Consider the following 72,089-nt stretch of genomic DNA (forward strand, 5'->3'; position numbering starts at 1 on the left):
AACGTTCGCTACACGCTCGCCTAGCGAAGCAAACGTTCGCTACCAGCTCGCCTAGCGAAGCTGACAGACAACAAAAAATTTCGGGCTTCGTTCTGAGCCCATTAGGTCATGAAAAAGGGCATTATAAATACCAGCACTTCAGTAATGAAAGAGGGGACGAAAAAAGGAGAGAGGAGAACTCTAGCAAGCAAACCCTAGCGCTTACAGGACGAAAAACAGAGGGAGACAGACGAAAACCCTGGCACAAAAACCCTGGAGGCTACTTTAGAAACCCTGAAGGCCGCTCCTCCGCTCCGAAACTTCCGCCCAACTCAATCCGGCTCGCCAATTCAAGGTTGCAATTCGATTGCAAACAGGTTTGCATTACTATTATCACTTTATTTTCTTAATTTGCATGTGATACCGCTTTATGTTCTTAACTTGCATGTGATATTATAATTGAATTCATAAACATATTTGAGGTTTTGCATGTGAATTTAAGTGTGCCTGAATATTGTGAATGTTGAACCATATAATTATGTGTTGGATGCCATAAGCCATGCCGCAGGTTGAAGTCATACTGTGCTGAAATTCAAAACCCGCAGCCGCTCGCTAGCACATCGCTAAGCGAGCATGTAGCGAGTATTCGCTAGGCCCTCGCTAGGCGAGGCAGAGGCGAACGGGACAGTCGCTAATATTTTGTTTGTTATGTCCTATGCGTATCTGATCTACTCTATGTTAATTATGCACTGTTTTGCCTGACATTCATGCTGCTGTATTTTCTTTTGCGGTGTAATCTTCGATTACACCCCGATTTGGTATTCTAACCCGTTTGCTGAATTTTGCCAAGGTTCATATGTCCCAGAAAAAAGACCGCTGTTAGGTCTTCCACTTTATTTGTGGGATACCCTTGTGGAGGCTCACCCTAAATTGCTTAATTAATTTTAATGTGTTAATTTTAATATTTAATTTTAATGTATTAATTTTAATGTATTATTTTAAATGTATTGATTTTAATGTGGAGATTCATCATAATCACCTAATTAACTTTAAAATGTGGCCTTTAAATATGTGATCTTGGACCCCTCTTTTGCCTTATGATATTACGGTATAACGGTCATGTCCCGCGAATGTAGGGATACACTTAGCAAAGACCCTTCGGTTAAATCATCATAAAATAAATCATGGTCCCTCGGATGTTGCCTTCGAAATTACGATTTTGTCCCTCGATGACCCTTCGGTGTAGCCTACGGTTAAATGATGATCGTCCCTTCGAATGCTAAGGTATCCTTACAACTGTTGCCTTCAATGACCTATCGATGACCCTACGATGACCCTTAAACATCCAAAGGGTAAAATTACTTACTTCTCAATAGTAAGGACAGTTTTACCCTCATAAGGATAGGAAACGTTCATAACGACCTTAGGAAGGTATAACTCTCAATTACTGGATCCTAACCTAAAATATTTTCAACACCTCACACCTTTCAAAACCTCTTTTGGAAAATCACCACTTGGTATACATTCATACTAGAATCATTACCAAGTTACATTTTTCTAAACCGTTTTCAAAATCAAACGAGATAAATACTTTGTATACATTCATACGAGAATCATTACAAAGTTAAACTCTCTTTTCGAAACATTTTAAACAATTCACCAACACTTTTCAGACAAAAATATAAGTGATCCAGCAATTAAGAGCCCATGGATAACCATGGATACAAAGGGTGCTAATACCTTCCCTTTGTATAATGTACCTCCCGAACCCAAAATCTATTGAGGTCTTTCCTGTTCTTTTCCACCTTTCCTTATTGGATAAAAGAAAAGTCGGTGGCGACTCTTGCTATCCGCGACATTGCGATAAAAAGCAAAACACCCAAAAGTCAGTTCACCGTATGACAGAACTGGCGACTCTGCTGGGGAGTACTTACAAGAGAGGTAACCTTAAAAAAAAAAACAAGATCACTTATTTAAAATTGTCTGATTTACTTTTAAGGGATTGCTTGGGTATTCTTGAGTGAAAGATCCTACACCCGGATCTAGTGTACCTTAGGTAAGTAGCAATAGATCATCGCGACTATCCGGCGTATACTGGAATGGTTAAAATGATGGCTACGGTTAATGTGACACTTTGGTTGTCCTGATGTTCCTCATGTTACTTGAGGAAAAATTTGGCATTCGCGTGGTGTCATCAAAGCATTAACCAGACCTTTAGAACCCTAATTGACTCATCCTAGCCATTAGAAAGTAGTGAGATAACTGACTTCGGTTCCGACTGGGGTTGGTTGAGACTCGATACTACACTCTTTGAGATTGGACTTTAGGGAAGCTTTGGTCAACCACTTGGTGTTGCACTGAAGTGGACTTAAAAGAAGGTCAATGATTGGAGATCCCTCTAGAACCCGGTTACTATTCTAGGACAGGTTGAACCAACCAAACTTCAGTGGGGAGGGTACTTACCTATGGAACTCATGCAAGCCTTAAAACCTAGGGATGATGGTTGTGTGACTTGCTTGTGCTTGTTATTTATTTAACCTCATAACATCATAACATCATAACATCATAACATCATGACATCATAACATTGTACTAACCATTTCAAGGACTTAGGGATTTAACTTTGCTCTGTTTTGTAAAGCTATGGCTCCCAGGAAGACCATCCGGATTAATCTTGTAGCAATCTCTCCTCAACTCAAGAACTTAGTGTCAGAACTTTCCGATCATGCCCAGTTTATCAAGAAACATGGTTCTCTCCTCAATTTGGTTACCACTGGTTTCAAAGAAGATATGATGAGAGTTTTATTCCAGTTCTTCGACCCTAAACATCATTGCTTCACATTCCCAGATTATCAGTTGGTACCCACATTAGAAGAATTCTCCCAGCTGCTTGGGATACCTATCCTTGATCAAATACCTTTAAGTGGTTTAGAAAAGGTTCCGAAGTCTGAAGAAGTTGCCGCAACTTTACACATGACGAAGTCCGACATTGAAGCTAATTGGGTAACAAGGAGTGGAGTTAAGGGTTTACTTGCCAAATTCCTGACAAATAAGGCCCGAGAATTCTTAAAAGTTATGAATGTCCGTGCTTTCGAAGACATCCTGGCATTGCTAATCTATGGCTTGGTGTTATTCCCTAATCCAGACCAATTCATAGACATGAATGCTATTAAGATATTTCTCACTCATAACCCTGTACCTACCTTGCTGGGAGACATTTTGCATTCCCTCCACACTCGTACCATGAAGAGGCAAGGGACTCTCATGTGCTGCATACCTCTATTGTCTAGGTGGTTTATTTCGCACCTTCCTCAATCAGTTTTAAAGAATGATCAAAATCTAAAGTGGTCTCAAAGGATAATGGCACTCCCCCATTCAGACATCCGTTGGTGTTCTAACCTCAGAGAAAATGTTATCATCATCGACCGTTGTGGAGAATTCCCTAATGTACCACTCCTGGGGATAAGGGGAGGTATTACTTATAATCCTGCCTTAGCCCTACGTCAGTTCGGGCATGCTCGAAGAGATGGGCCACATGAAATGATCATCGAAGGCATTGTGTTCGACTATGACAACGATTCTCAAGGTCTCCGTCAAAGGTTTGTACGAGCTTGGGGCATGGTGAAAAGAAGCACTTTAGGACAGAAAAACTCTATTCCTATGGAACCTTATCTCAGATGGGTACGCGCCAGAGCTCGTGAACTTGTCATGCCATATCTTGCAATCGGACCTCAGATTGTCGAACCTGAAGCTGAAGGAGGTGCTCCTCAGATCATTCCTTATCCAGATATGCCTACCAATGTTGAGGAACTAAAGAGATCCTGGATCCAGTTGAGAGAAGAAAGGGATACTTTCGAGACTCAGTTCGTCGTAGAAAGGAAGAAAGTGTTAGAACTTACCAGTCAGCTCAATGAGGAACGAAGACTCAATGCATATCTTCGCCCAAAAAGAAGTCGCCCCTGGGAGACTTGAGCTTTCATTGTATTTTTATTATTTTTCTTTTTGTAATGAATATTGGTCAAAAAAAAAAAATTAGCAATAAACATTTCTCCCTTGTTGGTGATTTACGCAAAGTTAAATTCCAAAAGTCCTTGAAAACATTTCATACATTGCATCGCATAGCATAACATTGCATAACAGGTGTTCTAAAGGACCATATTCTCACGGTCTGCCTCTTAAACAGAAAAATGGATCTCGAACAAACTGTCAAAGATCTCCAGACTCAGAATGCTCAGTTCAAGGAGATGATGCTAAGCTTATCCAAGGGGCAGGAGGAACTGAAGGCTCTTTTGGTTGAAAAGAAGAAAGACAAGAAAGCTGTGAGTTTCATTAACCCGGGAAGAAGGCGTAAAGGACAGGCTACGGGAATCAAATTTGGAATCCCGAATGGTCCAGAAGAGGGGGCGGAGAATGACTCAGAGGAAGAGAATGCTGATTTCTCCAACCCTGAGGATGACGATGAGAACTATGAAAATGAACAGTACTCTCCAAGAGATGATAAGTACAAATTGCTGGAAGAACGCATGCTAGCCATGGAGGGTCAGAAGGCGCCTGGTCTGGATTTCGAAAGTTTGGGTCTGGTCTCCGATGTGACCATTCCTCGCAAATTCAAAATCCCCACTTTCACTAAGTACGATGGTGCGTCTTGTCCTCAGATGCATCTAAGGGCTTATGTGAGAAAGATCCAGCCGCATACCACTGATAAGAAACTATGGATCCATTTCTTCCAAGAAAGTCTGTCTGGCGCTCAGTTGGAATGGTATTATCAGCTCGAGAGCTCTGACATCCGCACCTGGACTGATTTAGCAACAGCCTTCTATAAGCAGTACCAGTACAATTCTGAGCTAGCGCCTACTCGGCTGCAGTTGCAGAGTATGGCCATGGGATCTAAAGAAAGCTTCAAAGAGTATGCTCAGAAATGGAGAGATTTGGCCGGCAGGGTCAAACCCCCTATGACTGACCGAGAATTAGTAGACCTGTTCATGGGTACCCTGACTGGCCCATTCTACAGCCACCTACTGGGGAGTTCTTCATCAGGTTTCACTGAACTTATACTGACGGGTGAACGGGTGGAGAGCGGCATTCGGAGTGGGAAGTTACAGACAGCTACTTCTACAAGCAGCAAAAAGTCCTACCATGGGAAGAATGAATCGAATGCTGTGTATGGTCAGAAGAATCATAATAAGAAAAATGGTGACCATGTCATTGGAGCAGTGACGATCGCAGCCCCGCCGGCTCAAAACTTCCAGCAAAGACAAGACAGACCAAGAAGGCAGTTTACCAAGCTCAATATGACTTTAGCACAAGCACTGCAAAGTATGCTAAAGGTAAACTTAATCACTCTCAGAGGTCCTCCTGCAAATGTCAACACTGCTTCGCCTCGTTATAATCCCAATGCCAGGTGTGCATATCACTCCGATAGCCCCGGGCACGATACAAACGATTGTTGGCTGTTAAAGAATAAAATTCAGGACATGATCGACGCTGGGGAAATTGAGTTCGAGCCTCCGGAGACTCCTAATGTCATCACTGCTCCTATGCCTAATCATGACAAGGCTGTTAATGCTCTCGATGACAATCCTCTCATCACTACTGTAGCGGACTTAACATCTCCTCTCCCGATCATAAAGAGGAATTTATTGCAAGCTGGTTTATTTCCAGGTTGTACTGAAGATTGCAATCTCTGCATACTCCGGCCCAAAGACTGTTTGAAATTGAAGAATGGTATCCAACGACTGATGGACGATCGTACAATCCTCTTTGAAAGGGTTTCTAAGGCGGAAAACCCTATTGAAGAAGTATCTGTGATTGCAAGGTCCAAAGGTCCAGTAAAGATTACTGCTCCCAGAGTACCTGTGAAGATCATTGCTGAGCCCAAGGTAGCCCCCTGATCATTACTACACCTGGCCCAGTACCATATTCCTCGAGCAAAGCCATTCCGTGGAATTATGGAGGTGATGTTTACATCCATGGTGTAAAGCAAGTTGGCAATTCTGCTAATCCTAATGATATTGTTGGGACTAGTAAAGTTACTCGAAGCGGAAGGATCTTCTCTCCAGAAATCTCACCTCCGGTTCCCGAAAACCGAAGAAAGGAACCAGTCAACCCTTCTCAGTCAGAGATACCGATCAAAGCTACTACTGAAGACGTTGCCAAACGAGAAATGGAAGAAATGCTGAAAATCATCCGCAAGAGTGATTTCGATGTGGTAGAACAGTTGGGGCATACTCCTTCCAAAATCTCAATGTTGTCCTTGTTGTTATCTTCCGAATCTCATGCCAATGCCTTGATAAAATTCCTGAAGACTGCCCATGTACCTCAGGAGACCTCCGTCGATCAGTTCGAAAACTATGTTGCTAATCTGACTGTCGACGGTGGCCTAGGTTTTTCCAATGCTGACCTGACGCCGGCGGGAAAGAACCACAATAAAGCCCTGCATATCTCCATTGAGTGTAAAGGGATCACCCTGTCTCATGTGTTGATCGATAATGGATCCTCTTTGAATGTGTTACCGAAAGCCGTGCTCGATAAACTTGACTGCAAGAGCATTGAATTGAAGCCTAGTGACATTGTGGTGCGTGCTTACGATGGTGCAAAGAGTGTTGTCCATGGTGAAGTGGTTCTCCCTATCAAGATAGGACCTCAGGTTTTCGACACTACTTTTCACGTAATGAACATTCGCCCCGCTTATTCCTGCTTACTGGGACGCCCTTGGATTCATGAGGCAGGTGTTGTAGCTTCGTCTCTCCATCAAAAGCTGAGGTATCCAATAGAGGGTAAGATCGTCACTGTGTGTGGGGAAGAAGAATACATTGTCAGTAGTGTGCATACCTTCAGATACGTTGAGATGGATGGTGAATTCTTCGAGACTCCGACTCAGTCATTTGAAGTGGTTCCTCCGCCTAGTCCTGTCCTTAAGCCAACTCCCCTTGTGCCCGAGGTTATTCGAGCTCCTCCTGCCATGGTTTCCCTGAAGGACGCTCAAGCTGTGGTTGAAGATGGTGGCTGTACTGGTTGGGGTCAACTGATTAGCATACCCTACAAGTCTGATAAATCTGGTTTGGGATTTGGCTCTGAAAAGATGGTCAAAGATCAAATCAATGCTGTAGAAGATGCTGACAGTGATTGCGACCTGGATAGCTGGATCTACCCAACAATTGGCGACAGACTCAATAATTGGAAGGCTGAAAACACTATCCCGATCTCCTTTAATCAGGAGTAATTGTTATTGTCCATTTAGTATTGCAAATCTTTAATTTTTCAAGTGAACTTCTTAAAGCATTGTGTCTACGCCCGGGGCACAATAGCTAATTTGTTAAGGGTTTTGTCATTTCATAAGCATATTCATATTCAATAAATCAATGGACTTTTTCGCATTCGAATATTGCGCTCTTTATTTTTCCTGTCGTCTTTCAAACAAGTTATGCTTTCTTACACACACTCACGTAACAAATTGCAGATCCGTATCCACTCTGGATCCTATTGATAATAATTCCGCCACTGTTCATTATGACTTTGAAAATCCAATCTACCAAGCCGAAGATGGAAGTGAGGAAGATTGTGAAGTCCCTGGAGAGCTTGCCAGACTATTACTGCAAGAGGAAAGGACTATACAGCCGCATGAAGAGTCCCTCGAAATTGTAAATCTGGGTACTGAGGTAGACAGAAAAGAAGTCAAAATAGGAGCAGATTTGGAAAACAGTGTAAAAGAAAGATTGATTCAGATGTTGCACGACTATGTAGAGGTTTTCGCCTGGTCTTATGAAGACATGCCCGGGTTGGATACTGATATAGTGGTGCATCGGCTGCCTACGAAGGAAGACTGCCGTCCTGTCAAGCAAAAGGTTCGCCGCATGCGTCCCAAAATGTCTGAGAAAATCAAAGCCGAGGTTATGAAACAATTCAATGCCGGTTTCCTAGCCGTTACTTCTTATCCTCAATGGGTTGCTAATGTGGTGCCAGTGCCAAAGAAGGATGGTAAGGTGCGAATGTGCGTAGATTACAGAGATTTGAATAAAGCGAGTCCCAAAGATGACTTTCCACTCCCGCACATTGATGTTCTGGTAGATAACACCGCTCAACACAAAGTGTTCTCATTCATGGATGGATTCTCAGGTTACAACCAGATTAAGATGGCGCCTGAGGACATGGAGAAAACTACGTTTGTGACGCAATGGGGCACGTTCTGTTATAAAGTAATGCCATTTGGTTTAAAGAATGCAGGGGCAACGTACCAGCGTGCTATGGTGGTTTTGTTCCATGATATGATTCATCATGAGATAGAAGTATATGTGGATGACATGATAGCTAGGTCTCATACTGAAGAAGAACATCTCGATCATTTATACAAACTGTTCGAGAGGTTGAAGAAGTACAAGTTGAGATTGAATCCAAACAAATGCACTTTTGGAGTAAGATCCGGTAAACTCTTGGGCTTTATTGTCAGCGGTAAAGGAATTGAGGTTGACCCGGCTAAAGTGAGAGCTATTCAAGAAATGCCAGTTCCCCGTACGGAGAAAGAAGTCAGAGGTTTCTTGGGACGCTTGAACTACATTGCTCGATTTATCTCCCACTTGACCGCTACTTGCAAACCCATCTTCAAGCTACTGAGGAAAAATCAAGAGATGATATGGAATGAGGAATGTCAAGAAGCTTTTGACAAAATCAAGAAATATCTCCAAGAACCTCCAATTCTGGTACCGCCCGTTGAAGGAAGACCTCTAATCATGTATTTGACCGTGTTAGAAAATTCAATGGGGTGTGTGTTGGGGCAACATGACGAGTCTGGTCGAAAAGAGCATGCCATATACTACCTTAGCAAAAAGTTTACCGACTGTGAAACAGGATACTCACTGCTCGAGAGAACTTGCTGTGCTTTGGCCTGGGATGCTCGCCGACTAAGACAGTATATGTTGAATCATACCACTTTGTTGATTTCTAAGATGGATCCCATCAAATACATATTCGAGAAACCTGCCCTCTCCGGAAGAATAGCGAGATGGCAGATGATCTTAACAGAGTACGATATCCAGTATACTACCCAGAAAGCAATCAAAGGAAGCGTGCTAGCTGATCATCTGGCTCATCAAGCGGTGGACGATTACCAATCTATGAATTTTGAGTTTCCAGATGAGGATGTCATGCTTGTCACTGATTATGAAAAACCTAGACCGGATGAAGGACCCGAATGGGGATCCCGATGGACTATGGTTTTTGATGGGTGTCATACCCCGATTTTGACCCTGAATTTTTTATTTTGTTTGGCACTTGGCCTAAAAATTCATTTGCATACATTCATTCCCAACTCCATATTTTTGTTACACGTTGATCATTGTCTATGCCTTTTTGATCATGGTGCTTTTGACTATAAAATGGATTTTAATCATTTGACTTTTGAATTTTTCAATTTTTGATTTTAATTTCAAATTAAGTTTAATTCCCAAATTTCAATTTAATTTTAATTGTTATCTTTACTAATGATTCAAAACTCTAATTGATTTTAATTTTCAAATAGATGTTAGAATTGATGTCAAAAGTAATCTTAACAAATTAGTGGATTAATTTGATTTTTATTGGGTTTTATACTGATTTTTTATTATTATTTAAATTGATATTTAAATTAGTCTTGGATTATTTCTAAAAGATCCATTTTATATACATTTCAAAATCAAATTACAAATAACATTTCAGGTACATTTACACCATTCACCCCTTTGTTCGATGTTTGTCACTTATGTTATCATTCACATTCTGTTGTCATGTTCCTAGTCCTCGCTCATTTTAATGAATTTTTATGCCAAATACTAGCATTAGATTCATTCAATCATTCATATTCATTATACATTCATTCATTAAAATAAATTCCGTGTTTTTTCCCTGTACGCATTTCATACACATTTCATACAAATATGACATTTCGTAACAAAACCAGAAAATATTGACTTGAATTTGGATTTCTGAATTGGAATATTTTTTTTCTACAAACATAAACAATAATTAACATAACATCAGATTAACAGCCATCATAATGATTACATTCATCAGCCTTTCCATCCTAGAAAGTTTAAAGTAGAATTACCCATCCGTGTGGATTTTGTTGGGATTTGGAGTGATACCCCTCCATGGAGCATCGAGCGTGCTGGATGTGTTCTAAATATGGCAATAAGCTTAGAAGGTTCTTTTCCACTTGGCACCATCATTGAGACCACTCAAACAACAGGAGTATTAATTAGTGACGACACACACGAAGCAGAACATTAATGGACTCATGGATATTTTATCAAGAATGCTACGGGAGACTGATGATTTCGTTGATAGTGAAAACGACAAGGCTCATATCAGATTAGCTGCTGCAACACATTTTCTTCACTTTTCCTGGTCGAGTTCCTTCTCTTTCTTGCTGCTTCAAAAGACAGCCGCTGGATGACTGCTTTGCTTACAGAATTTGGAAATGACAGCAAGGATGTTCTTGAAAACATTGGTCATGTCCACCGTGAAATTTTGTAGCAAATCTCTCTACTTGAAAATACAAAGCGTGAGATAGAGGATGATGTTGCTAGTTCTTTAACTGATTCACAACAGGCTGAAGCCGATGCACACGAAACTGAAGATCAAAGGTTCAATTCTTTCAGGCAGATTCTTGATCCATTACTCAGACGGAGGACATCAGGCTGGGGAATAGAATCACAGTTTTTTGATCTTATTAACCTCTATCGAGATTTGGGCCGTGCCACTGGTTCTCCACACCAAACAAATTCTATTGGTTCTTCAAACAGGCGGTTAGGTTCCAGTAATCAGTTGAATCATGCAGGGTCTGTGGATGTTTCTGGGGATAATAATAAGGAGTGTGACAAGCAGAGGACGCATTATGCTTCTTATTGTGACATGGTCAGATCACTTTCATTTCACATAACCCATCTGTTCCAAGAGTTGGAAAAAATAATGCTGCAACTTTCTCGCCGACGTGATGATATTGTGAGCGTAAGCCCTGCTTCAAAATCAGTGGCTTCTACTCTTGCATGCATTGCTTTAGATCACATGAATTTTGGTGGCCATGTAACTGAAGCTTCAATATCAACAAAATGCCGTTATTTTGGCAAAGTCATGGATTTTTTTTTGATATTATTTTAATGGAGAGGCCAGATTCTTGCAATCCTGTTCTGCTGAATTGTTTGTATGGGCGTGGAGTTATTCAATCTGTATTGACCACATTTGAAGCTACTAGTCAGTTGCTCTTTGCAGTTAATTGGACCCCTGCATTCACCACAAACAAGGCACCACAATGACATGATCATGTACTACACTTACAGCGGTTAATTGGACAAGACAACTCATTTGGAGTTGGTATGGAATTCACCTTGGCAAGTATCCTGCAATCATGGTCCTGTAGCAGCCACGACCCTATCATCACCCTATGGATTCATGCCAATCATGGCCAAAACAGTAGACATACATCATCAAAACCTTGGTCCTGTACAACACCACATTAGGACTGCAGCGATCCAGGGCAGTGGATTTGCAAGGTTGGACATCCATTACATTGACCTGCAAAATCAACACGTCACCATGGGGTTTTGAACAGAAACAGACCAAGGATGCATATGCTACTAACCACATGAAATTTGGCTTTGACCAACTCAATTGGTATTAATCCTGCTAGCATCATCCCATCCCCCATTTGAAACACCTGTTGCCAACTCAATGCTAGCATGCCAGCCATCCAATATTTCCAAACCTGCAAGAAAAAAACAGAAACAGCAACAACCGGAATATCAACAAGTAGAAGTACGAGCCAAGGAGATGGGTTATCAGACCAAATATTATTCTCATGTGTTACATGTGGAATATTAAGTTTTTTCTGAGTTGCAATTGTACAGCCTAAAGAACCAGTGGCTAGATACCTAATGTCAGTTGATTGTAGCTTCTTTAATGATGGGACAATTGATTCTGGAGTAACTAGAAATAAGTTTACTGCTGTGCATGAAGATGTAAGCATTCCCGAGCAGGGCACGTATCCAGGACGAACAAAACAGAATTGCCGGAAATGATTTATATGATGTTCCTATTGAGTCTTCTGAACAACAGGCACAAATTGCTGATCAAAGTTATATGGAAGCTTCAAATACTGAAAAAGGAAACACGACTTTTGCGCTGTTGGCTATAGCATATGGAAATCCATCCGGTTCCGAGGAAGATGATCAAAGTGACTCAGATATAGCAATTGATGGGGATGATTTGAACACGATTAACCATCCATTAGAAAGCAAATCCCAGGAGAGTCCTTGTTTGCCTTCTCAATTTCAAAGATGTCGTGCGGCCATTCCTCCTGTACCTGTTGAAGTTCGCACATAGTAAAGTTAGTACAGATGCTTCAAATGCAGACTTCTTAACTGATATTCTGAATATTTCACCTGCTTTTCCCATTTCGAGTTCTTAAGAAGTGGAGCATCATCATAGACGATCAACATCTTCAAGATGCCCTTCGTTGATGGTCTACCGGCTGGAGGTGTTATTGGTACTGCTTCACTTAGATGGATGTCTACAAATTCCTTCACATGGTCGAAGGCGGTTAAAAATCAATGCTCCATTTAAGTCACTGCAGTAAAGCACGGTTAATTATTTCAAGTAGTAAAATTTCAAAAATTCCCAATTTGGCATCCAGACAAAAGAATTGGAGAAAGTGTGGTTCAGATTACCTTTCCGAGTCCAATGATCAAAGAAGGCACTCCAATTCTTAGCATCCAAAAGCACTTCTGAAAACATTCTCCATTGGACCATTGAGCATCAAACTCAAAACCCTATCTGCGGAAGATAAATAGGCAGCAGAAATCAGTAGAAAAGGAGAGGAAAAAATTTGAGAAAAAGGGAGCGGCGAAACTTCAAAAGCGAAAACCCTAATTCCCCAAACCAGAGAAGAAATCGATTGAAGGAGGCGAAGGAAGGAGATTCGGTCTTTACCTGAGCTACCGATTCACCAAAGGTGAGCTTCCTTTCAAACTTTCATGCTGTTTGGACGAGAGAGAGATTGAGAGCGATTGAGATTGGGAACGAGAGAGAGAGCTTGGACGCGAGAGAGAGTTTGGACGCGGGAGAGACGATTGAGTGCGATTGAGAGCGTTTGAGAAAAACGTGGGGTTTGAGAGAGCTGAGTGAAGTGAGAGAGGAGGACGATGAAGCAATGCTGTTACTTTTGTTTTTTTTTTGTTTTTTTATTTTTTTTAGTTTAAACCAAACAAACCTTTAAGATATAAAAGACTATAAAGAATATAATATGTTTAGTATTCTTTTTAATAGTATGTTAATGATTATTAATGGCAGGGTTAATTAGGGTAGTCTTTTTTTTATTATTTAGTTTTTTATTTCATTTCTTTTTTTTTTAGTTTATCTTAGTTCACATATTTAAGTTAGTACTAAAATAACATCTAGTTTATAAGCAGTCTAGTGGAGAGAATGTAGATTCATAGTCTTTGGAGGAGTGGGTTCGATATTTGTATGTAGCACCTTTTTTAGCATTTTCTTTTTTCTTTTAGTATTTCCTTTTCTTTTCTTTCAACATTTTATTTTTTTAATGTTTTATTGTCTTTCAGCATTTTGTTCCTGTTAATATTTCTTATGTCCATGCTTTTTTATTTAAATCCATCATGCATGCAAAACCATTTTAAAACTAAAAAAAATCATACTTTTCTCGATTTAATATCGAGCCCCTTTTTCACACCCTTGTAAGTCGATGGCTTTTTTAAGCCTCGCCGTCAACCTCACATAGCTTACTCTTGGGCTTTCTTACAATGAGTCGGTTCTCTTGCACTTACACTCATGCATTATTTATTTGGGTCCGATTTAATTATTTCATGATTGTTTTGATCCCCATTTGACAAATGTACCCCACTCCCCCAATGTGTATATAATTTTGTCTTTGTTTTATTTCTCTATTTTAGATACTAACACAAGAATAAAATCAACCATTTCCAAAAAATACAAAAAATATGACTCGATCCAACGTCGAGTACTTTCTCAATAAACGAACCAACTCATTTCTCCCTCCTATTCCATCCCATTTCAAAACTTCATCAAATGCTTGATCCAACGTCAAGCCATTTTTCATAATAAAAACTCAAAAAATATTAATTCATATCCAAGACTTTTTTTCAATAAAGATGGAAATGGAACGTGGTGTATACCACGCACTCCTGAGACTAGGATTCGAGATGTATATCTCGCCAATCCTAGCTCTCGCCATCATTCAAATTTATCCACTTTGTTCTCTCGAACACTCATTCAAATTTCTCAAACGTCCATCAATACTTGATCTATGGTCGAGTCATTTTCACAACAAAAGCTCAAAATACCTAATTCATATTTAAACACTTTTCTCAATAAAGGTGGAAATGGAACATGGTGTATACCATGCACTCCTGAGGTTAAGATTCGAGACGTATGCCTCGCCAATCTTAACTCTCGCCATCGCCTAAAATTGTCAATGCGGTTTCTTCAAACCCTTTTTCTCAATCAAATTCCAAAATACTTAATTCCTATTTTAACTTTTTTTAATAAAGATGGAAATGGAACATGGTGTATACCATGCACTCCTGAGGCTAGGATTCGAGATGTATATCTCGCTCATCCAAGTCCTCGCCATCACTCAAAACATATCCAACCAATCAAACTCTTTTCTCGCCGCTGTGCGATTAATCAAAAACCTTTTTCATAAATGAAAGATATATTGTCTTAAGTGATACAAAACAATGTTTCGGCCACGATTGTTGAGTAGAGATAAATGACGCTTTTCCGAATGTAGATTTATAAATCCGTTCGATGTGTGGTATGCGTTCACTCCTCATCTGTTTTGGGTAAAACGATGTTTTTGTCAATTAATACAATATAGCTTTCGCTAAAATCGACCAACAAACAAACATTTTTCTACCCAGAACTACGTAAGCCTTGATTTCTCTTTTGAGATACGTAGGAGCAGGATTTGTAAATCTTGTCAGGCCCACTAATAAAAAACTTAGGTTTAGTCCTTCGTTAAAAAATCCAAAAACATTTTCCTCTCTTTTACTCTTTCTTTCCCACCTAATAAACTGAAAAGCCTAACATTTCAAACTAACACTAACGCACACGACTGACCTAATGGTTCCCGTTGAGTACAACGGACGTGAGGGGTGCTAATACCTTCCCCTTGCGTAATCGACTCCCGAACCCTGATATTGGTTGCGATGACCATATCTTATCCTTTCTTTTGTCCTGGGTTTTATCGATATTTCCCCTTTCCTTTTTAGGAATAAATAAAGTTCGGTGGCGACTCTGTTCAGTCCATCATTGCGAGCGTGCGATCGCGCTTCGCTTTGAAGTCGTATCCCCATTTTTTTTTCGAGGTGCGACAGATGGCGACTCTGCTGGGGAAGATAAATCCTTAAGCGAGTCAAGCCTAGTTAGGACGTTTGTGTGCCTTTGTTTGTTTAATTTTATGGCTTTTCCCTTATTTATTGCTTTTAATATCTTTATTGTTATATTGATATATGTTGTATATTGGTTCTATTGCGATTGTTGGTACTTGGGTATTTGATTGCAAACCATGTGGGAAAGACTCTACACCCGAGTCTAGAGTGAAAAAACATAAGATAGGATGATGGTTGAGTAGTACGGACTCCCGAGGTGAATACTTCGTAAGGGTCGGTACGAGAACCTCACTTAGAGTAGATTCTTTTGCAAATATTGTCGCCCGAGGTGTATACCTCGTAAGCGTCGATGTTTCAAAGGGGTCCATGACTCTAAGGACCTTTTAGAACATTAAACCTTTGGCCAACTAGAAATGATGGTTGCGTAGTATGGATTCCCGAGGTGTATACTTCGTAAGAATCGATACGAGAACCTCGCTCAGAATAGATTCCCTAGATGGAGTTGATGACCGGAAAGTATTTTCCGTAAGCGTCAAACAGTCTTTCGAATCCATGACTCTGAGTACCCTGTCTAGAACCCAGTCGATGGTTGCGTAGTACGGACTCGCGAGGTGTATACTTCGTAAGAGTCGGTACGAGAACCTCACCCAGAATAGACTCCCTTGATGGAGTTGACGACCGGGAAGTATTTCCCGTAAGCGTCAAACAGTCTTGTGAATCAATGACTCTGGGGATCCTTTGTAACAAAGCCCTAGATCATACCCGGTGAGAACCCCGTTTTGGAAAAACAATCAGATTTATCAGTACCTCGGACTTTTGAACCCGTGTATTAAAGAAAAAAACACAAATATGCATGGCTTGCATTGCATTCATTCATTGCATTTGCATCGCATCATAATGCATGTCATTCTCCAGACAAATTACCAAAATAAAAAAAACTCATCCATCCTTTATCCGTGAAGCAAAGTGATTCTCAACACGCGTTTAGAACAAAGAACCATGTCTCAGAAGATGATGGACGAGCTAAGGAAAGGCCAAGAAGCACTGAAGGGGGAACTTAATCTTTTGAAGAGCCAAATGAGATGGGTCTTGGAAACCCTGCAAGTCTTGTTGAGAAAAGAGGGTCACCCAATATACACTGCTGCAACAAAGAGAGCTACTACCCCGCATCCATCTGGTGTCACCTCAAGTCAAGGGAAATTCTATATGGCAACTCCTCGTCTACCGGCATATAGACCTCCCTCAAGGCGTCATCATCAACATCCTCTGGCTATTGCTCCTCAAAGTCACCAAAACCAGGTTCAAAACAAAAATCAGAATCAGAACAAGAGGAACAAGGATCACAATGACTCAATTCCGGTGCCATATAGCAAGCTCTACTCGCAACTGATCCAGAATGCTTTGGTGACCCCTCGAGCTCTCACACCTGTGTCACCAGACCTGCCATGGTACAATCCAAATGCAACGTGTGAATTCCATAAAGGGGCATTGGGACATAACCTAGATTCTTGTTGTGCGCTAAAAGCCTTGGTACGAGGACTGATTAACAAAAAGAGTTTAGTCTTTGAAGAAGATCACCCGAAGATCAAGTGTGAATACCATACTGGAACAATGAGGCACTCCATCGAGGAATGCAAGAGTTTTAAGCTCAAGCTGCAAGGATTGATTAACATAGGGTCACCAACACTCAAGGAGGAAGGCTCAAGTACATATACCTTGATTTCTGGGCCAGGTAATGAGAAAGGGAAAGGACCCTTGAAAACCCTCAAGGTTTTGTTCCACAAGGAAGATGTCAGGGATGTGGCTAATGAGCTATCATTGTTTCCTGGTAAGAGCATTGAGATACCGCCTTGGATTTCCAATGTCACGACCCATACCAATGAAAGAAAAGGAGAAGTGAGTAGTGGATTCAAGAAGGTTGCGTTCAACGATGAGATTGAAGGAAAAGAATTTGAAGATCATCATGCCAATGTCAAAAAGCTTGTTGATCCCAACCTTCAAGTTTGAAGAAGTCATTCCCTAGAGCCGGCAATCATTTGGCTGTTTCAACACTTCTTTTGTAGTTTCTTTGCATGTTGGTTGTTATTTGCTTTTAAGCATTGTTGTTTTATTTGAATTGGTAAGATTAATGAAATGTTTATGCATCTTTTGAATTGATCCATTCGTATTCACTCGTTTTTCATTTATGTTAAAAAAACAAAAATTCTCCTCTCATTCACTTTTGTTTATCAAACTGTTGTGTTAACAAAGATTGGAGGGAGGATGATGAAAATGAAACACCTAAAATTGTTGTGGTATGCTTTTGAGTAAAACCTTGTCGATGATGTAAGGCATTGTTTCAAATCCCCAAACACTGAAGAGATAAGGAGTTAATCCCTAGTCAACCACTTTGAGCCTAGAAGTTGGTGTTTATTTCGGATCTAAAACCCTTAATCTTAACCTGGGGCAGGGTAGTTGTGTTCAGATAGTTTGATCATGCATTCGATCTTTCAAAAAAAATCGTCCATATGTATACCCTCCAATTAGGTTCAACCACATGTTATCCTTTGCGCACATGTTGAGATGTCGAAGAAGCTGAGAAAAGCTAAAATTAGTGTTGGTTGATCCTTATCCACCAATAATGTGGCAGTCAATACCTTTAAAAAATAAAATAAAAAGCCCGCTAAGTCAAAAACCACGAAATGACTTAGGCAAAAGTTAGGGCATCCCGATGGACCGAAAGCTTCAAAAAAAAAACGGTCCAGGCAAAATTAGGGATAAAATAAATCAATCAAAAGAGGTCATTGAATCCTCGACAAAAACAAAATAAGGTGACTGTCATTTCAAGAAAATTCGTCTTGAATTCTCATCACACCTTCGAACCCTCTTGGAATTCGAATGCGTGTATTGAATTAACTGAACATAGGAACTGGAGATCATCAAGAAGAAGGGGTGGGTAAAAACAAATTTTGAGCCTTATATCCTTTTGTTTCAAGAAACCGCGAACCAGACCACGTTACAACCCTTAAAAGACCTAATTGAGGCAGGGTTTATTTTGAAAGCATACTATAACAAGGTTGTGTTAACCTGACTCCAAACGATTTTTGTTAATCATTTGATAGCACCAACTTGCGTACTGTGAAGGACTTGATCACCATTGTGTTCTTATCAACGACTCGTTCACTGTATTTTACCCGTTCATATCAATAAAATTTGATTTCAAATTTTTGCATAAGCATTGAATTAAAATTACCAATTTTTGAATGAACAATCTTATTTGCGAGTCAACACTTAGCATCAAAGAAATTCAATACATAGTTGAGGAACTTGATGGAGTGAAAGAAGTCTAGTCAGGGGCAAATCACTTTGAACATCCGTTAATTCGAGCTAATCACCCTAAGGGTCATCTAGCCAAGAGTAATCTGCTTCAAGAATCAGACCGGGGCAAGCCACCTCAAAGCTCAATGAGTCCAACTATCCAAAGGACAGTCAACCAAGAGTCTGCCATTCCAACATTTGGTTAGTCAAGTTCAGACTACTGCAAGTTACAAACACTGGGGGCAAGCCACCTCAAAGCTCAATGAGTTCAGCTATCCAAAGGACAATCAATCAAGAGTCTACCATTCCAGCATTTGGTTAGTCAAGATCAGACTACTGCAAGTTACAAACACTTGGGGCAAGCCATCTCGAGGTAGTCTCATGGCAAGTTGTTTCCAAACTCACTTTCAAAGTGAACATCTCCACAGTCCCAACAAACTGGGGCAAGATGAGCCACAGAGGGGCAGAACCTCTTTCTTCGTGCTTTCAAACTGCTCAAACAAATTCTGCCATACATCAACAACTATTGAGTTCAAGACGAGTGCCCGAAAGTTATGCTAGCACGATTCATTAATCCTCCAAAAGGATCCGTTGGCTAAGCTGTGGCCATCAAACTGGATAGGATCCTCCTTTGGCAACATCTATCACAAATATTTGGTTGAGTTCTCGGTGTTGAGGAATCATGAGCTTCCATAAAAAGCCTTTACAAACTCCCAGTCTGCCCAGTGTCAGCATTCTCATAATCATGATCATTCATATATCATGCATAAAAGGAAATTCAAATCATGCATAGCCGAAATGTACTTCGTGCTCATTTTGCATTGACCCAGGTCTTGTTGTCGATCCTAGATCCTTTGACCTCTAATTCCAGCTTGTCTTTGGTATCCCTAAACCAACATCCGGTTTTCCCGGTCATTTTCAAGTCCAATTGTAGTTGGCAAAATCCGTTAAAAGCTGTTTGTAGTCCATTGCTTACGGTCAAAGTCCAATTGTTTTTATTCCGGGGTCCGGTCATACTTGAACCAGCTCTGAAGATTCTTTGTTCAATCCTATTCAGGTCATGTATGAACCTGTTATTGAACCTTTTTATTCCGGGGTCCGGTCATACTTGAACCAGCTCTGAAGATTCTTTGTTCAATCCTATTCAGGTCATGTATGAACCTGTTATTGAACCTTTTTATTCCGGGGTCCGGTCATACTTGAACCTGCTCTGAAGATTCTTTGTTCAATCCTATTCAGGTCATGTATGAACCTGTTGTTGAACCTTTTTATTCCGGGGTCCGGTCATACTTGAACCTGCTCTGAAGATTCTTTGTTCAATCCTATTCAGGTCATGTATGAACCTGTTGTTGAACCTTTTTATTCCGGGGTCCGGTCATACTTGAACCTGCTCTGAAGATTCTTTGTTCAATCCTATTCAGGTCATGTATGAACCTGTTGTTGAACCTTTTTATTCCGGGGTCCGGTCATACTTGAACCTGCTCTGAAGATTCTTTGTTCAATCCTATTCAGGTCATGTATGAACCTGTTGTTGAACCTTTTTATTCCGGGGTCCGGTCATACTTGAACCTGCTCTGAAGATTCTTTGTTCAATCCTATTCAGGTCATGTATGAACCTGTTGTTGAACCTTTTTATTCCGGGGTCCGGTCATACTTGAACCTGCTCTGAAGATTCTTTGTTCAATCCTATTCAGGTCATGTATGAACCTGTTGTTGAACCTTTTTATTCCGGGGTCCGGTCATACTTGAACCTGCTCTGAAGATTCTTTGTTCAATCCTATTCAGGTCATGTATGAACCTGTTGTTGAACCTTTTTATTCCGGGGTCAGGTCATACTTGAACCCGCTCTGAGGATTCTTTGTTCAATCCTACTCAGGTCATGTATGAACCTGTTGTTGAACGCTTATTCCGGTGTCAGGCCATACTTGAACCTGCTCTGAAGATTTTTCTCTGTTTGTTCAATACCATTCAGGTCATGTATGAACCTGTTGTTGAACCCTTATTCCGGTGTCAGGTCATACATGAACCTGTTCTGAAGAGTTTTTCTCCATGATTATTCCCCAGCGTTGTCAGGTCATATATGAACCTGTTGTAGCATCTTTTCCTTTATTCGGGTTAGTAAGTCATATGTGAACTTACTACCGAAACCTCTTGTATCCCAAGTATCGATTAATCAAATCTCATTTTGATTACTCCCCAGTGTGTGCCTGATTCTCCAGCAGGACTGTCTCCCCAGCAAGTTGTTCCTTACCATTTGTCTGTCTTCCTGTGGACCATCAGCATTCCCCACAGATTGGTCTGTCTAGTAGCATCTCCTGTCAAGGGTCCACCATATCCCTAGCAGGGAAGAAAATTAAAAAAAAAAAAAAAAAAAAAAAAGAAAAGTCATGCATTCATGCATATCATATCATGTCATATCGTATCATATCATATCGTATCATATCATATCATATCATATCATATCATATCATATCATATCATATCACATCATGTCATAGGGATTCAGGATCAAAATCCGGGTCTTCTTAGTATTTAATCATCTTCCACTATGATCATATGAAGAGTGTCCTGCTTCATATTCTCTAGTAGAAGATACTTAAATAGGGGCAACTGTCATACCCCGATTTTGACCCTGAATTTTTTATTTTGTTTGGCACTTGGCCTAAAAATTCATTTGCATACATTCATTCCCAACTCCATATTTTTGTTACACGTTGATCATTGTCTATGCCTTTTTGATCATGGTGCTTTTGACTATAAAATGGATTTTAATCATTTGACTTTTGAATTTTTCAATTTTTGATTTTAATTTCAAATTAAGTTTAATTCCCAAATTTCAATTTAATTTTAATTGTTATCTTTACTAATGATTCAAAACTCTAATTGATTTTAATTTTCAAATAGATGTTAGAATTGATGTCAAAAGTAATCTTAACAAATTAGTGGATTAATTTGATTTTTATTGGGTTTTATACTGATTTTTTATTATTATTTAAATTGATATTTAAATTAGTCTTGGATTATTTCTAAAAAATCCATTTTATATACATTTCAAAATCAAATTACAAATAACATTTCAGGTACATTTACACCATTCACCCCTTTGTTCGATGTTTGTCACTTATGTTATCATTCACATTCTGTTGTCATGTTCCTAGTCCTCGCTCATTTTAATGAATTTTTATGCCAAATACTAGCATTAGATTCATTCAATCATTCATATTCATTATACATTCATTCATTAAAATAAATTCCGTGTTTTTTCCCTGTACGCATTTCATACACATTTCATACAAATATGACATTTCGTAACAAAACCAGAAAATATTGACTTGAATTTGGATTTCTGAATTGGAATATTTTTTTTCTACAAACATAAACAATAATTAACATAACATCAGATTAACAGCCATCATAATGATTACATTCATCAGCCTTTCCATCCTAGAAAGTTTAAAGTAGAATTACCCATCCGTGTGGATTTTGTTGGGATTTGGAGTGATACCCCTCCATGGAGCATCGAGCGTGCTGGATGTGTTCTAAATATGGCAATAAGCTTAGAAGGTTCTTTTCCACTTGGCACCATCATTGAGACCACTCAAACAACAGGAGTATTAATTAGTGACGACACACACGAAGCAGAACATTAATGGACTCATGGATATTTTATCAAGAATGCTACGGGAGACTGATGATTTCGTTGATAGTGAAAACGACAAGGCTCATATCAGATTAGCTGCTGCAACACATTTTCTTCACTTTTCCTGGTCGAGTTCCTTCTCTTTCTTGCTGCTTCAAAAGACAGCCGCTGGATGACTGCTTTGCTTACAGAATTTGGAAATGACAGCAAGGATGTTCTTGAAAACATTGGTCATGTCCACCGTGAAATTTTGTAGCAAATCTCTCTACTTGAAAATACAAAGCGTGAGATAGAGGATGATGTTGCTAGTTCTTTAACTGATTCACAACAGGCTGAAGCCGATGCACACGAAACTGAAGATCAAAGGTTCAATTCTTTCAGGCAGATTCTTGATCCATTACTCAGACGGAGGACATCAGGCTGGGGAATAGAATCACAGTTTTTTGATCTTATTAACCTCTATCGAGATTTGGGCCGTGCCACTGGTTCTCCACACCAAACAAATTCTATTGGTTCTTCAAACAGGCGGTTAGGTTCCAGTAATCAGTTGAATCATGCAGGGTCTGTGGATGTTTCTGGGGATAATAATAAGGAGTGTGACAAGCAGAGGACGCATTATGCTTCTTATTGTGACATGGTCAGATCACTTTCATTTCACATAACCCATCTGTTCCAAGAGTTGGAAAAAATAATGCTGCAACTTTCTCGCCGACGTGATGATATTGTGAGCGTAAGCCCTGCTTCAAAATCAGTGGCTTCTACTCTTGCATGCATTGCTTTAGATCACATGAATTTTGGTGGCCATGTAACTGAAGCTTCAATATCAACAAAATGCCGTTATTTTGGCAAAGTCATGGATTTTTTTTGATATTATTTTAATGGAGAGGCCAGATTCTTGCAATCCTGTTCTGCTGAATTGTTTGTATGGGCGTGGAGTTATTCAATCTGTATTGACCACATTTGAAGCTACTAGTCAGTTGCTCTTTGCAGTTAATTGGACCCCTGCATTCACCACAAACAAGGCACCACAATGACATGATCATGTACTACACTTACAGCGGTTAATTGGACAAGACAACTCATTTGGAGTTGGTATGGAATTCACCTTGGCAAGTATCCTGCAATCATGGTCCTGTAGCAGCCACGACCCTATCATCACCCTATGGATTCATGCCAATCATGGCCAAAACAGTAGACATACATCATCAAAACCTTGGTCCTGTACAACACCACATTAGGACTGCAGCGATCCAGGGCAGTGGATTTGCAAGGTTGGACATCCATTACATTGACCTGCAAAATCAACACGTCACCATGGGGTTTTGAACAGAAACAGACCAAGGATGCATATGCTACTAACCACATGAAATTTGGCTTTGACCAACTCAATTGGTATTAATCCTGCTAGCATCATCCCATCCCCCATTTGAAACACCTGTTGCCAACTCAATGCTAGCATGCCAGCCATCCAATATTTCCAAACCTGCAAGAAAAAAACAGAAACAGCAACAACCGGAATATCAACAAGTAGAAGTACGAGCCAAGGAGATGGGTTATCAGACCAAATATTATTCTCATGTGTTACATGTGGAATATTAAGTTTTTTCTGAGTTGCAATTGTACAGCCTAAAGAACCAGTGGCTAGATACCTAATGTCAGTTGATTGTAGCTTCTTTAATGATGGGACAATTGATTCTGGAGTAACTAGAAATAAGTTTACTGCTGTGCATGAAGATGTAAGCATTCCCGAGCAGGGCACGTATCCAGGACGAACAAAACAGAATTGCCGGAAATGATTTATATGATGTTCCTATTGAGTCTTCTGAACAACAGGCACAAATTGCTGATCAAAGTTATATGGAAGCTTCAAATACTGAAAAAGGAAACACGACTTTTGCGCTGTTGGCTATAGCATATGGAAATCCATCCGGTTCCGAGGAAGATGATCAAAGTGACTCAGATATAGCAATTGATGGGGATGATTTGAACACGATTAACCATCCATTAGAAAGCAAATCCCAGGAGAGTCCTTGTTTGCCTTCTCAATTTCAAAGATGCCGTGCGGCCATTCCTCCTGTACCTGTTGAAGTTCGCACATAGTAAAGTTAGTACAGATGCTTCAAATGCAGACTTTCTGAATATTTCACCTGCTTTTCCCATTTCGAGTTCTTAAGAAGTGGAGCATCATCATAGACGATCAACATCTTCAAGATGCCCTTCGTTGATGGTCTACCGGCTGGAGGTGTTATTGGTACTGCTTCACTTAGATGGATGTCTACAAATTCCTTCACATGGTCGAAGGCGGTTAAAAATCAATGCTCCATTTAAGTCACTGCAGTAAAGCACGGTTAATTATTTCAAGTAGTAAAATTTCAAAAATTCCCAATTTGGCATCCAGACAAAAGAATTGGAGAAAGTGTGGTTCAGATTACCTTTCTGAGTCCAATGATCAAAGAAGGCACTCCAATTCTTAGCATCCAAAAGCACTTCTGAAAACATTCTCCATTGGACCATTGAGCATCAAACTCAAAACCCTATCTGCGGAAGATAAATAGGCAGCAGAAATCAGTAGAAAAGGAGAGGAAAAAATTTGAGAAAAAGGGAGCGGCGAAACTTCAAAAGCGAAAACCCTAATTCCCCAAACCAGAGAAGAAATCGATTGAAGGAGGCGAAGGAAGGAGATTCGGTCTTTACCTGAGCTACCGATTCACCGAAGGTGAGCTTCCTTTCAAACTTTCATGCTGTTTGGACGAGAGAGAGATTGAGAGCGATTGAGATTGGGAACGAGAGAGAGAGCTTGGACGCGAGAGAGAGTTTGGACGCGGGAGAGACGATTGAGTGCGATTGAGAGCGTTTGAGAAAAACGTGGGGTTTGAGAGAGCTGAGTGAAGTGAGAGAGGAGGACGATGAAGCAATGCTGTTACTTTTGTTTTTTTTTTGTTTTTTTATTTTTTTTAGTTTAAACCAAACAAACCTTTAAGATATAAAAGACTATAAAGAATATAATATGTTTAGTATTCTTTTTAATAGTATGTTAATGATTATTAATGGCAGGGTTAATTAGGGTAGTCTTTTTTTTATTATTTAGTTTTTTATTTCATTTCTTTTTTTTTAGTTTATCTTAGTTCACATATTTAAGTTAGTACTAAAATAACATCTAGTTTATAAGCAGTCTAGTGGAGAGAATGTAGATTCATAGTCTTTGGAGGAGTGGGTTCGATATTTGTATGTAGCACCTTTTTTAGCATTTTCTTTTTTTTTTTAGTATTTCCTTTTCTTTTCTTTCAACATTTTATTTTTTTAATGTTTTATTGTCTTTCAGCATTTTGTTCCTGTTAATATTTCTTATGTCCATGCTTTTTTATTTAAATCCATCATGCATGCAAAACCATTTTAAAACTAAAAAAAATCATACTTTTCTCGATTTAATATCGAGCCCCTTTTTCACACCCTTGTAAGTCGATGGCTTTTTTAAGCCTCGCCGTCAACCTCACATAGCTTACTCTTGGGCTTTCTTACAATGAGTCGGTTCTCTTGCACTTACACTCATGCATTATTTATTTGGGTCCGATTTAATTATTTCATGATTGTTTTGATCCCCATTTGACAAATGTACCCCACTCCCCCAATGTGTATATAATTTTGTCTTTGTTTTATTTCTCTATTTTAGATACTAACACAAGAATAAAATCAACCATTTCCAAAAAATACAAAAAATATGACTCGATCCAACGTCGAGTACTTTCTCAATAAACGAACCAACTCATTTCTCCCTCCTATTCCATCCCATTTCAAAACTTCATCAAATGCTTGATCCAACGTCAAGCCATTTTTCATAATAAAAACTCAAAAAATATTAATTCATATCCAAGACTTTTTTTCAATAAAGATGGAAATGGAACGTGGTGTATACCACGCACTCCTGAGACTAGGATTCGAGATGTATATCTCGCCAATCCTAGCTCTCGCCATCATTCAAATTTATCCACTTTGTTCTCTCGAACACTCATTCAAATTTCTCAAACGTCCATCAATACTTGATCTATGGTCGAGTCATTTTCACAACAAAAGCTCAAAATACCTAATTCATATTTAAACACTTTTCTCAATAAAGGTGGAAATGGAACATGGTGTATACCATGCACTCCTGAGGTTAAGATTCGAGACGTATGCCTCGCCAATCTTAACTCTCGCCATCGCCTAAAATTGTCAATGCGGTTTCTTCAAACCCTTTTTCTCAATCAAATTCCAAAATACTTAATTCCTATTTTAACTTTTTTTATAAAGATGGAAATGGAACATGGTGTATACCATGCACTCCTGAGGCTAGGATTCGAGATGTATATCTCGCTCATCCAAGTCCTCGCCATCACTCAAAACATATCCAACCAATCAAACTCTTTTCTCGCCGCTGTGCGATTAATCAAAAACCTTTTTCATAAATGAAAGATATATTGTCTTAAGTGATACAAAACAATGTTTCGGCCACGATTGTTGAGTAGAGATAAATGACGCTTTTCCGAATGTAGATTTATAAATCCGTTCGATGTGTGGTATGCGTTCACTCCTCATCTGTTTTGGGTAAAACGATGTTTTTGTCAATTAATACAATATAGCTTTCGCTAAAATCGACCAACAAACAAACATTTTTCTACCCAGAACTACGTAAGCCTTGATTTCTCTTTTGAGATACGTAGGAGCAGGATTTGTAAATCTTGTCAGGCCCACTAATAAAAAACTTAGGTTTAGTCCTTCGTTAAAAAATCCAAAAACATTTTCCTCTCTTTTACTCTTTCTTTCCCACCTAATAAACTGAAAAGCCTAACATTTCAAACTAACACTAACGCACACGACTGACCTAATGGTTCCCGTTGAGTACAACGGACGTGAGGGGTGCTAATACCTTCCCCTTGCGTAATCGACTCCCGAACCCTGATATTGGTTGCGATGACCATATCTTATCCTTTCTTTTGTCCTGGGTTTTATCGATATTTCCCCTTTCCTTTTTAGGAATAAATAAAGTTCGGTGGCGACTCTGTTCAGTCCATCATTGCGAGCGTGCGATCGCGCTTCGCTTTGAAGTCGTATCCCCATTTTTTTTTCGAGGTGCGACAATGGGTCTTCTAATGCATTGGGCAATGGTGTTGGTGTGGTAATCATTTCTCCCGAGGGTTACCATACGCCTTTCACTGCTAGACTATGTTTTCATTGTACCAATAATATGGCTGAGTATGAAGCATGTATTTTGGGACTCAAGGCCGCTATAGACCGGCGGGTCAGATTTTTGAGTGTGTACGGAGACTCAGCATTAGTAATCAGTCAGATCAAAGGAGAATGGGACACTAAGCATCCGAATCTCATCCCTTACCGAGAACGGGTGATGACATTAATCCCATACTTTGAAGAGATAACATTCGAACATATCCCACGAGAAGAGAACCAGTTGGCAGACGCATTAGCTACCATGTCATCTATGTTCAGAGTCAGATGGGACAATGAAGCTCCCAGGATCACCATTGGACGGTTAGATGAACCAGCATACTGTTATGAACTTAACACTGAGAAGGTACCGGAGAAACCTTGGTTCCACGACGTAAGAAGATATTTAGAAGCTCAGGAATACCCTGAAGGGGCATCCATCAATGACAGAAAATTCCTGAGGAAGTTCTCCGCTAAATTCTTTCTGAGTAACGGAGTATTATACAAACGTAATCATGATTCGACTCTGCTTCGCTGTGTGGATAAAAAGGAAGCAGAAAGGATTATGGAAGACATGCATGACGGTATTTTTGGGACTCATTCTAATGGACATACAATGGCCAAGAAGATTCTGAGATCAGGGTATTATTGGTCTATCATGGAAGCGGATTGCCACCATCACTCCAGAACCTGTCACAAGTGTCAGATCTATGCGGACAAAGTACATGTGCCTCCTGCTCCATTGAACGTGTTGACAGCTCCTTGGCCCTTTGCAATGTGGGGCATCGATATGATCGGAGAGATTAAACCTACGTCTTCTAATGGACATCGCTTCATTCTCGTCGCTATTGATTACTTCACAAAGTGGGTAGAGGCAGCCTCATTCGCTTCTATCACCAAGAATGTGGTGGCACGGTTCGTCAAGAATAGTCTTATTTGTCGATATGGCATCCCTGAAAGAATTATCACTGATAATGGTACTAATTTGAACAACAAGATGATTACTGAACTCTGCACGCAGCTCAAAATTAAGCACCATAACTCCTCTCCGTACCGGCCAAAGATGAATGGCGCCGTAGAGGCTGCTAATAAGAACATCAAGAAGATCATACAAAAGATGACAGTAACGTACAAAGACTGGCATGAGATGTTACCGTTTGCTCTTCACGGTTATCGCACTTCAGTACGCACTTCGACAGGGGCAACTCCTTTCTCTTTAGTCTACGGAATGGAAGCCGTTTTACCAGTGGAAGTTCAGATTCCCTCCCTAAGGATCATGAAAGAGGCGGGTTTAGGCGAGGATGAATGGATTCAGACTCGGCTCGATCAGATAAATTTGATTGATGAGAAGAGACTTGCGGCTGTTTGTCACGGGCAGATATATCAGAAACGCATGACCCAGGCGTTTAACAAAAGAGTCAAGAGACAGGTGTATCAAATTGGCGACTTAGTGATCAAGCGTATCATTCTACCACAAGGGGATCCCAGAGGCAAGTGGACTCCCACATACGAAGGGCCATTTGTGGTTAAGAAGGTATTCTCCGGTGGAGCCATGATACTTGCTACAATGGATGGCGAAGACTTCCCGCATCCTGTGAACGCGGACGTAGTTAAAAAATACTACGCATAACAGAGACCCGCTAGGGCGACGTACCTAGGCAAAAGTAAGGGCATCCCGGCGAACCAAAAGGGTTCGGGCAAAAATTAGGGATAAACCTATAAAAATGTACACCCGGCAAGTCGAAAACCTGAAAAGGCGGCTTGGGCAAAAAAAGGGTATCCCGGTGGACTGAAAAACCTGAAAAGGCGGTCCAGGCAAAAATTATTGGGATTAAAGCGTATGACTATGTCCCGTTCTCTGTCAGCTTCAACCAAGTTCCAAGGGACTGAGCAACCCAATCACCTCTATCCGACAACAGGAGATGAGATGCTTGAAGACATGATGACAGTAGTGGAATTACAATAAATAGGACTTTCTCTGCATGGCTTTCTCTTTGTTGTCTTGACAATTTCCTTTTACTAGGATTTCTGTCTCCTTGTACACAAATTGCCTGTTTATAGGCCCTCTTTCAAAGTCAATACAATTTTATCCCCAAAAAAGATGCTTTTGTTTTCACTTTTTCTGTTTTGATTGCATAAACGTCCATTGATTTAATTTGAATTGATATATGCATTTGAATATGATCAATGTTTACAAAAATACATGCCTAAAATAGAAATAGCGATTACTACAAGACTTCAGGACCAAGGAGAAGGTCTAACCATGCTTTCCAATGAATCCGTTGCTAATTCGATTCCCCGGCAACGCCAATTATTCCCCAGAAGAGGTCGGCACCACCATACCGAAAGGTCATCTCTTCCATCCCCAGCCAGGCTCTGTTGAGTGTTTCCACCATCAGACAGAAATCAAGTATCCCCCAGCCGAGACAGGGTCATCAATACCAATGTCTCCGACCAGCAGACTGAGATTATCTCCCCAGTAGTGTCCCCTGGAAGAATGTTTCAGACGCCTAATGCATTCATTACATCATTTCACATCACATACTATATACAATTTTCATTCCGCATCATATACATTACATCATTTCATATACATGCACACAATGCTCGCATTTATTCCAGACGCATAATTCACTCATCACATCGTTTCACAGCACACGCATGCATACAACATTTGCATCTCATGCATCATGACATTGCATGAAACTAACGTCATGTTTCAGGTTAATTACCCTCCTGATACAGTCAAAATAAAGATCCATTCAGACGGACATCCTTCTCAATTACAAATACGGCTTTCAGATATACCCCATGTCAACATTCATTCTGACGTCCTCCCAATGGTGGCATCTCTAAGCCCACCTCAGATATTCGCTGCAAATACAACAAATATTATCAGATACAGCCTAACATACGGTTCATTCTGATTCAGCCCAACATATGACTCTTTTAGCTCAGATACGTGATAACACGAAATTATATCGCTTTTTAAGACTTAATTCAATTAAATTATATTATCATTTACGCTAGTTTATCTCATTTTATCAGATATTATGCAGTATTCCTCTTCTATTTATATCAGGTACCCATTTTGAAGCAAAAGTGAAAAAGGGAAGAAAAGGAGGTGTAAAAAGGAACAAAAAGGAGAGAAAAGGAACCAAATGCCAAAGCCCAGCCCAAAGCGCACAAGTCACCAATGCTGTGCCTGTGACGGACGTCACAGGACGCGTGACGAGCGTCACGCGAAGTAGCCTTGTGACGGACGTCACACATAGCGTGACGAGCGTCACACAACTCCACTACCTTTTTGGCGCAAGTATCGCCCTCAGAAAGACTTGAAGAATAACGTTAAGGAGTTGGTCTCCTATATGCACGCCGTGGATATAGCCACGCTGAAGAATGGGAGGAACGGAATGCAGTTACCAAGGCTATTATAAATAGCCATCTCACAAACCAAAAGAAAGGAGGTTTTGCACGCTCAGTTTTGCGAAAGCTCTGCCAATTTTCCTTTCACGCCTTTGCCTATTTTCTTCCTTTCCAGCATCGTTCACTTTATTTATTTTATTTTGCAAGCTTTATTTTCTTTTTCCCTTGCAATTTATTTTCCCCGTTCTTAGCTTTTAGATATTTTTCGCGTAGTAGTTTCTACACCGGAAACTACTGTGCAACTTTATACCGGATTTAACCTTACGTTATATTCCAGTTTTATTTCCTTGATTTATTTTACTGTTTAATTGAAGAATCCAAGAACAAATCCTACCGGCTTGTGGAGGAGTGTTCAAGACCATTGTATTACGCATTCAGGTTCTTTAATCGTTATTTAATTTTTAATGTTTTATTCTATTGTTTATTTACATTGCATGCCTGGAATGAGTCTGTTTATGCATGATATAGATTCTTATTTATTTAGCATGTCTGGCTAATTTGCCTAGGTATCGGTATGTAAAGTAAGCAGAAAAGGGGTCAAGACTAAGTCGGTCTATTCAAACTTAAATTAGAATCAATCTTTTTATGGTCTTAACTTACAGGTTTAATAACAAGATTTTTACAAAAGTAAAAGACATAAAGAAGTTGAAACCAACAGAGCGAGAGTTTGAGGTTTTAACTGGACAGTGTAAGTTAGTCATTAAGTCTATCTCAGGGCGAGAGCAAGTTTTAGAATTAATTAAATTCTGACTTTTTTCAAAAAGTATTTTTAAAGATTGAATGTGAGGACGAGAGTTAAGCATTTAGATTTAATTGTATAACCTAAGTCAACAGAGCGAAAGTTTGAGATAAGGGTGTTTAAAACGGTCAGTATTTTCTTAAAAAGAGTTTCTGCAACTTTATTGTTTTCAAAATATGATTTTTGACTTAATTATAAGTGACAGCTACATTAATCTAAGATCATGGTTTCTTCAACAGAGCGAGAGTTTGAGATAAAACCTTTAACCAATAAAGTTAATCGAAACGATTTATTTTAAAACCGAGAGACCGACAAGGAATTGATTCCCTAGTTTTGACGAACTACATACCGATATCCGTTTTATTGATATTTAATCTAGATATTAGTTTAGCTCTTAGTTTTTCCCCAAACAATCGAACATTTTCACCTTAGCTTTACGTAGTAACTTTAGATAACGGTATATCGATTCATAAGTCCCTGTGGGATCGATATCTTTTAAAACTACGCGATAGAACTGTGCACTTGCAGTTTGTATCCCATTCTCGACTCACACAGTCGAGCGATCAAGTTTTTGGCGCCGTTGCCGGGGACTTTTATTCAATCGATATCGTAACTCTTCCGTTACGCTGTAGAGACTAAGGTTTCTTTTTCCTTCTATTCTTTCTTTCGTTGATTTGTATGCCACGCACTCGCTCTCAAGGCGAACCGCTCTATTTACGAATCAACGATATCGAACTATATCTCCGAGTCTTACGACGAATTCGGGAATATCGTGCCGAAAACAATCTCCCTCCTATAAACCTTCCTGATATCAAAAACATTTTTCTTCTTTAACCGAGATGGCAGAACCAGCTCGTGCTCTTAGAGATTACGCCGCTCCATCGCAAGATGAACCGCATTCAAGTATTGCTCCGCCCGCAATCGAAGCAAACAACTTTGAACTTAAACCTTCACTGTTGCAGGCTGTGCAACAGAACCAATTCTCTGGAAATCTTACCGAGGATCCAAACCTTCATTTATCCGTATTTGTCCAATACGCTGATACTGTTAAAGCTAATGGTGTCACTTCAGAGGCAATTCGACTTCGTCTTTTTCCTTTCTCATTAAGAGATAGCGCTAGAAGATGGCTTCAATCTCTCCCTTCCAACTCAGTCACCACCTGGAACGAGTTGAAGAAAGTTTTTCTTGCCCGATATTTTCCGCCAAGCAAAACAGCTATGTTAAGAGCCCAGATAAACGGATTTAAACAGAAAGACAACGAGTCTCTTTTCGAAGCATGGGAAAGATACAAAGACATGATGAGACTTTGCCCACACCATGGTTTGGAAGACTGGTTAGTAATTCACACATTTTATAATGGTCTCTTATACAATACAAGGTTAACAATAGACGCCGCTGCAGGTGGTGCACTAATGAACAAACCTTATGCTGATGCTTACCAGCTTATCGAGAGCATGGCCCAAAACCACTATCAGTGGGGAACCGAACGAACAACAGTGGAAAAACCTCAACCGAAAACTGGCATGTACGAGATAAGTAACCTCGATCACGTTAATGCAAAAGTGGATGCTTTGGTCCAGAAGATTGAAAGTTTAAACGTATCACCTCCAACCGCCGTGGTTGCTATAACTCAGAATTGCGAGGTCTGTGGAATCCAAGGCCACACTCCTGCGGAATGTCAACTCTTGACTGGAATCCAAACAGAGCAAGTAAACTATGCTCAAGGAAGCCCCTATTCGAATACCTATAACCCAAATTGGAAGAACCATCCAAACTTTTCATATAAGAGTAATAATGCTTTATACGCACCTGGACAGTCTCCGAATCAAACCCCATCTGTATCTCCGGGATATCAGAAACCGAATCCTAACAATAATACCCCTAGAAAATCCAACTTGGAAATCATGATGGAAAACTTTATAGCTTCCCAACAACAAACCAATAAAGATTTCTTAAACCAGAACATACACACTGGCGAACAACTTAAACAACTAGCAAGCAAAGTAGATGCCTTGGCTACCCATAACAAAATGTTAGAAACCCAAATATCTCAAGTAGCTCAACAACAAGCACCTACTGCTGCACCAACTGGTACATTCCCTGGACAGCCCCAACCTAATCCGAGAAGCCAAGCTCATGCAATTATATTAAGAAGTGGAACGGAAGTGGAAGGACCGTCTGATCCAAGGATAGAAAACCAAAACCCTAAGAAATCTACTGAGGAAAGTGAACCTAAGGAAAAGGAAGAGAGTAATAAGGATACCCTAGAAAAGAAGGAACCTTATGTACCTCCACCACCTTACAAACCACCTATACCTTACCCTCAAAGGCTTGTTAAAACCAAAGATGTAGGCCAATTTAGAAAATTTGTTGATCTCCTTAAACAATTAAACGTTACAATTCCGTTTACCGAAGCTATTACGCAGATGCCCTCATATGCTAAATTCTTAAAAGAAATTCTTTCTAATAAAAGGAAACTTGAGGATAGCGAAACCGTTACACTCCCTGCCGAATGTAGCGCTATAATCCAAAACATGCCCCCTAAACTCAAGGATCCGGGTAGCTTCTCTATACCCTGTCACATAGGAAAATTTGTCATCGACAAAGCCTTATGCGATTTAGGAGCCGGAATTAGCGTTATGCCTTTATCCATATGTAAGAGACTGGAAATGGGAGAATTAAGACCGACCAAGATGTCTGTACAACTAGCGGATCGTTCCATCAAATATCCTGTAGGAATCCTTGAAAACGTTCCCGTACGCATAGGTCAGTTTTACATTCCCACTGACTTCACAATTATGGACATTAGAGAAGATGATACTACACCTATTATACTAGGAAGACCATTCTTAGCAACTGCCGGTGCAATCATAGACGTAAAACGAGGAAGACTCACCTTCGAAGTAGGTGAAGAGAAAATTGAATTCATTCTTTCCAAATTCTTGAAAGCACCTGCAATAGAAGATACATGTTACTTCATGGATATCATCGATGAATGCATAAAAGAAGCAGAGTCAGGAGAAGACAAATCATCAGACTATCTTCTAGAAGACAAATCTAAACAATGCTTAGCAATAACACCAGATCCTACGCAGTGTCTTAACAAACCAACCCCTGATTTGAAAACACTTCCCAAAAATCTGAGATATGAATTCCTAGACTTAGAACTTGAACGACCTGTGATAGTCAATGCAGATCTAGGAAGACTCGAAACAGAAAAACTCCTACATATCTTAAGAAAATATCCAACCGCACTAGGATACCACATAACCGATCTTAAAGGAATAAGCCCTTCTATTTGTATGCACCGCATCATGTTAGAAGAAGACGGTAAAACCTCTAGGGAACACCAGAGAAGACTAAATCCGATCCTAAGTGAGGTAGTAAAGAAAGAAATAACCAAGTTATTGGAAGCAGGTATTATATATCCTATATCTGATAGCAAATGGGTTAGTCCTGTACACGTTGTACCAAAGAAAGGAGGCATAACCGTTATTGAAAACGAAAAAGGAGAAACTATAACTAAACGAATCGAATCGGGATGGAGAATGTGCATTGATTATAGGAAACTAAACAAAGCAACCCGAAAAGATCATTTCCCTTTACCATTCATTGACCAAATGTTAGAACGATTAGCTAAACATTCACATTTCTGTTATTTAGACGGTTATTCAGGCTTCTTTCAAATACCAATTCACCCTGATGACCAAGAAAAGACAACATTCACATGCCCTTTTGGTACATTCGCTTATAGACGAATGCCGTTTGGTCTGTGTAATGCCCCTGCAACTTTTCAAAGATGCATGATGGCGATTTTCGCCGACTTTCTCGAAAACATCATGGAAGTATTCATGGATGACTTTTCTGTATACGGACAAAGTTTCGAAGAATGCCTTGAAAACCTGGAAAGAGTTCTTGAACGATGTGTAAAAGTAAACTTAGTACTTAATTGGGAAAAGTGCCACTTTATGGTACAAGAAGGAATTGTTTTAGGACACATCATCTCGAACAGAGGAATTGAAGTAGACAAAGCCAAAATAGAGGTAATCGAAAATCTTCAACCCCCAAGAACCGTGAGAGAAGTACGAAGCTTTTTAGGACACGCCGGTTTTTACCGACGATTCATCAAAGACTTCTCTAAGATAACTAAACCCTTAACCGGACTATTAATGAAAGATGCTGAATTCATATTCGACGATAACTGTTTAAAAGCATTTCAAACTCTTAAACAAGCATTGATCTCCGCACCCATTATGCAGACACCAGACTGGAATGAACCTTTCGAGATAATGTGCGATGCCAGTGATTATGCTGTAGGTGCTGTTTTAGGACAAAGAAAGGATAAAAAGCTTCATGTTATATATTACGCTAGCAGAACCCTGGATGAAGCACAGATGAATTATGCCACAACCGAGAAAGAACTCCTAGCAGTAGTATTTGCGCTAGATAAATTTCGTTCTTACTTGGTAGGAGCCAAAATAATAGTTTACACCGATCACGCTGCTATCAGGTACCTTCTAACAAAAAAGATGCTAAACCTAGACTCCTAAGATGGATCTTGTTACTACAAGAATTCGACTTAGAAATCAAGGACAAGAAAGGAACTGAGAACGTAGTAGCAGACCACCTCTCTAGACTTGAGAACCTTGAACCAGAAAGAACATCCATTAATGATGATTTCTCGTATGATAAACTCATAGCTACTTTGGAAGAGAACAACTCCGACATGCAAGTAGAAACCACCTTAGCTATATCTGTCATACCATGGTACGCTGATCTAGTCAATTATTTAGCTGCCGGAATAGTTCCACCTACTTTATCTTACCAGCAGAAGAAAAGATTCTTCCACGACATAAAACACTATTACTGGGATGATCCCTTACTTTTCAAAAGAGGCCCCGATGGTATTTTCCGTCGATGTGTACCCGAAGAAGAGGTAGAAAATATAATCCAACACTGTCACTCTGCGCCTTATGGTGGACACACAAGTACATCCAAGACCTGCTCTAAAATCCTACAAGCTGGCTTTTATTGGCCAACTATATGGAAGGACGTACATGCGGCTATTAAGGAGTGTGACAGATGTCAACGCACGGGAAACATATCTAGACGTGACGAGATGCCACAAAAAGGTATTTTGGAAGTAGAGATTTTTGACGTGTGGGGAATAGACTTCATGGGACCGTTTCCATCCTCTTTCGGTAACAAATACATACTCGTGGCGGTTGACTACGTATCAAAGTGGATCGAAGCTATAGCTTCTCCAACTAATGACACCCGAGTAGTAACTAGACTCTTTAAAAATATAATATTTCCGAGATTTGGCATCCCAAGGATAGTAGTCAGTGATGGTGGATCGCACTTTATATCCAAGGTACTCGAAAAACTACTACTTAAATATGGAGTGAGACATAGGATAGCAACACCTTACCACCCTCAAACCAGTGGACAAGTGGAAGTATCTAACAGAGAAATCAAGCAAATACTAGAAAAAACGGTCGCCACTTCAAGGAAAGATTGGTCATTGAAATTACCAGAAGCTTTATGGGCATACCGAACTGCTTATAAAACTCCCATAGGGACGACCCCATTTAAGCTCATTTATGGAAAATCCTGTCACCTCCCGGTAGAATTAGAACACAAAGCCTATTGGGCTATTAGAAATTTAAATCTGAATTACAAAGCCGCCGGTGAAAAGAGAATCCTTGACATAAACGAATTAGAGGAACTCAGAAGAGACGCCTATGAAAATGCCAAAATCTATAAAGAAAGAACAAAACAATGGCATGACAAGCGTATATCAAGGAAAATCTTCAAGCAAGGCGACGCAGTACTCTTATTTAACTCCAGACTAAAATTATTCCCGGGAAAACTACGATCCAGATGGTCAGGACCTTTCCATATCACTAAAATCTTTCCCAGTGGAGCGGTAGAAATAAAAGGACAATCTACAGAACCGTTCACCGTAAACGGGCAACGTCTGAAACATTATCACTATGCGGAAACCAACGAGGATTCGCAAATTCTACACTTAGACGAAACGCCCCCAGGACTCATAGACAATATTTAACAATTTCTTTGTCGAGCTTGCGACATTTAAACAAAGCGCTTAGTGGGAGACAACCCACAAATTAATCTGTTATTTTATTATTCTATTATTATTATCATTTCTCTATTTTTCTCTTAATTATTCTTTTAATTTCTATTTAGTATTCATTATTGATTTATTCAAAAAGAAAAAAATATATCTATATATAATAATAATTCTTTTCTTCTTTCGGCATTTGGCCAAATCCTGACTTAAACTCATGTTTCTTTTCTCTAGTTAACACTAACCAGATGGGACATTTTGACCGTATGGGTATCAAGTTCAGAGGAATGGCTCAGAAACGAAGGTTTGAAGAACTAGCCACTAGAGAAATGCTACCTAGTTTATATGCTGATGATTGGGCTATGACTGCCCTTGGACTGAGACAGAGTGTCCTGTTTTTGCTGAATCAGATAGGATGGGAGACCTCCCCTATCCTGAGACATTTCACCACCTACCGGAGACTCACACTAGAATTCCTTAGTTCATTAATCTATCTACCTAGCCATGGAAAAGGAATTACCAGAGGTTTTATCCAGTTCAGAATGTTCAATATGGAGTACCAATTTAATATTAGAGACTTCACCAACCTTTTGGGTTTTCCTACCTCCTTTGATACATTCACTATAAGCCAGGAAGAACTTTTTGAATATAGAGAGCTTGAACACTTTTGGGGTAAGCTGACTGGAAATGATGAGCCCGAAGAACATGAGTTTCTCTCTGGAAACATACATAACCCGGCTTTTCGCTATTTCCATAAGATCCTGACCCACACTTTATTTGGGAAGAAGCCAAATAGTACTTCAGTTTCACGTGATGAACTTTTCATCATATTTTGTGCTTCCCAGAACCGTCCAGTAAACGGTGCTACTTTTATGTTAGCTAATTTGGACCACCTTATCCAGGATGAGAGAGCACCCATTAGAATAGGCGGTTTGATCACTATGATAGGTAATGCTATTGGATTACGTCAGCCTATGCTTGACCTGAACCCTTTTTGTGGCATTACCACTATGAGTATACCTTTCCTCTTCAACACTATGTTTATAGCAAACATAGGGTCTGATGAGTTTGAGCTTGTTATTGATAACCAGGTTCTCTGCCTATTCACCCTGCCCGATCCTAGGACTAGTGTTCATAACCAAAGGAACTGGCTCTATAACCTGAATGAAACCCCAACTCCTGCTGGATCCACTGAATCCATCCAGGATTATGAGATTTGTGATGACTATGAGCACTATGTTGACCATATCTCTCTTGCTGAATCTGACCCTCAGACTCCATCCGGCTACCATGATATTGATCCTCCTCCTCAGCCTGTCCTGACCGAAGAATCAGCCATGCCTGATCTCCGACATCATATGCCAGGAACAGATATTAAAACCGTCATTGAAGCTTTGATGTCAGAACAAAACGCCCTCAGGGAAGATTTCCACAGCTTGAGACTTGCAGTCCTAGAACACATGAGCAGTACGGCAAGTCAGTTACGTATGTTACGGCATCATGTTAACTCTTTTACTCCTCCGGCCAGAGATCCGAAGATAGATGGAATTTAGTTATTTTTCCTTTCTAAGTTATTTAGGTTTAGGCTAGATTTTTTTCATTAATGTTATTTGAATTCATGTTTATTTCTATTTCATTTCATTATTTTCCTTTCCTGTATTACATTATGATCCTTTTTATTGAAGCTGTTTAGTTAATTTTATTTTATGCAATGGCTATGTTCTCTACTCTTACTTAGAATGAATTATTATTATGTGAAGTAGAATAGCATGCAATACAAATTAATTAGCTAAATTAATTAGAACAATCTAAAAACCAAATAAAACAAAAACGAAATAATCAAAATATAATCATCTCCTAATTAAGTCTGTGTAGCGCTACTGAAGAAGCCTTGCCAAAAGAACTGTGTGACGAGCGTCACACGATCCATGACGAACGGCACGCAACACTCTTGTTACGACCGTCACACCCTTGTGACGAGCGTAACGCCTCTCAGACATGTGAACGTTAGGGAGCCGTTGGAGACGAACGTTACACCCCTTACCTTTTTACATTCCCCATTCATTTTTCATTTACCACATTTAATTACTTTTCAACCACTCTTTCTTTTCACCTCCCACATTTTTCTCCTATAAATACCCTACCAAAACCTCCTTCATTCACCACAAACAATTCTCTCATATCAAATATACAATTCTTTTCCTTTTCCAAATCACTCATTCAAAAATTCATCACAATGGCGGGAAATCAAAATTTCGGAAATATCATCTTCCGATCCGGAGATGACAACTATCAGCAGGAGCAATTCGAGCGCTTCCAACAGCGAGGCGTCGCTTCCACCAGGTACCCCGATTTAACTTGTTTACAACAATTGGGCTTACTCCAAGGTATCGAGTGGATGCTCCGTAGAGCCGATTTAACCTTCCTTTGCACCCATAACCAACCCACCTATCCTTCCCTAACCTTAGAATTCCTAAGTTCTTACGACTACACCACTCCCGCCGGTGAAGGTGAATTCCTAACCGGTACGGCAACCTTCCGTATGTTTAACACCGAGTACTCTCTAACCCAACGCGAATTGAGTGCCATGCTACATTTTCCCACAGAAGGTCTGCTCCATGCCAGAATCCCTCCAACCTCAAACTGGAACACAGTTCTAGTTTTCGACCTTTTTAAGAAAATTTCCGGTATAAATACCTACAACTGGGAAGAACTCCTTCTCTCCCACATCCATAACCCCACCATCCGTTATTTTCTCCGTATCCTGCAAAACACACTCTTTGGAAGACCAAACAACAGTAAGGTCAACTCAAAAGAACTCTTTTTCCTCCAGTGCGTTTTCGAATCGGATACTACGGTAAACGCCGCCTCTTTTCTCTTTCATCATATTCGCACCTTATGTGCTAGAGGCCGGCAACCCTTTATAATTGGTGGATTAATAACCTCCATAGCACTTGGCCTGAACCTAGGGGATAAACTCCAAACTTTAGAACCCCTACCACCCCTGTCTATGGATATCAGCTATTGCCGCTCCAGCCGCCTGATTAAAAACAGAGTAGGCGGAGGCTATTATCTGATGGTGAACAACCAAGCAGTCCCAAGTGTTGTGCTACCCAATACCACCCTAACCGATGTCACAAACCCGGACCGCCACCTCTACGATCTTAGCGCTCCTGAACTCACCGAGCCTTCACAAACAAACCAGCAAACAGATGAGTTTGAAGAAATGGAACAAGGTGATCATCCGCCAACACAACAATCAGTCCCGCTCAACCCTTCCAGTAATGCAGCCGGCCCATCCTCCCAACGTCGTCGACGAAGACGACCTGCGACCAACGACGACATTATGGATGCTATCGATGGAATGCAGGCACAGAATGCAGATATGATGCAGATGATGCGTCAAATGCAACAGCAACAGGATGCTCGGAATGCCATAACCGACCAGCGGTTTACTGAGTTGTTTAGCAGATTCGACAGCTTAGACATACGTCAAAGATCACCAGGACCAAGAACCAGAGGTGGAAGGCAGCCTTAATTGTATTTTTTCTTTTCATCTCCATTTTGTATTTCTTTCCCTTAAAACATCGAGGACAATGTTTAGTTCAAGTATGGGGGGGAAATTATTCTTTCCATTCTCATCTTTGTTTCAAGTATGTACTCTCCCTTTTCATCGTTATTTAATTTTTAAAAAAAAAAAAAAAAAAAAAAACAAAATATTTTTTAAGTTAAGTCCCGAATGTGAAAAATTTTCTATTATCTATTTCCCTCAACTTTCTTGAGCCATAACAAAAATTTTAACACACCCAATAAGTATAAAGGTCGCCTACTCTATAAAATTTGAGTGAAATCAAAACAAAATCATTACCATAACAACGCTCTGAGAACCTCAATATGTTAGATCAGGATAAGTACCTATTATACCGAACTCCTTGAACTTTTAGTTCTATGGTAACCCCAAGTAGTTTATACAGAAGTCAGCACCATCTTAATAGCAAACTACGTGGAGAGCCGATGAATATAAGTGAATGATCCCCAAAGTAACATGAAATATACGAATATATCAAGAAATGCACTAATTAAATTAGGTGATCCTTACCAGATCATTTAATCTAAAGGTTGCAGATCATGCAAAAACACAATATGAAAGATCCATTATGAGTTGGTTCAGTAGGAATCTGGTACTGAACTCGGTAGGGCGGACTACGGTTCGATCCCCCGCAATTTGCAATGGGCTGAATAATGAAGTTATCCGACTTATGTACCAGAACTTCTAGCTAAAAGCGGATCATAATCACTAACCGGTTACTCCACTATGTGCGCGAAAAGATAAAGGGCTTAATGTGATTTCGCTAGAATGAAAACGGGTAAAATAAGACTAAAGGAACCAGGATAGCTATCATAGGGTACTTGAACTGATTGGCATAAGGTAGGGTTATCTAAGTTGTGACGGTAGTTGTTGATGTCGAGATTAAACTCAAGTCCTCCTAAACAAAAATCCATTGGCAACCTAGTACGAATTGATGTGCGCTTTAAAATTTCATCTGGCTAAAAACTTTTAACAAGTTCTATACTGAATTTTGCTTGAGGACAAGCAAAGATTTAAGTATGGGGGAGTTTGATAACACGAAATTATATCGCTTTTTAAGACTTAATTCAATTAAATTATATTATCATTTACGCTAGTTTATCTCATTTTATCAGATATTATGCAGTATTCCTCTTCTATTTATATCAGGTACCCATTTTGAAGCAAAAGTGAAAAAGGGAAGAAAAGGAGGTGTAAAAAGGAACAAAAAGGAGAGAAAAGGAACCAAATGCCAAAGCCCAGCCCAAAGCGCACAAGTCACCAATGCTGTGCCTGTGACGGACGTCACAGGACGCGTGACGAGCGTCACGCGAAGTAGCCTTGTGACGGACGTCACACATAGCGTGACGAGCGTCACACAACTCCACTACCTTTTGGCGCAAGTATCGCCCTCAGAAAGACTTGAAGAATAACGTTAAGGAGTTGGTCTCCTATATGCACGCCGTGGATATAGCCACGCTGAAGAATGGGAGAAACGGAATGCAGTTACCAAGGCTATTATAAATAGCCATCTCACAAACCAAAAGAAAGGAGGTTTTTGCACGCTCAGTTTTGCGAAAGCTCTGCCAAATTTTCCTTTCACGCCTTTGCCTATTTTTCTTCCTTTCCAGCATCGTTCACTTTATTTATTTTATTTTGCAAGCTTTATTTTCTTTTCCCTTGCAATTTATTTTCCCCCGTTCTTAGCTTTTAGATATTTTTCGCGTAGTAGTTTCTACACCGGAAACTACTGTGCAACTTTATACCGGATTTAACCTTACGTTATATTCCAGTTTTATTTCCTTGATTTATTTTACTGTTTAATTGAAGAATCCAAGAACAAATCCTACCGGCTTGTGGAGGAGTGTTCAAGACCATTGTATTACGCATTCAGGTTCTTTAATCGTTATTTAATTTTTAATGTTTTATTCTATTGTTTATTTACATTGCATGCCTGGAATGAGTCTGTTTATGCATGATATAGATTCTTATTTATTTAGCATGTCTGGCTAATTTGCCTAGGTATCGGTATGTAAAGTAAGCAGAAAAAGGGGTCAAGACTAAGTCGGTCTATTCAAACTTAAAATTAGAATCAATCTTTTTATGGTCTTAACTTACAGGTTTAATAACAAGATTTTTACAAAAGTAAAAGACATAAAGAAGTTGAAACCAACAGAGCGAGAGTTTGAGGTTTTAACTGGACAGTGTAAGTTAGTCATTAAGTCTATCTCAGGGCGAGAGCAAGTTTTAGAATTAATTAAATTCTGACTTTTTTCCAAAAAGTATTTTTAAAGATTGAATGTGAGGACGAGAGTTAAGCATTTAGATTTAATTGTATAACCTAAGTCAACAGAGCGAAAGTTTGAGATAAGGGTGTTTAAAACGGTCAGTATTTTCTTAAAAAGAGTTTCTGCAACTTTATTGTTTTCAAAATATGATTTTTGACTTAATTATAAGTGACAGCTACATTAATCTAAGATCATGGTTTCTTCAACAGAGCGAGAGTTTGAGATAAAACCTTTAACCAATAAAGTTAATCGAAACGATTTATTTTAAAACCGAGAGACCGACAAGGAATTGATTCCCTAGTTTTGACGAACTACATACCGATATCCGTTTTATTGATATTTAATCTAGATATTAGTTTAGCTCTTAGTTTTTCCCCAAACAATCGAACATTTTCACCTTAGCTTTACGTAGTAACTTTAGATAACGGTATATCGATTCATAAGTCCCTGTGGGATCGATATCTTTTAAAACTACGCGATAGAACTGTGCACTTGCAGTTTGTATCCCATTCTCGACTCACACAGTCGAGCGACCAATACGGTCTAACGTACGATCCATTCTGACTTTCAACCAACTCCAACACGGTCTAACGTACGACCCATTTGGACCTTCAAATCCCCAGATACTGCCTAGCGTACGGTATATTCCGGGGTGTAGTCTAGCGTACGACTGCTTTCTTCTTCAGATACAACCTAATGGACGGTTCATTCTGCAACTCCAATACGGTCTAACGTACGACCCATTTGGATACTCAAATCCTCAGATACGGCCTAACGTACGGCTCATTCTGCAACTCCAATACGGTCTAACGTACGACCCATTTGGATCTTCAGCTCAGATACGATCTAACGTACGATTCATTCTGATCTTCAACAACTCAGATATGGTTTAATGTACGACCAAGTTAAACCTTCATCTCCTCAGATGCTACCTTCGGACAGGTACATTTCTGAATGGTAGTCTACTATACGGCTACTCCCTTACTCAGATGCTACCTATGGACAGGTACATTTCTGAATGGTAGTCTAGTATACGGCTACTCCCTTACTCAGATGCTACCTTCGGACAGGTACATTTCTGAATGGTAGTCTAGTATACGGCTACTCCCTTACTCAGATGCTACCTTCGGACAGGTACATTTCTGAATGGTAGTCTAGTATACGACTACTCCCTTTTCAGCAGATTCAGCCTAATGGACGGCTCATTCTGCTCATATATGGTTTAATGTACGACCAAGTTAAACCTTCATCTTCTCAGATGCTACCTTCGGACAGGTACATTTCTGAATGGTAGTCTAGTGTACAACTACTCCCTTTTCAGCAGATTCAGCCTAATGGACGACTCATTCTGCTCAGATATGGTTTAATGTACGACCAAGTTAAACCTTCATCTTCTCAGATGCTACCTTCGGACAGGTACATTTCTGAATGGTAGTCTAGTGTACGACTACTCCCTTTTCAGCAGATTCAGCCTAATGGACGGCTCATTCTGCAACTCAGAGACGATCTAGCGTACGATCCATTCTGATCTTTCATCCCCATCAAAGTCATCCGCCTAACGAACAACTCACTCTGGTACTCAGATATGATCTAGCGTGTGATCCATTCTGATCCCTTATCCCCAACAGTATATAGCATACTCTGACTCCCCAGCGAAGTCAACAGCATGATGGATGATTCACTATACGGTCTAGCGTATGACCCGGTATGACATCCATGTCTTCAGACATCGTCTAACGTACGACGCAATCGGAAGCTCGTCATCAAACTTCCTGGATGGCATCTCTAAGCCCATCTCCATCAAGACTAGCTCCTAATTGACAAGTGCAAATTTTCGGGGCATTCTAGTGTTCAATAATCTTTCACCTCCAGACCACGAACGGCACATACCATTCTACTCTCTCGGTTCAAGAATATTGAACAGGGGCAGCTGTCATACCCCAAAATTTGCCCATCAATAGTTCAAGACATTTTTCAGGGGCATTCCGACTCATTTTATGGCACTGATCTTAAAGGGACAAAGGCCCAGCTCACGAATGGCCCAATCCAGAAAATGGCCCAAACTGGCTTGTTCGCTACACGCTCGCCTAGCGAACGTTACGTTCGCTACACGCTCGCCTAGCGAACGTTCGCTACACGCTCGCCTAGCGAAGCAAACGTTCGCTACCAGCTCGCCTAGCGAAGCTGACAGACAACAAAAAATTTCGGGCTTCGTTCTGAGCCCATTAGGTCATGAAAAAGGGCATTATAAATACCAGCACTTCAGTAATGAAAGAGGGGACGAAAAAAGGAGAGAGGAGAACTCTAGCAAGCAAACCCTAGCGCTTACAGGACGAAAAACAGAGGGAGACAGACGAAAACCCTGGCACAAAAACCCTGGAGGCTACTTTAGAAACCCTGAAGGCCGCTCCTCCGCTCCGAAACTTCCGCCCAACTCAATCCGGCTCGCCAATTCAAGGTTGCAATTCGATTGCAAACAGGTTTGCATTACTATTATCACTTTATTTCTTAATTGCATGTGATACCGCTTTATGTTCTTAACTTGCATGTGATATTATAATTGAATTCATAAACATATTTGAGGTTTTACATGTGAATTTAAGTGTGCCTGAATATTGTGAATGTTGAACCATATAATTATGTGTTGGATGCCATAAGCCATGCCGCAGGTTGAAGTCATACTGTGCTGAAATTCAAAACCCGCAGCCGCTCGCTAGCACATCGCTAAGCGAGCATGTAGCGAGTATTCGCTAGGCCCTCGCTAGGCGAGGCAGAGGCGAACGGGACAGTCGCTAATATTTTGTTTGTTATGTCCTATGCGTATCTGATCTACTTTATGTTAATTATGCACTGTTTTGCCTGACATTCATGCTGCTGTATTTTCTTTTGCGGTGTAATCTTCGATTACACCCCGATTTGGTATTCTAACCCGTTTGCTGAATTTTGCCAAGGTTCATATGTCCCAGAAAAAAGACCGCCGTTAGGTCTTCCACTTTATTTGTGGGATACCCTTGTGGAGGCTCACCCTAAATTGCTTAATTAATTTTAATGTGTTAATTTTAATAATTAATTTTAATGTATTAATTTTAATGTATTATTTTTAATGTATTGATTTTAATGTGGAGATTCATCATAATCACCTAATTAACTTTAAAATGTGGCCTTTAAATATGTGATCTTGGACCCCTCTTTTCCCTTATGATATTACGGTATAACGGTCATGTCCCGCGAATGTAGGGATACACTTAGCAAAGACCCTTCGGTTAAATCATCATAAAATAAATCATGGTCCCTCGGATGTTGCCTTCGAAATTACGATTTTGTCCCTCGATGACCCTTCGGTGTAGCCTACGGTTAAATGATGATCGTCCCTTCGAATGCTAAGGTATCCTTACAACTGTTGCCTTCAATGACCTATCGATGACCCTACGATGACCCTTAAACATCCAAAGGGTAAAATTACTTACTTCTCAATAGTAAGGACAGTTTTACCCTCATAAGGATAGGAAACGTTCATAACGACCTTAGGAAGGTATAACTCTCAATTACTGGATCCTAACCTAAAATATTTTCAACACCTCACACCTTTCAAAACCTCTTTTGGAAAATCACCACTTGGTATACATTCATACTAGAATCATTACCAAGTTACATTTTTCTAAACCGTTTTCAAAATTAAACGAGATAAATACTTTGTATACATTCATACGAGAATCATTACAAAGTTAAACTCTCTTTTCGAAACATTTTAAACAATTCACCAACACTTTTCAGACAAAAATATAAGTGATCCAGCAATTAAGAGCCCATGGATAACCATGGATACAAAGGGTGCTAATACCTTCCCTTTGTATAATGTACCTCCCGAACCCAAAATCTATTGAGGTCTTTCCTGTTCTTTTCCACCTTTCCTTATTGGATAAAAGAAAAGTCGGTGGCGACTCTTGCTATCCGCGACATTGCGATAAAAAGCAAAACACCCAAAAGTCAGTTCACCGTATGACAATACCCAACTCAAGAATTCCAATTTTCTTTTGTGTTGTGCCTCTGTTATATTAAACCTGATGATCATTGAGAGCCATACGATTAATAATAGAGACTGCATCTTCTACACTTTTGGACAATAAAGAACCACCATCAGTTGCATCTAGTAGAAGTTTTGGTTGCGGCTGAAGACCGTTACGAAACATATGAATCTGTGTGAGATCATCAAAACCATGATTTGGACACTTACACAACATAGATTTGTAGCGCTCCCATGCTTCATAGAGCGTTTCTATTGAACTTTATGCAAATGCGGCAATAATTGTCTTTACATCTATGAATCTATTGTGTGGAAAATTTGGTTCAAAAAGTTTTCTTCCAAGACATTCTAGTTGGTCATGACTTGAGTTGGCTTATCAAGATACCAATCCCTCACTTTACCTATCAGGTAATGTGGGAACAATCTCATGAAAATTGCCTCTTCTTCAGCTTCAGATGCACCAAGAGTACCAGTAAGTTCATAAAACTTAGTGAGATGAGTGTATGGATCTTCATAGTCAACCCCTATAAACGGATTTGCATAAATGATTTGAAGAAATCTAGTCTTCATTTCAGTTTGTCGATTGTTAGGAGTGTTAGTGAGAAGCACTAACCGTCATGGACTATTGTGACAAGGCATCCCATCGTTCTTGTTGAGTACTTTTGCTCTACCTTCAGGTTCGACCATTTTTTCTGATTTTGGAGTTGTTGTTGAAGTTGAATTAGAACTTTTCTTTTGTTGATTCCTTTGATTGACTAGTTGTTTATGCTAATTGGTCTGTCTCTTGTTTCTCTGGGTTGTTCTTTCGATCTCGAGATTAAAAAGTAATTGATCTACCAGTGTTTTATCTCGCATAAATAGAAATCACAAATCTAGCAAACACAAGTTAGCAGTACGATGGATAGAAGTATATATACAATATTAACAAATAAACTTAAAACGGTAAAAATTGTTGTGATGCTTGTAATATCTAAACGTCAGTCCCCAACAACAGCGTCATTTTGATGTTTAGTATATCAAAAGTAAGTATTGTTTGTATCATATCCACAAGGACTGATGCGATATCACAACCGTTCAATAATTTATATGATTTTAAGTAGAAGTTTGAAAGATGTTTGATGGTTTATAGTTACAAAATGTAGATGTATAAATGATAGGTAATATTCCAGAGATATGAGAGCTTGTTGCGATTGAATTTCATCCACCAATTGAATATATAGTTTACTGATCAGTTATACAAAATCTAGATATTCATCAATATCATCACGTATCGCTAACCAATAGAGTTTATGTCTAAACTTCTGATAAGAGTTTGACCTTATTGTTTAATCGACTATTTCTCATCCTATTAAGCAATAAGGTAGCATTAAGAACTGACACTTGCGGTGAATGTTAAATCTAAATCTATGTCTAGCATTTAGAATCCAACAGATGATTATCTTAGGTCAAGATTTGAACTGTATTTCTCAATATCAATTCCAATTTATAAAGTTAAATAGTGAAACAAAGATAGCATCGATATTAATTCATAAATAGATTGTATATAATGCCATGATCAATAAACATACATATTGTTATGGTGAACTACATTCAATCCCAACAAGAAATGGATTTACCTACTCATGATAGTTTGGTACAAAATAGAAGAATGAATATGAATGGGCATCAAACGCGATTTCCCGACAATCTGATGCATATCCAACTCCTTTCTCCCTTCCACTTTACTCCTGTTTCTATTTTACTGGTGTGTCTCAAAACTGAACAAAAGATGCCTACTGAAATGACTTGGCTACTATTTATAATTTCTCCAAAGTATCATGACTGCACTACAATGCCAAAACTGTGTTGCAGCACACCCATTTGCTTAACTATGAAGAGTCCTGAAACCACCTTTGGACTTAAGCTGCCTTAGTGCGCTATGCATAAAAAGTTATGTTGCAGCACACTTGCACTTTGCGCAAAAAGTTTGTTACAGCGCACTTGCACTATAAGCATGTTGGCAGCACGACCTCACTGGAAAATTGATGGATCAAACTTTCTATAGCATACTGCAACAAGCTTGTAGCACATGTTTTCGTGTTTTTCCTCTCTTACTCGTTGTTCTACGTTGCATCGAGCTTGTAGCATGCCAATTTTGTTGCTTAACTATGAAGAGTTCTGAAACCACCTTTGGACTTAAGTCGCTTTAGTGCGCTATGCAAAAAAAGTTGTGCTGCAGCGCACTTGCACTTTGCGCAAAAAATTGTGTTGCAGCACATTTGCGCTACAAGCATGCTGACAACACGACCTCACTGAAAAATTGATGGATCATACTTTCTGTAGCATGCTGCAACAAGCTTGTAGAGCCAGTGTTCGTGTTTTTCCTCTCTTGCTCGTTGTTTTGCGTTGCAGCGAGCTTGTAGCATCCCAGTTTTGTTGTTTTGATGTTTAGGCTTGATTTGGGTGCTCCTTTCTGCATACATTCACAAAAATTAATCAAAAAGCAACCATTGTATTACCTAGCTTCATATTCTCAATAAAACATTGGAAAATGACATGAATTTGTATCTCGTAAGTCCTATAAGTGCCAAAATTCTATATTCTAATATTCTTCTTTGGATACTTATCATCATGCTACTCCCTTGTCGACACACCTAGTTTAAAGGCTTTCACTCGATCGGATCCGAATTGCACAATCTTGTCAAAAACCTTCAAGCGCTAAAGATCTTGAAGGAAAACCCCAATTTGGTTTTCTTATTTGAATCCCTTACATATCGCAACCAAATATTCTCGGTACAACAAATCTAATTGGATGTTATCAATCATAATCTAGATGGAACCCAATCAAAAAATAATTATGTGTAGTTTGATTGTGTATATGCATATATTGAATTAAAGATGAGATGTTTTGAAATCTTGAATTCATGTAGGTTTTACTCACTCGAGAAACCTTACTAGAGAATGATGCATGTATAATGTATTTATATATGTGAAACTCATAAAAAGTAAAAGGAATTCAAAAGGAATGTAAACAAATGTAATTTTTCAAAAAATTTAATCAATATGTCAACCTATACGAGTCATGTGTCGACCTGTTGGAAGCATGTGTCGATATATAGAGTCATTACACGAAACCAATAGCTACATGATTTAATATTTTAGTATACGTGACGACTTGTAGCATCTATGTGTCGACCTGAAGTTTTAAAAAGTTATCTATAGGTCGACATGTAATCACATGTGTCGATCTATAATGAAGATTTTTCACTTAAAACCAGTTTTTCATGTTCAACATAATATTTTGACGCACAAATATTTTCCCGACTATTTTCAACACTATTGACATGTTTCCTAATGCAAGAACACTAAAATGCATGGCTAGACTCAGACGATATCGTTCAATGTACATAAACATTATTTCCTAGTTTTGACATCACTCAAAACATATATAAACGGAAGAATGAACTCACAAAAGGCTATTATGGGAATAATTTATTTAAAACCCTAGTATAAATAACAAGTTATGTTGCTGAAATTGAAAAAAAGGATACCAATCAATACCCACCAAGCGGCGCAATTTAGTTCACCTTTTTCTGTTTTGTTTTTTAATTAGAAATAGAGTAGAAACTTTGAAGAGAGGAAACGAAAAAGCAAGGCCCATTTTTTCCCAATCTGGTAACGATCCTCTCTTTTTCTTTTACTTGAAAAAGAATACTCAAAACCTGTTTTTTGAAAGACTCTTTCCATTTCTCATTAACCCTTCACAACACCTTCAAAACCTCATTGTTTTCTTTCTCTTCCACCATGCACTACAAGTCACCCTTATCTTCCTCCGTTACCGGCACAAACCAATCTCATTTTCTATTCTCCCAAGTGAGTCATTCACTCAATAATACATATCTTCTTCTTTCATGTGAACAAAAACTTCTAGGTCATACAAAATACACACAACAACCATTCTCCTCACTTCCATCTAAATTGCAAAAATTAGAAAAAAAAAGAGTTCATGAAGATGTGAGTATTTTATTTATTCGGTAAGCATTTCTCAAATCTCTATACACATAACCATACACTTTCTCTCATTTTTTTCCAAAAAATCAAATACCCCCCCCCCCCAAAAAAAAGAAAAACAAAAAGGAAAGGATGAGCTTTTTTATTCTTTAACATGAATACCCTATACATATTCATCATCTTTCCATCTCTAAGCCAACAAGGTAAAAGAAAAAAGAATCAACACAATCGGACCTCCAAACATCCAACCACCAATCACCGCGACCACCACCTACAAGCACCATCAGCGACATACCTCTGACGAGCAACACTCCGCGTGCCACCCTGCTCCGACCAACAATCAAACACAATTTATGTTACCAACATCATTTAACCTTGTTGCAATACATAACAACTTTGCAACAACAACTGTTACGCGTTCGTTTGGTAACATTTTCGGTTTAGCTTTTGCATCCTGTTGGTTTATTATGTTGTTGCTTTTTGATTTGTTGGTTGCTGGCTGTTTATGTTTATAGCTTATGTTTTATGATTTTCATTTTGATTCATTATAATAATTGTGTAACACTACTGAAATAATGAAAAAAATATATCTAGTTTGGTTGTTGTTCGTTCTATTGTGTTTAAAGCAGGTAAATATGTGGAATCCACATCATTGATATGATGTTATGCAGCTGACTTTGGATTTGATATATTAATAACATGTCGTTGTTGGCTTGTATATGCGTTTGTAGCGTTGCATTCTGCATGTTTAGTTGCATGATGTCATAATCCACGAGCATTGAATTTCCGCTTTTGCTTTGCGTTTCATTTCAATAAGTTTGACATTCTTACGATTTTTATCCATCTTGCAATGATCACGATTAAGTGTAGTAAGCTAAGGAGCTTATTTCATTAGTTTATATGCGATTCTTTAATTGGTTATCGTTGCATTTCAATATTATAGGCACGTCTAATGGTTTAGCATGGCGACAATCCACACCCGCGCTTCTTACCATTTTGCGTTTCGATTTGCAACTTGTGCTTTCATTGATTTTTATTATCTTGTTGCTTCTCGATCCGACTTGCGATGATCGCTTAAGCGTTAACACTGTTCTATTTCAGTTTGTGCTAGTATACAACGATCCAACGCCGTTGTGTTTAGACCAAAATTCAATTTCTTGTGGTAGCCTCACACGTTTTCACGTATGCAACTTTGATTTGCGTCTTGGCGGCGTGATTTTAATCCGTGCATGTTTTCTTCTCGTCTTACTTTCTTGATTCACATCATTACTAACAATTGTTTTGAAGAAAGTTTCTTCTTTTTTACACTATTGGAAATTTCAAAATTTTCGATAAACTACAGAACTTTTCAAAATTTCTGGTAAAATGCTTAAAAATTTCGTATTGGAAATTTTAAAATGAACTACCGGAAATTTGGTCTGTTATCGGAAATTTTGAATAAATTATTGGAATTCTCATTCACACTTTTGACTCAAATTTTTCAAAAAACAGTTTGAGAATTATAAAAATATGCGGGGGTGCCAGGTTAAACTGTGGGATGGTAGGTTAACTCCTCGTGGTTATTTTACCTCACCCAAAAGTTTGGTCTATTACTAAATTTTTTGAATGAACTATCATTTCATTAGCAATTTCGACTCAAATTTTTTCATAAATAATTTGGGATTATGAAAATATATGGAATGTCAAATTTAACTGTGGGATGACAAGGTTAATTTCTCGTGGTTATTTTACCTCACCCAAATTAATATATTTTATGAGTTGGATATTGTTTTTTACAAAACCAATACACCCCTGATTTCAACTATTTATTTATTAAATATTTTATCTATTTAATATTTCAATTATTTAATATTTTAAATATTTAATAAATTATTTAATATTTTTATTATTAATATTTAATAAATTATTTTAACTATTAATGATTACAATATTTATTAAATATTAAATAATAATTTCATATTATTTTAACTATTTAATAGTTTAACTACTATTATTTTAATTATTAATATTTTAACTATTTAATTTATTACATATTTAGTTTATTAGATATATTGAAGCATAATATTATTGTTGCAATGTAACCATAAAAATGGTTGGCCGACTGAAAAGACTATCATTGTAATTGCAAGTTATAATAGGTTCAATACACTCTTTTCTATCTAATATCTAACTAATAAAAACAATCCCTAATTACTCTCTAATTTACCCTTTTGATCAAATCTATTTTTAACTAAAACAAAAGGGCATTACTGACTTTTTCAAAATTCCTGAACTATTAGAGATTTGGCAATTAATTTTGCTGAGGTGTCATTTCTTAGTTTATTCTCACATATATGGTTTATACAAAATACAAAATGGGATACACGAGGAACGCTTTGGGATACGCAGACACCAATTCATTTTATGCCTCTTTGAATTCCAATTCAATTTGGAAAATTGAGTTTCATTTATAATTCAATTTGGAAAATTGAGTTTCATTTATAATTGTTTTGGGAATTAGAAAACCCTATCTACACCATGGCTTTACAAATTCATTCTTCTTCCCCTTTCAACTCATTCATGATATCTTTCTGTTTCCCCTTTCAATTCATTCACAAATTGAAAACCTATTTTCGTCACTCACTCACAAATTCTTTCTTCTTCCTCTTTCAACTTTTCCATTCGGTAAACTCCATAACATTTCCACAATTTCATTGATAATCATGTTTCTTCTATTTTTTGAACGTATTGTAACCTACTAATTAGGTTTCAGATTTTTTCAGAATTTACATCAACGATGGCGCGACCGATTGAATTCGTGATGGACATTAACGATTCTAAAGATTTGGGGAAGATTGCTGTTCGTTGTAGACATCTCTGGACTGTGAGAAGTTTGTCAAACAAAGAACACCTTGAACTAATTTTGGTTGATTCTAAGGTATTATTTTCACTATTAGTTGTTTATGTTTTAATTTTCGTACTTATTTCTATATAGTTAATGATTATCTGAAACAAATTTGGCACATTTTTATTTTTTATGATTAAAAGTTGGATATGATACAAGCAATTGTACCATCCCATCTGGTGTCGAAATATGTGGGCGATCTTGCCGTAGGAGCTTCATATATCATGCATAACTTTAAAGTCTCAAACAACGATTTCTCCTTTAAGTCTACTACTCATGGATACAAGTTGGTATTTTGTGGTTCAACTTATGTTAAGAAAACGGAGCTCCCGGAGATTCCTATAGATTATTTCAACATTCTTGGTTTGGCGTCCATTGCTGATGGAAAATTCCAGCCTAATGTATTGGTTGGTACGTTGATATTTATATATATTATTCACCTATTTTATTTGGATTATCTTGTATGTATGCTTACATTGTTAATCAAACTTTTGAAGACGTAGTTGGAGGAGTTACTGAAATTCTGCAGACTCAGATAACTCAGATAACAACAAAAGCAAGTTTGTGTTTATGATCACTGACATGAGGTATGAAAACATTTGAGTTCGTATACTCAAAAAACTATTTACATTGTATTCGTTTCCTTTTTGTTGGTTTCCATTCTGTTAAAAATCATAAAGTGTTTTGCTTTTGTTTGTTGTGGTGTAATTGAACCACAACATCTTTGCTTTTTTTATTGGTAGCAAAATTGTCGTGCAGTGTACATTATGGGGTAATTTTGCATTGCAATTTTATGAATACTACAAGAACCATGGGGAAGATGTGAACATTGTTGTTCTATTACAAAACGCAAGGATAAAGGTTGCGCAAGGTAAACGTTATCGTGTTCTGTTGATAATTTAAATACCCAATGTATTCGCTTCATTATGCTGATATTTAGTTGGTGTTGAAGGAGGTTTTCCTTTAAATGTATCCAATGCTTGGAGTGGCACAAAGCTGATCATTAATGATATTAGTAATGTTGAAATTAAGAAGCTGAAGGATAGGTATTTCACAAACATCTTGGCGTATCAGATTTCCCTTATGATTTTTTCGTACAATGTCGTACATGGTGATAGAATTTTACTCTATATTAATTCTTTTATATAATGACTCGCAGCCTAAATGCTGAACTGCCAAAGCTTTCTTCATCAAGTTTGCAAGTTGAAACAACTCAAACCTCACAGTATTCCGATTTTGATAAATTTATATGGAAGGCCGAAGTCATTAGTTTGGCTGAGATCGCGATGCTTAAACAAGTATGCAGGCTGCACATGAAACTTTAATCTGTTCTTAATCTTTATGTTATTTATATAATATAAGTGAAAATTCATTTTACAGGAAACAACATGTGTCACCATAGCGAAGTTGGAGAAGTTTGAAGTTGGTAATTCTGGTTGGTATTACGATGGTTGTGCCGAATGTACCAAGAGCGTTGCTGTAAAAGATGGCAAACTTAAGTGCTATGCAAATCACATAAGTTCTGAACCCGTGCCAAGGTATTCATTCATCGTTGTGTTATGAAACTGTTTCAATGGGAGTTATAAATTGGGTTCAATCTATTTAAATGGGATTTATATATAGGTAGAAGCTTGAAGTGTTGGGAGTTGATGGTAAATTCAAGTCCCGTTTCATCTTTTGGGATAGTGACTGCTTCAAGTTAATTGGAAAATCTGCTCTATAGATGAAAAATGAATTAGTGGAGGTAATATGAGTGTCTTCAAATGTTGTACAAGAAATTTCTAATAATATATTTTGTTAATATGTATATTTTTTGCTGAAATTTAGGCCGGTGAAGACAATCCGTTAGAATTCCCTTTTGGTCTTGATGCTATGTTGAAGAAGGAGTTGGCAATTAGAGCTGTTTTTCAACCGAAATTTAATCGTCTTTCGGTTATTAGCTTTAAAGACGATGAAGATTCACGTAAGAAAGTTAAGGACACCTTCAAGTCTCATGAGGTATGTATTAACATATTATTGGCAAATGTTTCAATCTCATTGATTTGCATCTTAATTCTGATTTGAGTTAACAAAAATACCCTAATAATTCCATTATCTCTCTGCAGGATGTATCGAAAATTCCAATTTTATTGTCTTCCTCACAAGATGATATGAAGAGTTTATCGGTAAGTTATATTTTATATTTTATATCTTATATCGAATTAGTTGTCATATATTCCTGCTTTCAATATCTAATTGAAGACACACATGATTTTCAGGAACCTTTATCTGTATCTGCTGATTTCGACCCCAATGCTACGAATTCTGTGATGACCCCCTGTAAACGTTGATATTTATATATATTATTCACCTATTTTATTTGGATTATCTTGTATGTATGCTTACATTGTTAATCAAACTTTTGAAGACGTAGTTGGAGGAGTTATTGAAATTCTGCAGACTCAGATAAACTCAGATAACAACAAAAGCAAGTTTGTGTTTATGATCACTGACATGAGGTATGAAAACATTTGAGTTCGTATACTCAAAAAACTATTTACATTGTATTCGTTTCCTTTTTGCTGGTTTCCATTATGTTAAAAATCATAAAGTGTTTTGCTTTTGTTTGTTGTGGTGTAATTGAACCACAAAATCTTTGCTTTTTTTATTGGTAGCAAAATTGCCGTGCAGTGTACACTATGGGGTAATTTTGAATTGCAATTTTATGAATACTACAAGAACCATGGGGAAGATGTGAACATTGTTGTTCTATTACAAAACGCAAAGATAAAGGCTGCGCAAGGTAAGCGTTATCGTGTTCTGTTGATAATTTAAATACCCAATGTATTTGCTTCATTATGCTGATATTTAGTTGGTATTGAAGGAGGTTTTCCTTTAAATGTATCCAATGCTTGGAGTGGCACAAAGCTGATCATTAATGATATTAGTAATGTTGAAATTAAGAAGCTGAAGGATAGGTATTTCACAAACATCTTGGCGTATCAGATTTCCCTTATGATTTTTTCGTACAATGTCGTACATGGTGATAGAATTTTACTCTATATTGATTCTTTTATATAATGACTCGTAGCCTAAATGCTGAACTGCCAAAGCTTTCTTCATCAAGTTTGCAAGTTGAAACAACTCAAACCTCACAGTATTCCAATTTTGATAAATTTATATGGAAGGCCGAAGTCATTAGTTTGGCTGAGATCGCGATGCTTAAACAAGTATGCAGGCTGCACATGAAACTTTAATCTGTTCTTAATCTTTATGTTATTTATATAATATAAGTGAAAATTCATTTTACAGGAAACAACATGTGTCACCATATCTAACTAATAAAAACAATCCCTAATTACTCTCTAATTTACCCTTTTGATCAAATCTATTTTTAACTAAAACAAAAGGGCATTACTGACTTTTTCAAAATTCCTGAACTATTAGAGATTTGGCAATTAATTTTGATGTGGTGTCATTTCTTAGTTTATTCTCACATATATGGTTTATACAAAATACAAAATGGGATACACGAGGAACGCTTTGGGATACGCAGACACCAATTCATTTTATGCCTCTTTGAAAACCAATTCAATTTGGAAAATTGAGTTTCATTTATAATTCAATTTGGAAAATTGAGTTTCATTTATAATTGTTTTGGGAATTAGAAAACCCTATCTACACCATGGCTTTACAAATTCATTCTTCTTCCCCTTTTAACTCATTCATGATATCTTTCTGTTTCCCCTTTCAATTCATTCACAAATTGAAAACCTATTTTCGTCACTCATTCACAAATTCTTTCTTCTTCCTCTTTCAACTTTTCCATTCGGTAAACTCCATAACCTTTCCACAATTTCATTGATAATCATGTTTCTTCTATTTTTTGAACGTATTGTAACCTACTAATTAGGTTTCAGATTTTTTCAGAATTTACATCAACGATGGCGCGACCGATTGAATCCGTGATGGACATTAACGATTCTAAAGATTTGTGGAAGATTGCTGTTCGTTGTAGACATCTCTGGACTGTGAGAAGTTCGTCAAACAAAGAACACCTTGAACTAATTTTGGTTGATTCTAAGGTATTATTTTCACTGTTAGTTGTTTATGTTTTAATTTTCTTACTTATTTCTATATAGTTAATGATTATCTAAAACAAATTTGGCACATTTTTATTTTTTATGATTAAAAGCTGGATATATTACAAGCAATTGTACCATCCCATCTGGTGTCGAAATATGTGGGCGATCTTGCCGTAGGAGCTTCATATATCATGCAGAACTTTAAAGTCTCAAACAACGATTTCTCCTTTAAGTCTACTACTCATGGATACAAGTTGGTATTTTGTGGTTCAACTTATGTTAAGAAAACGGAGCTCCCGGAGATTCCTATAGATTATTTCAACATTCTTGGTTTGACGTCCATTGCTGATGGAAAATTCCAGCCTAATGTATTGGTTGGTACGTTGATATTTATATATATTATTCACCTATTTTATTTGGATTATCTTGTATGTATGCTTACATTGTTAATCAAACTTTTGAAGACGTAGTTGGAGGAGTTACTGAAATTCTGCAGACTCAGATAAACTCAGATAACAACAAAAGCAAGTTTGTGTTTATGATCACTGACATGAGGTATGAAAACATTTGAGTTCGTATACTCAAAAAACTATTTACATTGTATTCGTTTCCTTTTTGTTGGTTTCCATTCTGTTAAAAATCATAAAGTGTTTTGCTTTTGTTTGTTGTGGTGTAATTGAACCACAACATCTTTGCTTTTTTTATTGGTAGCAAAATTGTCGTGCAGTGTACACTATGGGGTAATTTTGCATTGCAATTTTATGAATACTACAAGAACCATGGGGAAGATGTGAACATTGTTGTTCTATTACAAAACGCAAGGATAAAGGCTGCGCAAGGTAAACATTATCGTGTTCTGTTGATAATTTAAATACCCAATGTATTTGCTTCATTATGCTGATATTTAGTTGCACTACGCCAAATAAGGGAAAAGAGAGCGCTTTTTTTGGCCTATAACAGCGCTTTAAAACGCCCTCTAATCTGGCGCTGGCATAGGTAAAGACAACGCTTTTTTTCCTGGTGAAAGCGCTCTCTAAAGTGGCTCTTTAAGCCCTTTAAGGGCCACTTTAGAGGGCGCTTTTTAAAGAAAGCGCCCTCTAAAGTGGAAATTTAAAGGGTTTATAGGGCGCTTATTTTGGAAAGCGCCCTCTAAAATGGGTGGTTATTTTAATTTTTTTTTTTAAAAAGCGCTATATTTTTTTATTTATTTTAGACAACCTGTATATTGAAGCAGTACACCTAAAACTGTATAATTTGAAGCCCTTTTTCACACATTGCATTCAACAAGCCTTATATACAACAATCCATACATATACAACAATCCATTGATATATAATCGTTTAACTTCTAAAGATTCTAAATATACAACCAATTCATAACTTAAAAAGAAATAAAACTAAGTAGCAAAAGCATCTCTGAGATGTATGTTTTTTTTGCTAGCCGCAGTCTTCTTAGCAACAACCTCTTTTTGTTCAATATCAATAGCATGAACCTAAAATATCATAAAATTAGTTAGGTGAAGTATAAGATCAAGAATTAACATTTTCTATGCATAAATATCATATAATTGTGTTTATACCTTTTTTTTTATGCAACTGACTCGATTTGCTGTAATAAAAGCCATTTTACCTGTAATAAAGAAAACAATTAAAGTCATTCCCTGGTTGTTTAGGTCCAGAAATCAACATAGACAACATCATGTACTTACGCTTCATACATAGCCATGGAGGTAGGTTATAAATCATAATAATCACAGGCCATGTACTGTGTGAGATACTCTGGATACCGTGTGGGTTCATTCCATCAGTAGATAATGCCAAACGAAGGTTTCTTGATTCTTCTCCAAATTCAGGATAATCATTATCAATTTTCAACCACTGTGGTGAATCTGCCGGATGTCGATACTTTCCATCTATAATTCTTTCATCTGCATGCCAGGTCAAGTGTCTTGAATCGGTTTCACTATGAAACATGCGTCTAAATCTCGGAATAACAGGAAAATACCACAAGACTTTTGCTGGAGACAACTTGTTCTTATATCGCGAGACACCGCATTTAGGACACTCATTTAACGATGCATACTCATTTCGAAACAAAACGCAATCGTTTGGACATGCATGTATCTTATCATAGCTCATGCCAATAGAGCACAACATCTTTTTGGTCTCATATGTTCGATTGGGAAGAACATTATCCTCAGGAAGCATATCTTTCAAAAGGGCTAATAACTCTGTGAAACTTTTATCCGACCATCCATTGCCCGCCTTTAAAATGTACAACTTTAATACCGCAGACAATCTTGTGAATTTAGTGCAACCATCATACAAAGGTTTCTCTGCATCACTTACCAACCTCTCAAACATTTCGGGACAATCCTTAAGATCTCCTTCAAGTGCTTCTGCAATCTCTTCAACTCGATCACAATCGTATGTATCTGCGCCACTATAGTTTGAGGCATAGGTTGTACTATTCCCCGGTTCAACATTCTCGTTACTTTTCTCACCATGCAAATTCCAACATGTATAACTTCGATCAATTCCATGCCTCATTAGATGCGATGTCAACTGAACTGCGTCAACCCGTTTCCCATAACAACAACCCAAGCAAGGACATATCATTCTACTGGGGTCTTCGGCGTGCGCAACGGCAAACTTAACGAATTCTGATACCCCATTCTCGTACTCTCTCGACAATCGATTGGAAGACATCCATGTATTATCCATTACTAATTAGAATAAACAAAAAACAATTTCAGAAGAGAAACCAAAAATGGGATGAGACAAAACAATTTCGCTTTATTGAGTTAGTCTCTGTGCAGGGCATTCATGTCTCCAACAACAACCCAAAACCAAAACAATTTTGGTTTATTGAGTTAGTTTCTCAACATTTTCAGATATCTCTGACTTCAATAGCATGAGAATGTATGAACCATGCATTAAGCATTAGTGGTATGCACTAATTTGTAGCATAGTTATACATCATCATATAGTTTTTACAAAAGATAAACATTGACTAGAAAATATATATGTAGAATTGTATAATGGTCTAACTGAAAGCTAACAGAAGAATAATCGACTCTAATTTACTCTATCAAATAACATCCATACCTAAACTTCTTAAGTTACTAGCTACGCTATGTATGCTAGAATAAATACACTCATAAGCTGCATAGTGTACCTTTGATTGGTAGAAGGTGTTTTAGATATTGCTGCCTCCTTTTTCTACATCGAGAAACAAATGGAACAGTTGGTGAAATTTAACCCATAATGCCTAGTCTCCATTGCTAGCATTGCAACACAATAATTATTGTTGAGAATACTCAATAAATGTATGAACCAAGAAAAATGAAATCAAAAATGAACAATAGCGAACGTCAGAAGAGAAACCAAGTAATATGAAGATTAGAAAAATACCTATGGTGTCAAAGTCGAACAGCTAACAACGAATTAATAGAAGGAGGAAACGTCGTAGATCTAACAGAGGTGGAAGGAGAACGCCTTAGAAGTAGTGAAAATCGTAGCAGTGAGAACCCTAACATGAAAAAGAACGAACATAACAGAGAGTGAAATAACAAAACGCGCAGTATGTTATAATTTTAATGTTTACTAAAGGGGACCTTAGAGGGCGCTTGTGTAAAAAAAGCCCCCTCTAAAGGGGGCCTAAGAGGGCGCTTATGAAAGCGCTCTCTAAGGCTTTCCAAAAGCGCTTTATAAACTGGAAATGCACATGGACTTATAGAGCATTTTTTTAAAAGCGCCCTCTAAGGGTAACCTTAGAGGGCGCTTTCTAAAAAGCGCCCTGTATTGTTGTCCCTCTATCTCCTCCTTATTTTTTCGCTTCACCTTAGAGGGCGCTTTATTACAAAAGCGCCCTCTAAAGTGCGCTGTCAATTCCAGTTGTTCGCTCCTTATTTTTTCGCTTCACTTTAGAGTGCGCTTTTGTAATAAAGCGCCCTCTAAGGTGCGCTGTCTATTCCAGTTTTTGGCGTAGTGTTGGTGTTGAAGGAGGTTTTCCTTTAAATGTATCCAATGCTTGGAGTGGCACAAAGTTGATCATTAATGATATTAGTAATGTTGAAATTAAGAAGCTGAAGGATAGGTATTTCACAAACATCTTGGCGTATCAGATTTCCCTTATGATTTTTTCGTACAATGTCGTACATGGTGATAGAATTTTACTCTATATTGATTCTTTTATATAATGACTCGCAACCTAAATGCTGAACTGCAAAAGCTTTCTTCATCAAGTTTGCAAATTGAAACAACTCAAACCTCACAGTATTTCGATTTTGATAAATTTATATGGAAGGCCGAAGTCATTAGTTTGGCTGAGATCGCGATGCTTAAACAAGTATGCAGGCTGCACATGAAACTTTAATCTGTTCTTAATCTTTATGTTATTTATATAATATAAGTGAAAATTCATTTTACAGGAAACAACATGTGTCACCATAGCGAAGTTGGAGAAGTTTGAAGTTGGTAATTCCGGTTGGTATTACGATGGTTGTGCCGAATGTACCAAGAGCGTTGCTGTAAAAGATGGCAAACTTAAGTGCTATGCAAATCACATAAGTTCTGAACCCGTGCCAAGGTATTCATTCATCGTTGTGTTATGAAACTGTTTCAATGGGAGTTATAAATTGGGTTCAATCTATTTAAATGGGATTTATATATAGGTAGAAGCTTGAAGTGTTGGGAGTTGAGGGTAAATTCAAGTCCTGTTTCGTCTTTTGGGATAATGACTGTTTCAAGTTAATTGGAAAATCTGCTCTACAGATGAAAAATGAATTAGTGGAGGTAATATGAGTGTCTTCAAATGTTGTACAAGAAATTGCTAATAATATATTTTGTTAATATGTATATTTTTTGCTGAAATTTAGGCCGGTGAAGACAACCCGTTAGAATTCCCTTTTGGTCTTGATGCTATGTTGAAGAAGGAGTTGGCAATTAGAGCTGTTTTTCAACCGAAATTTAATCGTCTTTCGGTTATTAGCTTTAAAGACGATGAAGATTCACGTAAGAAAGTTAAGGACACCTTCAAGTCTCATGAGGTATGTATTAACACATTATTGGCAAATGTTTCAATCTCATTGATTTGTATCTTAATTCTGATTTGAGTTAACAAAAATACCCTAATAGTTCCATTATCTCTCTGCAGGATGTATCGAAAATTCCAATTTCATTGTCTTCCTCACAAGATGATATGAAGAGTTTATCGGTAAGTTATATTTTATATTTTATATCTTATATCGAATTAGTTGTCATATATTCCTGCTTTCAATATCTAATTGAAGACACACATGATTTTCAGGAACCTTTATCTATATCTGCTGATTTCGACCCCAATGCTGCGAATTCTGTGATGACCCCCTGTAAACGTTGATATTTATATATATTATTCACCTATTTTATTTGGATTATCTTGTATGTATGCTTACATTGTTAATCAAACTTTTGAAGACGTAGTTGGAGGAGTTGCTGAAATTCTGCATACTCAGATAAACTCAGATAACAACAAAAGCAAGTTTGTGTTTATGATCACTGACATGAGGTATGAAAACATTTGAGTTCGTATACTCAAAAAACTATTTACATTGTATTCGTTTCCTTTTTGTTGGTTTCCATTCTGTTAAAAATCATAAAGTGTTTTGCTTTTGTTTGTTGTGGTGTAATTGAACCACAACATCTTTGCTTTTTTTATTGGTAGCAAAATTGTCGTGCAGTGTACACCATGGGGTAATTTTGCATTGCAATTTTATGAATACTACAAGAACCATGGGGAAGATGTGAACATTGTTGTTCTATTACAAAACGCAAGGATAAAGGCTGCGCAAGGTAAGCGTTATCGTGTTCTGTTGATAATTTAAATACCCAATGTATTTGCTTCATTATGCTGATATTTAGTTGGTGTTGAAGGAGGTTTTCCTTTAAATGTATCCAATGCTTGGAGTGGCACAAAGCTGATCATTAATGATATTAGTAATGTTGAAATTAAGAAGCTGAAGGATAGGTATTTCACAAACATCTTGGCGTATCAGATTTCCCTTATGATTTTTTCGTACAATGTCGTACATGGTGATAGAATTTTACTCTATATTGATTCTTTTATATAATGACTCGCAGCCTAAATGCTGAACTGCCAAAGCTTTCTTCATCAAGTTTTCAAGTTGAAACAACTCAAACCTCACTGTATTCCGATTTTGATAAATTTATATGGAAGGCCGAAGTCATTAGTTTGGCTGAGATCGCGATGCTTAAACAAGTATGCAGGCTGCACATGAAACTTTAATCGGTTCTTAATCTTTATGTTATTTATATAATATAAGTGAAAATTCATTTTACAGGAAACAACATGTGTCACCATAGCGAAGTTGGAGAAGTTTGAAGTTGGTAATTCCGGTTGGTATTACGATGGTTGTGCCGAATGTACCAAGAGCGTCGCTGTAAAAGATGGCAAACTTAAGTGCTATGCAAATCACATAAGTTCTGAACCCGTGCCAAGATATTCATTCATCGTTGTGTTATGAAACTGTTTCAATGGGAGTTATAAATTGGGTTCAATCTATTTAAATGGAATTTATATATAGGTACAAGCTTGAAGTGTTGGGAGTTGATGGTAAATTCAAGTCCCGTTTCGTCTTTTGGGATAGTGACTGTTTCAAGTTAATTGGAAAATTTGCTCTACAGATGAAAAATGAATTAGTGGAGGTAATATGAGTGTCTTCAAATGTTGTACAAGAAATTGCTAATAATATATTTTGTTAATATGTATATTTTTTGCTGAAATTTAGGCCGGTGAAGACAATCCGTTAGAATTCCCTTTTGGTCTTGATGCTATGTTGAAGAAGGAGTTGGCAATTAGAGCTGTTTTTCAACCGAAATTTAATCGTCTTTCGGTTATTAGCTTTAAAGATGATGAAGATTCACGTAAGAAAGTTAAGGACACCTTCAAGTCTCATGAGGTATGTATTAACATATTATTGGTAAATGTTTCAATCTCATTGATTTGTATCTTAATTCTGATTTGAGTTAACAAAAATACCCTAATAATTCCATTATCTCTCTTCAGGATGTATCGAAAATTCCAATTTCATTGTCTTCCTCACAAGATGATATGAAGAGTTTATCAGTAAGTTATATTTTATATTTTATATCTTATATCGAATTAGTTGTCATATATTCCTGCTTTCAATATCTAATTGAAGACACACATGATTTTCAGGAACCTTTATCTGTATCTGCTGATTTCGACCCCAATGCTGCGAATTTTGTGATGACCCCCTGTAAACGTATAAATCCTGAAGCGTCAGAAGATGTTGAAAGTGTTCAACTTTCCTCTACGAAGACGATGAAACCTGTAAAAAAGGAAGATGGTCGATAGATGATGATTGAGTTATTTGTAATATTTCATGGAATTTCATAGTTTTGATTTTGTTATATTTTAGTTTTAAATTGACAAATGTTTCAAGACAATCCAAACTATTTGGAAGTTGATTTTTTGTCTATCTTATGCGTTTCAATTATGATGTTTTTGGTTCTTCAAACAAATATATCATAAATAATGTTATAGTTGTTTGGATTAAATCCTGATTCTCATCATGGAAATAATATATCTCTTATGTGAGACACATTTTAGGATCAAGTTTTATAATTGAAGCACTGTTGTAACAGTATTTTGTTGTAGCAACATTTAATAGTCTATAAAACTACATAGTAATAAATTATTATTTTTTCTATGGCCAGGATATTAAAAAATGTCATTTTCATCCGTTTGAACTTTAGCAAATTTTTTAGTATAACTTTACATATTTTTAAATATTCTTTATACTTTAGCAAATTTTAAAATAATTTTTTTTATAAGTAATTAAATTTTTTAGTATAACTTTACATATTTTTAAATATTCTTTATACTTTAGCAAATTTTAAAATAATTTTTTATATAAGTAATTAAATTTTTTTTATAAGGTCAGAGGGAGTATATATTTTTTATCTTACTTGCTTAGTCTTTAAATCTTCTATTGGATATTTAAAGTAGATTAGCCCATTGTTTGTAAAAAGTGAAAGTTTGATGTGATATTACAATGTATCTTATAGGTAGTGTAGCTATGTTGTAGTATTGAATGATGGGAATATAAAATAAGTGTCACTATAAGGTTTTGCATGTGTCAAATATTACTTCTAATGCACACAAAAACTTTTCATGTTTTCCAATGCTTCTGCGTTTTACAATGCTAAGATTATAATGAGTTATGCATGTTTTTTTTACTTTTTAAGTGTGTCTTTTAGTCTACCTATGTACCATTAATCATAACTCTATATTATAATAATGTCTTATATATATAATTAGAAAACCAATACCACATATATATTGAATAGGCTTACCAATTATTAATGTAACAAAAACTAATTATTAAACCAATACCAAATGATATTTTAAACCATTTTCTTTTACTGTATGAATATACTACTATATGATTTAATTTATAAGACTAATTTTTTAAAAAAAGAACATTAAAACTTGCATGACTATTAGCTTTGAGGTTCATGACTTTTACTCTAATTGTTCTTGCGGCATGTTATAGGTAGAAGCTTTGTTCCTGTTAGAATGGCTACCACCCAAACATAAAAATTTCCAACTTTTGTTATATTCTAACATGGTTTCTATTCTTCTTAAGATAATCTGATATCATCATCTACATTCACTACAATTCTCCAACGAAATGGAACCACCTGCTAACTCCAATAAAGAAATTGCAGCTTTGGCACGACGTAAAAGGAAGCAAATTCTTAAAGATAGAAGATCGAAAAAACTCCAAAACATAGATAACTTTTATAACCACTATGAAGCTTCTCAGATGTACTACGCTCCATCGAGGCCAATCATCAGAACACCACTGTCTAATATAACTTCAACTGTTCTTAATGAAAGAAATATGTTTTCACATTCTCCTGGAATTGCAACAGGCAGTGGTATTTCAATGAAGAATTTTGAAAGTGTCTCTACAAAACAGGTTGCGGCTTTTGCACGGGAAAGGAGAAAACAAATTCTGCAAAGAAGAATCTCACAATCTCATGATGAGAACTTTGACAAGAATTCTCCAAGTTGTTTCAGGATAAATACTCCATCATTTACTCATTTAGTAACACCACCTTCCAATATAACTTCTCCACATTCTAATGCAAGAAACTTGAACATGAGTGCGCAACCAAGTACTTCTGCTTACAAATCCAAAAAACAACTGAATGTGGGTGCTATTCAATCCATGAGTGTGAAACTTTTAAATTATTTTGCCAATGAGAATCATGATCCCTCTTCTTCATCCACACCCAATTCTCCTGTACATGATGCATCTACTTTCAATTCTGTTCCAAATTTTAACATTGCTATGCATAACTCTGTTGATGATACATCCACTGATGATTCTATCAGTGACGGCTCTTGCGAATTTAATGTTGCAGATGGAAATTATGATTCCAGTTCCAGTCTTGATGATGACGAAGCCTTTCAATACAATTCCTCATCAATTGATTCTTGCAATATTGGTATGTTTAACTCTAACATTTGTTTTACTTATAACTTTTCATTTAACAGACTTAGCAAATTTAATAAATGCATTATAATATTCAAAAACGTTTCTTTTAAATAGATTATTCTGATATTGGTGATCCTACGGTTGAGTGCACACATTGTGGAGCACTTATGTGGTATCAAGAAAAAACGAAGAAAGGAAAGAATTGTTCAGTTCCTAAGTTCCAACTATGTTGCGGAAAAGGAAAAGTTGTTTTGCCACTTTTGAAAACACCAACATTATTACTTCGGCGTTTATTGTTTGATAATAGCGAAAGCGAAAGTATAAATTATCAGCAATATTGTCGATTGTACAACATGATATTTGCTTTTACATCATCGGGTATGAAGGTCGACAACAGATTTCAAGATGAAGGGGACCACCTAATCTAAGAATACATGGACAAGTCTGCCATCGGATTGGGAGCATGCTTCCTTTACCTGGAGAATCTCCAAAGTTTGCTCAACTATACATTTTCGACACCGACAATGAGGTTCAGAATAGAATTGAAGCAATAGGGTGAGTTTATATTCTTCATGCGATTTACTTCATGATTAAAAATTCCATAATTCTAAAAAATATGCCATCACAGTATACTATTAATAGATTTTGAATAGACTAACCTTTGGAAAATCAATATGCAGGAACAACCCCTATATTATTCCAGATACTGTTAAAAGATTGAAGCTTATGTTGGATAAGTTCAACACACATGCTAAGTCTTTTAGGATGGCAGCAGATAGATTGAAAAATTGCAGTTTACCTGATCTTAAGTTGAAATTAATCTCTGACAGATCAACAGACGGCAAGATCTACAACCATCCAACTGTTTTAGAGGTCGCCGCACTTATCGTTGGTGATGTTGATACAGGTCATAAAAGAGATATTCTTCTTGAGAGACAGAGTGGACAACTGAAAAGAATAAGTGAGTTTCATCCAAGTTATTTGTCATACCAGTATCCACTGTTGTTTCCTTACGGTGAAGATGGATTTAGAGTTGGCGTTCTTCTTAGGGAAACTAATTCAAAAAAACCAATGAAGAGGAATAAGCTTACAATTAGAGAATGGCTTGCTTTTAGGATTCAATCTAGGAATAATGAAGCACAAACACTATTACTGTCAAGAAGGTTGTTTCAACAATTCTTGGTTGATGGATTTACGATGATGGAGTCCCAAAGATTAAATTATATAAGAAAACATCAAAAAAAGGTTGCGTGTTTCTAAATATGGCAATTTGAATGATGGAGAACAGAATGCCAACACTCAAGGTTCCAACAAAGGTAATAGAGTCGTTTTACCGTCGACTTATGTTGGAAGTCGAAGGTTCATGGAACAACTTTATTTTGATGGCATGGCTATTTGTAGTCACTTTGGTTTTCCGGATCTTTTTATCACATTTACTTGCAATCCTAACTGGCCTGAAATTCAGAGATTGGTTGCCAAAAATAACTTGAATTCTCAAGATCATCCGGATATCATTTCTAGAGTCTTCAAGATTAAGTTTGATGAGTTGTTGTGTGATCTAACAAAAAAGCATGTGTTAGGGAGAGTTGTTGCATGTAAGTTTTAATTCTAATTATTTTATCTAATGATATACGTATTATCCGAATATTTAATGATAAACTCATTTTATTGCAGATATATACACAATTGAATTTCAAAAGCGGGGTTTACCACATTCCCATATCCTTCTATTCTTGCATCCCTGCAGCAAGTATCCAACTCCAGATGATATAGACAAGATCATTTCAGCAGAGATACCAACAGAACAAGATGATAAGCCACTATATGATTTGGTAAAGACACATATGATCCATGGTCCATGTGGTATAGCAAACAGGTCTTCACCCTGCATGAAAGATGGAAAGTGCTCAAAATACTTTCCCAAAAAGTTTCAGCCCCAGACCATTGTTGATCAAGATGGATATCCTATGTACCGAAGAAGAGAAACCGGTAATACGGTTATGAAAAAACAAGTTCAACTTGATAACAGGTATGTAGTTCCTTATAATCTATATTTGTTGAAAAAATATCAAGCACACGTCAATATGGAGTGGTGTAATCAGAGTACTTCTATTAAGTACTTATTCAAGTATATTAACAAAGGTTATGATAGAATTACTGCTGCGGTTGTCCAAACAGAATCTGATGGAACTTCGGTCATAAGAAATGTTGATGAAATCAAGCAATATCTTGATTGTAGATATGTCTCACCAAGTGAAGCGTGTTGGAGGCTTTTTTCATTTCCTATTCATGGTAGGTCACCAGCAGTTGAGAGGTTGTACTTCCATCTTGAGGGAGATAATTCTGTTAACTATACTGATTATGAATTGATTGATGAGGTGCTTGACAAACCAAGTGTGAAAGAATCAATGTTTACGCCGTGGATGGAAGCAAACAAAATATACTTTGAGGCACAAAATTTAACTTACTCTCAATTTCTGATGAAGTTTGTATATGATAGAAGATATAGACGGTGGAGACCACGAAAAAGGGGTCATACTATTGGTCGCCTAATTTGGGTTCCTCCAAGTACCGGTGAGTTGTATTATTTGAGAATGATGCTGACAGTTGTCAAGGGCCCTACTTGCTATGAAGATATAAAATTCGTTGATGGAAAGGTTCAGGATAGCTTTAGGGATGCATGCTTCCATATGGGATTTCTTAACGATGACAATGAATATGTTGCAGCGATAAATGAAGCAAAAGATTGGGGTTCTGGACATTTTTTGAGAAAGTTATTTGTTACGATGTTGCTATCCGGTACAGTGAATAGGCCACGTCATGTTTGGGAACAAACCTGGAGGACTTTATCTGACGGTATTTTATATCAACAGAGACAGAATACTAATAGAAGAGGTAAATTTCCATTATTTGTTTTTCCTTTGAAGAAATAGTTTTGGTCTGCACTATATGCAATAGTCTGAATATTTATTTAACTTATTTTATTTTATAGAGAATGTCTTTACTAATTATCAAAATATTTTATATCTTTCATATATGAATTTGTGTTGACCCATATGTTTTATATTAATTAATTAGCTCTGCGCATCATAAAACTAAGTGTAAACAGAATTTGATTAATATTATATCATACATTATATGTTAACTATTAAGTATCTAATGGCAGACATGATTAAGATACATACAATACCTATTTGTTAAATATTACCTAACAATTCATATATATCCTACATTTTGTAAGTATGTTGTTCCTTTCAGGAACATTATATGCATTCATATTCCTAACTAATTAAAATACAATTTTGTGTTGAATTTGATCTTCAAATTTTAGAATAATGTTTCTAAGCTGAATCTAACTACTTATCTAATGCTATTCGTTGAAATTTTTGTAATAATATTAGATATACACTTTCAGGTTGTATATGTATTTTATGATATATATTCAAATTGTTACTATATAACTGCTTATAAAATGTTGACAGAATTGCAACTATCAGACACTGAGTTAAAGAATTTGACACTCATTGAGATTGAAAATATGATGCAATCAAATAGAAGACGTTTACATGAATTTACATGTATGCCATATCTGGATAGCTATGTCACAAAGCATGTTGGCAACCGGCTGATTTACGACGAACTTGATTACAATGCTGAGAAAGAGCAAAAGAATTTCAAAGAGCTTTTTCATGCACTTACAGGTGACATATTTTATTTTTATTATGAATTTAAAAATCTCTTATATTTTTTCTACTTATAATTATAACTTGATAATTTAAAGATGAACAACTTGCAATATATCATACCATCATGGATGCTGTCAACAAAAAAATAGGAGGTGTGTTTTTTTTACATGGTTATGGAGGAACCGACAAAACTTTCATGTGGAGAACACTATCAAGTGCCCTTCGTTCATAGAAAAAAATTGTTCTTACTGTTGCTTCAAGTGGGATAGCATCATTATTACTGCCAG

At 37.6% G+C, this 72,089-nt stretch overlaps 1 protein-coding gene, 1 long non-coding RNA gene and 2 pseudogenes across 14 annotated transcripts; 2 read left to right on the forward strand and 2 right to left on the reverse strand.

Moving 5' to 3' along the window:
• Positions 1-9,903: 9,903 nt before the first annotated feature.
• LOC127132366 (uncharacterized) lies at positions 9,904-25,273 on the reverse strand. Of its 9 annotated transcripts, XR_007806688.1 has the most exons (7): positions 25,006-25,273; positions 24,744-24,849; positions 24,459-24,643; positions 23,961-24,391; positions 23,672-23,794; positions 11,336-11,523; positions 9,904-11,232 (listed from the first exon to the last, which is right to left on the reverse strand). It is a non-coding gene; the product is annotated as an uncharacterized LOC127132366 (long non-coding RNA). The 9 variants fall into 9 exon arrangements; XR_007806686.1 differs by lacking the exon at positions 23,672-23,794 and adding an exon at positions 11,591-11,713 and having other exon boundaries at positions 11,336-11,470; positions 23,961-24,643; XR_007806683.1 differs by lacking the exon at positions 23,672-23,794 and adding an exon at positions 11,591-11,713 and having other exon boundaries at positions 23,961-24,643.
• Positions 25,274-32,899: 7,626 nt separating this feature from the next.
• On the reverse strand, positions 32,900-32,999 carry LOC127133741 (uncharacterized; annotated as a pseudogene).
• Positions 33,000-54,690: 21,691 nt separating this feature from the next.
• LOC127132368 (uncharacterized) lies at positions 54,691-66,035 on the forward strand. 5 transcript variants are annotated; one of them, XM_051061309.1, is made up of 9 exons: positions 54,691-54,931; positions 55,018-55,107; positions 55,264-55,391; positions 55,473-55,566; positions 55,680-55,818; positions 64,928-65,291; positions 65,375-65,545; positions 65,653-65,712; positions 65,806-66,035. In XM_051061309.1, the coding sequence occupies exons 6-9, from the start codon at positions 65,154-65,156 to the stop codon at positions 65,962-65,964; spliced, it is 528 nt and encodes a 175-aa protein (XP_050917266.1). In that variant the 5' UTR covers positions 54,691-54,931; positions 55,018-55,107; positions 55,264-55,391; positions 55,473-55,566; positions 55,680-55,818; positions 64,928-65,153; the 3' UTR covers positions 65,965-66,035. The 5 variants fall into 5 exon arrangements, with proteins under 5 accessions (XP_050917266.1, XP_050917269.1, XP_050917267.1 ...); XM_051061310.1 differs by lacking the exons at positions 54,691-54,931; positions 55,018-55,107; positions 55,264-55,391; positions 55,473-55,566; positions 55,680-55,818 and adding an exon at positions 62,868-62,934; XM_051061312.1 differs by lacking the exons at positions 54,691-54,931; positions 55,018-55,107; positions 55,264-55,391; ... (3 more) ...; positions 65,375-65,545; positions 65,653-65,712 and adding exons at positions 56,155-56,264; positions 56,348-56,518; positions 63,742-63,801.
• Positions 66,036-67,303: 1,268 nt separating this feature from the next.
• Positions 67,304-72,089, forward strand: part of LOC127129535 (uncharacterized) — a 6,136-nt pseudogene continuing 1,350 nt past the window's right edge.

Source organism: Lathyrus oleraceus, chromosome 3 (assembly GCF_024323335.1).
Source record: "Lathyrus oleraceus cultivar Zhongwan6 chromosome 3, CAAS_Psat_ZW6_1.0, whole genome shotgun sequence".
NCBI lineage: Eukaryota > Viridiplantae > Streptophyta > Magnoliopsida > Fabales > Fabaceae > Lathyrus > Lathyrus oleraceus.

Coding starts and splice junctions, on each gene's coding strand:
- LOC127132368 (XM_051061309.1), top strand. CDS start 65,154: ATGGAATTTATATATAGGTACAAGCTTGAAGTGTTGGGAGTTGATGGT. Junction 65,546..65,652: donor ACACCTTCAAGTCTCATGAG/GTATGTATTAAC, acceptor ATCTCTCTTCAG/GATGTATCGAAAATTCCAAT. Junction 65,713..65,805: donor ATGATATGAAGAGTTTATCA/GTAAGTTATATT, acceptor CATGATTTTCAG/GAACCTTTATCTGTATCTGC.